Source organism: Halichoerus grypus, chromosome 9, assembly GCF_964656455.1.
Source record: "Halichoerus grypus chromosome 9, mHalGry1.hap1.1, whole genome shotgun sequence".
Lineage (NCBI taxonomy): Eukaryota > Metazoa > Chordata > Mammalia > Carnivora > Phocidae > Halichoerus > Halichoerus grypus.
The window spans coordinates 133,421,838-133,493,656 of NC_135720.1; the positions used below are offsets into that span (position 1 = coordinate 133,421,838).

The 71,819-nt window shown below is 43.1% G+C and overlaps 1 protein-coding gene and 1 long non-coding RNA gene across 4 annotated transcripts; one reads left to right on the plus strand and one right to left on the minus strand.

Moving 5' to 3' along the window:
* Positions 1–13,538: 13,538 nt before the first annotated feature.
* Positions 13,539–14,775, minus strand: LOC118549545 (uncharacterized). Its single transcript, XR_004924137.2, has 2 exons — positions 14,141–14,775; positions 13,539–14,035 (listed from the first exon to the last, which is right to left on the minus strand). It is a non-coding gene; the product is annotated as an uncharacterized LOC118549545 (long non-coding RNA).
* Positions 14,776–14,984: 209 nt separating this feature from the next.
* MYLIP (myosin regulatory light chain interacting protein) lies at positions 14,985–35,400 on the plus strand. 3 transcript variants are annotated; one of them, XM_036113971.2, is made up of 7 exons: positions 14,985–15,241; positions 16,360–16,550; positions 28,431–28,616; positions 29,866–30,114; positions 30,807–30,971; positions 31,884–32,304; positions 33,853–35,400. In XM_036113971.2, exons 1-7 carry the CDS (start codon positions 15,155–15,157, stop codon positions 33,940–33,942), a joined length of 1,389 nt encoding a protein of 462 aa, XP_035969864.1. In that variant the 5' UTR covers positions 14,985–15,154; the 3' UTR covers positions 33,943–35,400. The 3 variants fall into 3 exon arrangements, with proteins under 3 accessions (XP_035969864.1, XP_035969867.1, XP_035969868.1); XM_036113974.2 differs by having other exon boundaries at positions 14,987–15,241; positions 29,917–30,114; XM_036113975.2 differs by lacking the exon at positions 14,985–15,241 and adding an exon at positions 17,186–17,487 and having other exon boundaries at positions 16,413–16,550.
* The last annotated feature ends 36,419 nt before the right edge of the window (positions 35,401–71,819 follow it).

A 71,819-nucleotide genomic window follows, 5' to 3' on the forward strand; every position in this document is an offset into this window, starting at 1 on the left:
TGCCAAAATATTTCTAGATGTTACTCTCCACTAAAATGAACAAGAGCCCCTTGAAGAAATGGCTGATTCCACGGTTGGAAAATAAAATAAAAGATGAACCTGAGGGGGTGCCTGGGTGGCTCAGTCTGTTGAGCATCCAACTCTTGATTTCAGCTCAGGTTGTGATCTCAGGGTGGTGACATCGAGCCCCGCATAGGGCTCTGTGCTGGGTGTGGAGTCTGCTTGAGATTCTCTCTCTCTGCCCCTCTCCTCATGCTGTCTAAATAAATAAATAAATAAATATCTAAAAAAAAAAAAAAAAGATGAGCCTGAAATATCTTGTATCAGAAAGAAGTGTTTATTCAAAGAAGGATGAGGCATGTCAAAAGACACACAAAACAGCTTGAGGGATTGCCACTGGCCAAATCTGGCATCATTTTAGAATCAAAATAAATAATATTAATAATAAATTATGACCCACGAATAAAATAAGAATCTATGAGTCTCCACTGTTACAAGAAATGAATGAATAGGTAAATGAATGAATGAGAAGGAAAAGCTCTTCACTGTAGTAGAATATGAACAAGTAAATGTAGACAAAATGATGGAATGAAAAGAATCACCATTTGACAAACAGCAAAGCAATGAGTGATTGATGGAAAAAGGAATCATCCTTCTTGGATGCTAAAAGTTATTGGGTGAGAGTGTTTGGTGAGGAATAGGATACCTACATAATCTCGTAATATCCTCCCACAAGATACTTATTGACTAGAAAGCAGGAAATAGTAGCTTTACCAAGGGAAACTGGGTAGACGCCACCACCTTAACCAAGTGACCCATGTTAACTTCACCCATCATGGAACAAACTGACATCCTGCTCTCTGATACAATGCACTGAGAACATGACATCATTTTGATGACATTCCAAAAATGCACAACCTCAGCCTAATCTGAAGAAACATTAGACACGCCCAACTGAGAGACGTTCTGTAGAAGAACTGGCCTGAACTTGTCAACAATATCAAGGTCATAGAACACACAGAGTGAGGAACTACTCCAGATTAAAGGACAACCTGAAGTGATTTGGCAATATGTGATCCCAGAGTGTGCTTGACCAGATTCTTTTCTTCTATTTTTATCTTAGTTTTGCTATAATGGACATGATGGGGATATTTGGCAAAGTTTGAATAAGGTGCGTTGATTAGATAATAGTATTTATTAACTTCATTTCCTGATTTGAATGAGTTCTACTGTGGTTATTTAAGAGAATGCCCTTGTTCTTAGGAAATACATACTGAAGTGTTGGAGGGTAAGGCGGACTCATGTCTGCAATCTATTCTCAAATAGTAAAGAAAAATATAACACACACAGAGACTAATGAAGCAAATACAGTAAAATGCTGACAGTTGGGCAATTTGGCTGAAGGGCAAACAGAACAGTTTCTGTAGAAGGAGCTCTTTGTACTATTCTTGCAACTTTCTTCGTTTCTGAAATTATTTCAAACTAAAATATTAAAACCAGGGGCAACTTTTGAACATCCTACTTGATAGCCTACAAAATTGAGGATATTGATCATCGGGGAAAATGAAATGCTTGAGACAAAATGTTTAAAAGTTTGAGGATGTGTGTTCATTAAGATGACAAATCTAAATGAGCTTAGTCAGAAAATTAAATTAGTATGCTGGGCCAAATTTTCAGTATTCCACTGTTATACAAAGATGCCATTTCAGATTGCATGCCATAGAGGATATGGTGCCATGCCAAAAATATTTGAAAATATTGTCATTGGGAAAGTGGAAGATAATTATACATATCTACCAAATTATTACAACTGAAGTGACTTGCTATAGTTTTGGGATTATTAATATGTTTCTTCAATGTTATTGTAGAGACAATTTAATATTTTTGTTTGTATGAACTTTTTTACTTTAATGTGGAAAAAGAAATGCAGAAATAATCCTAATTTACATTCCCATGCAATTGCTGCACAGATTTTTAAGATAAGTAATAAATTTAATAATTCATTTAAAGGAGAGAAGGAAATATCAGGCATTATCTGAATGTTTTATGCAATTATTGTAACTAACACTTAATACTTTGTATGTGTCAAGTTCATGCTTACAAATATGTAACTTTGGTATCCCTGGAGTCTGCATTGATAGTTTTATTTTTTCCATTAAAAATAATTACATTAACCTGGTATACATTGCCATAATCAAGGTATTAAGCTTAGCAGTAAGTCATGTTGATGTCTTTTTTTTTATTATTATGTTACGTTAGTCACCATAAATACATCATGAGTTTTTGATGTAGTGATCCACGATTCATTGTTTTCATATGGGGGGATGGGTTAGTCCGGTGATGGGTATTAAGGAGGGCACGTACTGCATGGAGCACTGGGTGTTATATGAAAACATGCTGATGTTTTGTATCTCCTGATAAGATGTGATGAGAATGGTACTTTACCTCTGTGCATCTGACAAACTCACACTGAAGGACATTCGACAAAGTACCCAACCAGTACTCTTCAAAACTGTCAAGGTCATGAAAAGTAAAGGGAGTCAGAAAAACCATCACAGATCAGGGGAGACTCGGGATACATGACAACTAAATGTAATGTGGCATCGTGAAGGGGATCCTGGCAGAGAAAAAGAACACTAGTGGAAAAAACTGGTGAAACTTAACAACAACAAAAAAATGTCTATTGCTTCATTAATAGAAATGTATCAATGTCAGTTTCTCAGTTTTGACAAATGTACTAATTTCCCCTATGGGGAAATGAGTAAAGGGTATATGGAAACTCTCTGTACTATCTTTGCAAATTATCCTAAAATAATTTGAACATCTATTAACTCAAAAAGTACTTAATGCACCCCTACTATTTGTCGAATAGTTCTGAAAGGACTAATTGAGCCTGCTGAATACATTACGAAACAATGAGAACTCAGATTATATTAGCCCAGATGACATCCCATTCTCTACATTCTAGACCAGAGGAGAAAAATTTTCGCAAGCTTTGGTTGGAGGTGAAGGAAACCAGATAATGAAACTACAGATGTAAAATAACAATCAGTAATGATTCTATTCACTAAGGGTTTTAAAGAATATCAACTATTCAGAGTTGGATTGATGGCCCAGGAAATAACCTCTGATTGAGGGGAAAAAGGCCATGCTATTAGATTCTTTTTCACAAGGAGAGGGGAAAGTCGGTTTTTTTAAACCACACATAAAGATCACAAAGATAAAATGCTTTGCTTCCTCACATTTGTATAACTTTAGATTGTATGTCAGCTCACCCTTTAGAAAGCCTAGATAATGTACAATTTAAGTCACAATCAGGAAGGTGGAGAGGAAAAAAGAATGATATCCTTTTACTGAAATAAAAGGATAAAATAGAAGAAGAAAATTCTGGGACTGGCATAATTTTAAAGAATTATAGCATTTGAGAACTCTGCATTTAGTCTGAAGATCAGTATTGCTAGTTCAAAGAAACCATTTAGCCTAGTTCCATTTTGCTATAGGTCCTTTTCTGTTTGTTTTAAAGTTAAAAGTCTAGCTAAGCACCCCCCCCCCCCCCGCCATGAAACTGCCAGCATAACAGTTTAGGGATTTTTTTTTACTAATTAAATAGTAAAAACAAAATGCCACGTAGAAATAGTGCTGATAGAGAACAATAGTCCATGTTTGATCGTCTAGACTTATCTAGATTGAGTTATAGTCTCTACACATGGTCTAGAAGTGTTTTTTTGCTCTTCAGCTCTCATGCTGCCTACTTGGCTTACATGAGTAGCCATAACTTTGCTGAGTAAACTGTGGTCTTCATGGAGGAAAGCTTGGACAGAACTCCTTTCCAAGAGCCCAGGGCAGAAGTGCATTTAGGACAGATGCACCCTGTTCAATAAAATGATAAATCGAAGTCAGTAACAACAAATGTAGTCCAAATTCAAAGTTTTCTCACATATTAATAAAAAACAAAAAGAAAAACATAAATGTGAAACCAGCAGGGTTTAAGGGAAGGGAAGAGAGAGTGAGATCAGAGATTGTGGTTTACCTATCCACCGCTAGGAAGATGGGCACGAAGATCCCTGATGTCTAGAGAGATTTGCTCTGCCCTGGAGTAACCCCATTCTTGAAAAGAATCTGGTGTTGGGTGCTCACCCCACTCTGTCAGCAGGCCAGAAGCTGGCTGTGATGAAATGTAAGGAGACTTGGGACTTTGGCCTTGGTTAGGAAAGCAATTAGGGCTCCATTGGTGAATTCTACCAGTTAGGGAAGAATTAATACCATTTCTATATAAACTCTTCCAGAGAACACAAGAGAAGAGAACACTACCCAACTCATTCTATGAGGCCAGCATTATCCTGATACCAAAACCAGACAAAGATATTACAAAGAAAAGAGAACTATAGACCAATATTCCTGATGAGCATAGGTACAAAAATCTTTTGCATAACCTTGTAAAATCAAATCCAGCAATATGGAAAAGGAAATTAGGTCTGCTTGTATTTCCTTTAACATTTAAAAAAAAAAATTTTTTTTTTTTTTGGTAATTTGTTTCAAACATCAAAACAAGTCTTCTTCATGCCTTGTACAATGTTATATAATTCTTTCTTCTGAAAGGAAAAAGTTTCACTTTTCCTTTGTGCGAGCCAGCCAAGGAGACAGCAGAGCTTCCTTCAAAGGCCATTGATACTTTTTTTTTTAAGATTTTATTTATTGATTTGTCAGAGAGAGCACAAGCAGGGGGAGCGGCAGGCAGAGGGAGAAGCGGTCTCCCCGCTGAGCAAGGAGCCCGATGTGCAAGGACCCTGGGATCGTGACCTGGGCCGAAGGCAGCTGCTTCACCGACTGAGCCACCCGGGTGTACCCGGGCGTCCCGGGCATTGATACTTCCATGGTGATCAGACTTAGCAGAAGGAACCCTCCATTCTCTATGATTCTTAAAGAGAATGTGCACATGGCCTCTGATATCATTGCAGAGCACGTTTTTTGTAATTTTACATTATTTTATTTCATTATGTTATGTCCTGTAATCCTCCAAACTTTAAGAAACAGAAAATTAAGTGTATCTCCTACAGTACGTCAAGGAAAAGATGTCTGCTTTATATTTTTTTTTTTAATTTTTTTTTTTTTTTTTTAAGATTTTATTTATTTGCGAGAGAGAGAATGAGAGACAGAGAGCATGAGAGGGAGGGGGGTCAGAGGGAGAAGCAGACTCCCTGCCGAGCAGGGAGCCCGATGTGGGACTCGATCCCGGGACTCCAGGATCATGACCTGAGCCGAAGGCAGTCGCTTAACCAACTGAGCCACCCAGGCGCCCCTGTCTGCTTTATATTTTGATAGTGCTTTCATGTAATTTATCTCATTTAAATCTTTTAACAACCCAGGGTCAACAGGGACAGATAGTACTCTGTTTCACCGTCTGAAAACCGAGCCTCGGGGTGTGACATCTTGCATGGTCAGCACTAAAATCCACCCGAGTGCACCTTGCTAGCCCATCAAGCTGAAGGTTGGCAATCTTCACTGACCATGCTTTCTTTTTGAAAGGGGGCGGGTGTTGCATGAAAGACTCTAAGTGAGACCTTCTAGCAGAATGACCTTACTGTCGAGGAATAAAAACTATTGCATGCTAGATTACCAGCAACCTACTGTTTCACTTTGCTCGTAAGCCCTTAGAGAAAGCATCTTTTTTTTCTCTTCAAAAATATTGAAGATGTTGCCAATGCAAGACACACTTGGTGTGTATATATATAATGACACATCCTTTTCCACGAAAATCTCTTTGGCATGAGACAGGCTTCCTGCCTTTGTATCTGAAACTACATGTCGGGTGTTAGAGGAATAACCCCGAAAAGGTCCTGCCTTAATATTTGTCCTGGGGCACTGAGATGATATTATTATAATTAACAAGGTTCAAAGGATTTTCAGGTAATTAGAATGTACGGTATTTTAAAAAATAAGAAACCTGAGTTCGGTAGAGCTTAAAGACTAGAAGAACTCCCTGCCACTTTTCCAGAAACCTACTTGTCCAAGTACAAGTACCGGTCAGGCATTATTTGGGGAAATAACCTGAATACTTAATTAGTACCTTGAATTGACAGATCAGGTAGAATGATATTAATATTTATCCTCTGAAGTACAAGTAGTGGAGTTTCAGTCTGTTCTTGGTGGAAGCCCATATCAAAGTTTTATTTCTTTGGTTAGTTTAAAATACTTCATTAATATTTTAAGTAATGCTGAGGAACTACGACACTTGACTGTTTTTAAGTATGATTTTTAGATAACAAAAGCAATGGCCACTCATTCAAATAAAGTTCTAAAATAAAGAAAAATAGGTAGCTCTTTGCTGTCCTAATTGCTTTTATAGATTCCTGCCCATCAAAACAATCACAGCCAACATTTTGGGATATTTCCTTCCAGGTTATGTTCCTGCATAGATTTGGTGTGTGTTTTACATTCAAGCAATATTATTGCACTATTGGTCCTTCACCTTGGATGGGCAATGAAGGAAGGAGGGAGAGGTGGAGCTATACGCTGTCCTCCTAAAGATTCTGCCAGCTCCATTGGCAACTTGGGCACATTCCGCCTGCTCTCTCTTCTCTTCTTATGTTACTTTGATGAATACGGAGGATGCTGAGCCCACAGGCGCTGTTCACTCTCAGAGGCTAGTAGGAGGTCTTTGTCTTTGTGCATTACAGAGACAAAGGCTGAAAGCACCTTGAAGGTAAGCACCTGAGAGTCAGCCCCAGTTGAGGTTTTTTAAAACCGTCTACACAGGAACTTGCCTCCTCTGGGCCACTGATGCTGGTAGACTTTGCCTGCTTCTTAGGCAGACGTGACACTTCGCTTCCCATGACCACAATGAGGGGAAGGAGAGCTGAAAACTGGAACACAGGCAGATTGCTGAGAGGCAGCAAAGCATTACTATCAGCTGGGCCCTAGTCTCTTCAGAGGAAGGGTAAAAGGTTCCTGAGATGAGTATGCAGGCCACGGGATCCGGAGAGTCCCAGGGATGAGGGAAGCAACGGTGAGCAATGAACTCTTTCTCTAGTTGGATTTCTTTTATTTTTTATTTTTTTAACTTTTTAAAGATTTTATTTATTTATTTCTTAACATGTTTAAGATGGTCTTGTTAATATTACATAAATATTGCAAGGCACCACTGTAAATACTTAGAATAGTTTTGTGTTTTTTTTTTTAATTTTTTTATTGTTATGTTAATCCCCATACATTACATCATTAGTTTTAGATATAGTGTTCCATGATTCATTGTTTGTGCATAACACCCAGTGCTCCATGCAGAACGTGCCCTCCTCAATACCCATCACCAGGCTAACCCATCCTCCCACCCCCCTCCCCTCTAGAACCCTCAGTTCATTTTTCAGAGTCCATCGTCTCTCATGGTTCGTCAAAACACAGTAATTTTTAACAATGGAGGTAATTCAGACTCCGTGCAATGTCACTAGTCTGCCTAATGCCCCAGTTTTCCCTTCCCTCTTTTTTTCCTTCCCTCTTTTTTTTCCAACTTTTTCATTCCCTCTGCCCCCTGCTGTGGCAAAGACTTTTGCACTGGCGACTTCCTTTTCCAGGAAGGCTTTCCCCACAAACATTCATCCACAGGACTCCACCTCACCATCCTTTGCACTTTTTTAAAAGTAATCTTTGCACTCAGCGTGGGGCTCCAACTCACGACCCCAAGATCAAGAGTCACACCCTCTATGGACTGAGCCAGCCAGGCGCCCCTTGCATTCTTTGAGTCTTGCTTCTGTAACTTCCTCCATGAGCCTTCCATGGCCAGTCTATCCCAAACTGCAAATCATACCCCACCCTTAGCCCCGCTGCTTCCTGTCCTTGCTTTGGTTTTTTGTTTAGCATTTACGATTTACTTGCTTATCCTGTTTATGGTCTGTTTCCTTTCCTGGAATGTAAGTTTCACGAGGCAGCTTTGTTCTTTGCTCTATCACCAATGCCTGGCATATCATTCATTTGTCAAATAAATAAGTGAATGCTAAAGACCAAATAAAGGTTCATAGCAATGAGTAATAATAATAATAATAATAATAATAATAATAATAATAGCAATGAGCAAATTTATGAACTGTGCACTGCCAAAGCTATCAGTTATAAGTATTTTGTTTGCTGATTTATTTATCTTTACTCTTTTACTGCTTTTAGTTCGGACAAATACAAGACAATGTTCAATTTCACAGTAGTGAATTCCATAGAAGACCTGCGGCTCAATTTATATCCTCTAAACATGTGCTAAAAAGAATTGTACTTTAGCTAACAAGTTACTATATTGCTCAGTGAAAATAAGAACCAAACCTCCATTGATGAGCTCTTTGCCCAGGTCAATGTTAATAGACATGTATTTGAATTTACTCATTATATGAAAATGGATCAAGATGTGAAATGTGTGTGGGCAATAGATAGAACACTGCCCTTCTGAATGCTATGGACTAAATAGTGTCCCCCCAAATTTCCTATGTTGAAGCCCTAGCCCTCCGTGTGATGGTATTTGGAGGTGGGGCCTTGGGAAGTGATTAGATTTACAGGAGGTCAGGAGGGTGGGGCCCTCATGATGGGATTAGTGCTGTTATGAGAGGCGACATCAGAGAGCTTGCTTCTCTCTCCACCACAGGAAGAGAGCAAACCAGGAACCATGCCGGCACCTTGATCTTGGACTTCCTAGCCTCCCGAACTGCGAGGGAATACGTTTCTGTTGCTTAAACCACCCAGTCTATGGTGTGTTGCTATGGCAGCCTGAGCAGACTAAGACACTGAACAAAATTACAAACCATACCCTCCAAGATGAGAAATAAGAAGTAAACATCCCACATAGTGTGGGGAGCTGGACTTCTTGCCTTTCTCTAGAATTCTCTCTTGTGATTACTAGTATTGCTTCCACACTGGCCCCAGGGGTGTTCTACTTTAGAACTCAGACCCAAGGGAGGTCCTGAGGCCATTTTCACCATAATCTATGCAAAGCTAACACTGGGCTGGGCTGTTTGGGCAAGTTTTACAAATGAGTAAGAGATAACCGAGGGTGACTCCACAAAATCTAGGTAGATCAGCTCAAGACCTGGTTTGCTCTCTGGGCTCCGTAGTACCCATGTAGACCTAGCTCTTGGTGGACACCAAGCGTCACACCAACCACCGAGGAGCACCTGCTCAGACGCCTCTTCCCCCAGAAGTCTGGACCAGAGGGAGGGCAGGATCTCCTGCTGTGCCAATCTGGGAAATGCTCACAACACCCACCTAATTACTGCTGTGTTCCTGGGCTCCAGCACTGAAATGTGCGTTGTGGAGGGAAATGTAGGGCTAGGATCCGAGGTCTAGATCCCTCATGGGTGAGCCAAGACTTCCTCCCTTCCCCCTGGGACGCCATGGCTTCCTGTTCAGTTCTCCCAGGAATTCTGAACACAGGAAAGAGGAGAAAGCGATTGCTGGAGTGTGCTGGTTACTTATAGCCCCTGAGAGACTGCCAGGGTGGAATTAGACTTGTTTTCAAGTCATTTTTACACAATCACAATCTCTGAGGACACTGCCAGAACAAAATATTGAATAACTGAAAAGGGAGTAAGATTTGCATATCAAGTGATATAAACAACACAAATGTCAGCAACAATAAATGAGCTGGGAGGAGATGGGGTAATTGAAGTTTAGCGAGAAGTTGCCTCTTTCCAAAGCACTCATAGTTTTCATTATGTTGTTTTCAATATTGTTTAGTAGAAATGTCTGTTTCCTCCAACAGATGTAGCTGATTTTCATGCACTTTGGGGATTTCTATAGCATTTTTTTAACGTTCTATTTATTTATTTGACAGAGAAAGAGAAAGAGCACGAGCTGGGGGAGGGGCAGAGGGAGAGGGAGAAAGAGAGAATCCCAAGCACACTCCCGACTGAGCGCAGAGCCGGAGTCGGGCTTGATCTCACGACCTTGAGATCATGACCTGAGCCAAAATCAAAGAGTCAGATGCTTAACCAACTGAACCACTCAGGCGCCCCTTCTATAGCACTTCTAACAGATGTCACTTTTTCTCTGGAAATTTGGTATGCCCTAATGTGCCACTGATCTTGGGAATGGCCACCCCCACAAAATTCTGAGTCACATCCACGCACACAATACATCTTTTGCAGCAAGGCATGCTCAGACAAGGGAGGGACAGAGGAGAGGTGTCATTACGGATCCGCTGGTTAGAACACCACCAGTTAGGATAGCTTTGTGAGTTTGAGCCTCAGGCCACTTGGGCCTGTTCTGTGTTTCATGGCTCCCAACTTCATGCCCAGCATCCACCCAGCCTCCTTCAAGGTCAAAATGATGGTGAACCCTGTTGTGGGTGGATCAGCACCTGCATATGGCCAGACTTGAGAAGCAAGTATAAGAGTACATGCCTAATTCTTGACCATCCCATCAATGAAAGCGAGGCATCAAAATATTAAACGAAACCTTTCTGTTGTTACACAAAATGTACCAAGTCAGAAGTGATTTCCCAGCTCTGAGCATCTCTCAACTAAATGATCCATGCCCAAGACGTATAAGCATTACCACAAAATGTGACATTGCAGGGCATGCTAGCTGTGAGAAGGAAAGCAAATACAGGAAGGAGTAGTATTCCAGAAAACAAGACAGCTAAGAAACATTAATAATTGGAACTTTTTCACAAAGGCTTTTCTTTCTGTTTATGATTTTCCTAATGTTCGTAACATTAGCTGTAGATTGGGAACTCCCCACCCCAAGCGTCTCGTGCTCTCTGGATATGTCTCCAGAAGTTCATGGGCAGTATTTGATGATATCACAAGATTTATAGCACATTGCATGCACTGTATGAAAGTAAAACATCACCACTAACAGGAAAATGCCTGACAAAGTTACAGGTACTTCGTGGCTTTTCTGTCTTTTCTGAGTAGTCCACCATGAGCACGAAGTACTCTCACCACAAAATAAAATCATGTAAACTGCCCATTAACGAAGATGAAACCATTTTAGATGTTCCAGGGTTTGTGAGACAGGGCGTTGCCTCTTCTCCATCTCTTCCTCTGCTCCTCAAACCAGCAGTTTGGGAAACGAGACCCTGACACTGCTTTGATGGGAGGCCAGGATCAAATTAAACCACTCCTGGTTTTACAAGTCTAATATGTCCAATGAGAGCTCTCAGCTCACTCAACACATTCTAACCCACTTGTGCTCAGTGAAGCATTGCTTATGAGAATCATCAGCTTGAATAATGTGTGGAAGCAAAAGGATGGTTTTTTAGGCAGCCACAGAATTTTCTTCCCTCCCTGCTCCACAAATGAAGAGGTAAAGAGAAGGGCTTTTCCTTTGACCCAGGGCAGGGTGTCTGCAAGGGCGTGGGCAGGGTTGAGAGAGATTTGAGCAAGGACAGGTATCCAGCTGGCCAGATCAGACCTCGCACCCAACCAGAAGAAAAATTTTGCAGCCAGTCAACCATCACATCACATCCTTCCAATATTACCTAGTGTTCAGTCTTGAGGCCTAGTCGAGGAAACAGAAAAACTGTAGCGCTTTGCGTGTGTTCGAATGGCCAGGGCTCTGCTGGCTTAGCCCACTCTACCCCTTAGTTATGGTTTCTATTTTAAAATTCCACCTTTGGGGCGCCTGCATGGCTCAGTCAGTTAAGCGTCTGCCTTCGGCTCAGGTCACGATCCCAGGGTCCTGGGTTCGAGTCCTGCATCGGGCTCCCTGCTCAGCGGGAATCTGCTTCTCTCTCTCCCTCTGCCTGATGCTCTGCCTGCTTGTGTGCTCTCTGTCAAATAAATAAATAAAATCTTTAAAAATAAATAAGTAAAATTCTACCTTTGTGCAGCTGATCCTTCTACTTTGCTGGTTTATGTTAATATTTAAAGGGGGATAGCTAGTTGTCAGCAAAAGAAGGCAGACACACATAAAATGCAGCACCTCTCTGGTTAATTCAGAACTGCATCAGTCACAGCTCTGTATCCTATACAGTTACCACCCCCAGGCCGGGGTGTTCAGAGTCTCTGATTTTGCAGTTAGACCCAGCTGGGGCTTGAAACTGGCTCCAGACGTTTAGTAGCATTACCAGATGGTGGAATCCTCTTAGGAAGTAATTCTGTGGGCTTTCTATTCCCTAACCAGGTCTTTGAACATAATGTGTTTCTCACCCCCAGCAAACTCAGCTTTCTCATTCCCTAACTAACCAGTCTCTATCTCTACTTTAGGAAGAAATTAGGAGAGAAAGAAAGGGACCAGAGAGAGAGAAGACAGAAGGAGGGAGGGAGGGAGAGAGAGAGAGAGAGAGAAATTATGGTCTCATATTTTCCATATATGCTAGTAGAAGCCAATATTATTTTTCTTCTCAGTCAACAGGATTTCTCCCACCTCCTCAAGTGCCATTTTCATGTTTTTAGCTTTGTTTTGTTTTGTTTTAAGAAACCCATCTCCTCAGGGCACCTGGGTGGCTCAATCGTTAAGCATCTGCCTTTGGCTCGGGTCATGATCCCAGGGTCCTGGGATCCGGCCCCACGTCAGGCTCCCTACTCAGTGGGGAGTCTGTTCTCCCACTGCCCTCCACCCCCCCATTCTCTCTCTCTCTCTCTCTCTCTCTCTCATAAATCTTTTTAAAAAAATCCATCTCCTCCTCAGGCTTATCCGGTGATTCTTTTTTATTTATTTTTTTATTGAAGTATAATTAGCATACAGTGTTATATTAGTTTCAGGAGTACAATACAATGATTCAACAATTCTATACATAACTCAGTGCTCATCACGATAAATGTGCTCTTAATCCCCTTTATCTATGTCACCCATCCCTCCACCCACCTTCCTGGTGATTCTTTTTTTTTTTTTTTTAAAGATTTTATTTATTTATTTGACAGAGAGAAACACAGCGAGAGAGGGACCACAAGCAGGGGGAGTGGGAGGGGAAGAAGCAGGCTTCCCGTGGAGCAGGGAGCCTGATGCGGGGCACGATCCTAGAACCCTGGGATCATGACCTGAGCCGAAGGCAGACGCTTAACGACTGAGCCACCCAGGCGCCCCCTTCCTGGTGATTCTTAATTTCAAAAACAATTGAAATCTTTCCCAACCATCCCATAGCAGGAGCATAATCTGGGTTTGGCTTAGACATACCCCTGCCAAAACCAAAAATATAAGTTATTTTTAAAGTGGTTTCTCAACAAAACAAGCGTTTGGTTTTGGTCGTGACTTGTTTTGTCTTTTTCATTTTTTTTTTTTCGGTCACCCAGTATTTCTCCCTTTCTATTCATTTCCATGCCTTGTCCCCATTGATTTTACGAGCTTCCAAAAGTTGTGCACTCGATTCCCTTTTGCTTAAGTTAGCCAACTTTTGGTTTGCTGGCTTTGGGTTAGCCAGCTTAGTTGTTCATAAACAAAAATATTAACCAATACACCTGGGCCGCATCTTGGCCCTCACCTCTTCTTCCTGTCCTAAAGTTGCTAGTGCTTAAGCATAGATTAGATAACAGTGGTCCAAATATCGTCTCCCAGATAAATGTCTCAATCAGTAAACTGGATTTAAGGGAATGGGGAACAGGAGTTGATATGAGAGGAGAATATTTCAGCAGTACAATATCATGAAGTGTATTTATTTGTAAGACACAAAGAAAGCTGTGAGTGCACAAGTCCGCCTGCGACACTGGAGGTAAGGACTTTGAGTACTTAGAATTTTGCCCATAGTTGGCTTTAGCGAGAAAGACTGTGATAGTATCCTTCCTTGTAGCCTTCTGCTCCGATGCCCTTCCTATTTCTTCAGCAATAAAAGCCACCGGGACGGAGATCATTGAGATTCAGGAAAAGGGGTAAGAACAAGACGCCACTGGCAGACAGTAGCCGAGCTGACATTATAGATCTCCTTGCAAATACCGGGTCACTCAAATGCTTTCATGAGCATATCTCTGCTGCTCTTCCCAGCAATACTGGGGGGGGGAGGGAGCGGATGAGGAGCAGAGCAGATACTGTGGTTTTCATTTTACTGTTGAAAACACTTAACTTCAGAGAGAAGAAGTAGGTTTTCCAAGGGTCCCAGGCTGAAACCCACATCTTCTCGTTTCTCCTATAAAGAAACCAAAGAGGTAGGTTAATTAATGTATTGGCAAAAAGGAACAAGTAGTAAATGAGTGAAGAGTAGTAGGCCTTGAATTATTAATAGCTACTACACCTCTTAGGTTCCGAGATTAAGTCCCTAACCTTCAAGATGAGGAATAACATCTGGTTGCCTGAGAGAAGGGACTGGAAGCACAGCACGGGCTCAATTAACGTTTAATGAATGAATAACCCACGAGACAGGATGCACTACCCAAGAGAGGGCCTTAGAGCCCCGTAAGGTGTTCTGATTCCGCACGGCCAGTAAACAGAAGCCTCTGGAGAGGATTTAGACAGAAGCACTAGCTCAAGCTCCCCGGCTCAGGGGTCACCTGCAAAAACTTTTATACTCAGATTTTGTTTTTCAGCTGACGAGGTCTAAAAGGAGGAACAGCCGTTCCGCCTTCCGACAACCCACTGCGGCAAACCCCGGGGAAAAGAGTTTGCTTTGGGCTTGGGGGGGCTCTCTTCCCTTTTTGTGTGCACCTCTCCCGAAAAGCGTTCTCGGAGCGATCCAAGGCTTCTGGAGAACGGCAGGCTGCTCGGGGGCGTTGACTCCCTGTCAATTCCAGCCCGACAGAGAGGCGCCCCCGCCTCGGAGCCCCCGGCGGTCGCCCGCTCGGAGCAGCGTCGCCCAGCGGGCAGAGGCGGCCGGCGCGGCCCGGAGCCTCCCTCCTCCCGCAGCCCTCGGCGTCCGCAGGCTGCCACCTCCTGGGGCGGCCGGGCCGCGGCCGAGCGGGCGCCGCTATTGGCTGGCCGGGCGGCGGCGGAGGGGCGGGGCCGCCGTGATTGGCGGGGGCCCCAGCAGAAGGGGGCGGGGCGCCTATATCAGAGGAGTCCCCCGTCGCGCCGCAGGCAGCCGGGCTGCTGGAGTGCGGCGCCGCCGCGGAGACCCGGGAGGCCGGCGGGCGGGCTGGCGAGGGGGTGGCGGGGAGGAGGACGCGGGGGGCCGCGGGGCGGCGGGCAGCGGCGCTGCAGCCTCCCGAGGGCCAACTTCGCCGAGCCCGGGGCTGGGTCTGAGCGGTGGCGAGGCGGCAGCCCCGCGCACACCAAAGAGGAGGCGGCTGTGGCGGCAGCGGCGGCCCCAGCCATGCTGTGCTATGTGACGAGGCCGGACGCGGTGCTGATGGAGGTGGAGGTGGAGGCGAAAGCCAACGGCGAGGACTGCCTCAACCAGGTGACGACGAGGGGCCAGGCTGGGGAGGGGGGGCCGGCCGGTCCCCCGAGGCCGAGGGGCCTCGCGGCGGCGCCAGGCTCCGGGGCGCGCCTTTTGCCGGGGGACGGGCGGCGCTGCGGCTGCGGCCAGCGGGGGAGCGCGCCCCGGGCGCCCGGCCCGCGCCCCTTCCTCCTCGCGGCCGTGGGGCACGCGGTCCCCGCAGGCTGGGAGCGCGTGGGGGGGGGGGGCGAGGACGCGCGCGGCGGGCCTGCCACCCTGCCCCCCCCCCAACCCCGCACTTTCCCGGAAGAAGGCGGCCCAGCACACCTGCCGCAGGTGTGTGCATGATGCCGCCTGTCGGGTCCCCGAGGGGTCTGGCAGTGCCAGCTGAGTCCCGAGATGAGGTGGCTGCTGGCGTTCGCAGGTCCCTGGGGTTGCTTGGCAGACGAGCGGGGCCCTTGTCTCTTGCTGCTTCTCAGATGGACCATTCACCTGCACCTCCCGGTTGCAGGGCTCAGGAGAACCATGGGTTTTGGTCATCCACTCCGTTGTCTTTAAAGCACGCATTTATTTCCTCAGGAGTAAAAAAGAATGGTTCGAAACAGTGCATGTTGGTATGACAGCAAATTTGATCTCAGATGGAAAGCTGTGCCCTCAAACCCCCTAGACCTGAGATGTTGGGAAAACCTCTCGTAACAAGCTTAGCTGACACTTGTGGCGTGTTTCCTCAGTGTGTTTGTTTTTTTTTGGAGTCCAGATGGTTAAAATTGTCCAGATAATCTGCCAGATCAGCTGTGCACATTGTGCTGGTGGAGGAAATTCCAGTGATTGGAATAAGAGGGAAAATACCCTGTAGATTCCCTTCCTCAGCCTTTCTGGAAGGCTGCTTTTGAGGACTCCTTTTTCTCTACTGCAATTGGCGGCGGTGTCCTAGGTGTTAGAGGAAGCACGAGTCTCTCCGTTGGTTTAGCAACACTAGGATCTAAGAACTTTGTTCTTAACCTGAAGGCGGGCATTGTGACACCTTTGTTGAACTTTGTGAAAAGTACGCAGGAATCTTAGACCTAGACGGTGTCCTTGGATATGCTTCAACTACAGGGACCATTTGCTCATCCATGTTGAACTCATTTTTGTTCTAGGTGTGCCGGCGGTTGGGAATTATAGAAGTTGATTATTTTGGACTGCAGTTTACGGGTAGCAAAGGTGAAAGTTTATGGCTAAATCTGAGAAATCGGATCTCCCAGCAGATGGATGGGCTAGCCCCTTACCGGCTTAAACTGAGAGTCAAGTTCTTCGTGGAGCCTCATCTCATCTTACAGGAGCAGACTAGGTAAAATGATGCTGAAATAAACCAATGTCAAATAGACTTCTGATTCCATTTAGAAGGGCCGTTGCCCCTCCCCAGAGATGTTCACAGGCAAATGTGTTTGATACAGAGCGAGTTGGTTCATAACTGAGAAGTTTTCCATGGCACAGCCCTTTTGTTGAGGTGAACAGGGAGCTGCCTAGTTGGCCTGGGGTCCATTTTCTAGCTCTTGTGGTTTTTCTTGTCTTTATAAACAATGAGGGAGCAGGGTTGAATTCTTACAAACACTCGGGATCCATGCCACGACGCAGGGGGAAAAAAAAAATGGTTAAAACCCCAACTGACTTCCTGATAGCTGCGTATAATGCCCGATAGTAACCTCTGCCTCAGCAGTGTTACTCCAGGTCATTGTAGACTCTTCTAACAGAAAGCAGGAAACAGTTCCTCTTGGGTTAGTTACTTAAAGTTAGTCAACTTCAGCCTAGTGTCAGATTACAGTATGTAGCAAAGAGCTCTGTCCGACTCCCTGCAGAATTTTAGAAGTTTTTAAGTTTCTTGAACACTTAGAGAACTTTGTAAGGCCAGTGTAACTGAACTCCAGCCTACAGATATGTAACACATGATTGTTTAGGTTGTTGAATTTATCTCTCTACTTCTAGAAAACCACCAGCAGTGGTAGACAGCTGGAGCATGTGGTTTCCTTTTTCAAAGAGAGAATGTTTTCTCCACTGGACTGACTGTAATACTTCTTAAGGATGAGCCAAATTAGGAAACTGGCGTTCAGTATTTATTGCTGAAATGTAAGAGACCTCAATCGTATAGCGACATGTTAAAAAAAAAAAAAAAGAAAGAAAGAAAGAAAGAAAAAGAAAACGACTTATAAAAACAACAAACTTTGGATCTAAGTTCTGATATTTTTCATAATCCTTTGGTTTGGAAATTTGCCATGCACTTGAAAAATGTGAGTGTGACAATCTCGAGTAATGGTAAGTGGGCAAAATCCTTTAAGAGTTGTTAGCATGTCATTTTTTTGTCCTCTGCTGAAGGACTGATAGAAACATATTTTGAAATACTGTTCATTTGAATTTGAAATGTCTCTTTTACCTTGTTATGGAGCTTTAAAGAGTGAGGGAAATGTTCAATTTTGTTTCTGGGCAAGCTAGTATATTACATTCTTAGTGTTCCTGAAAATGTCTTGCACAATATTCGCATGATTGCACGTTTAAGGATGTTTTAGCTGTTTATATTAATCAGAATAGGGTTGTATTTCTTTGTTTTAACTTAAAGCTGATTTGTGAAAGTTTCCACTCTGCACTTTAATGTGATAACTTGGAGTAGAGTAAGAGAAAAGGATACACACACACACACACACACAAACACACACACATATATATATATTACAACATATTGGAATTTTCATTGTGTAGTTTTATGATTTTGCAATCCTTTCTGGGTCTCCGGATGCAAATCTGTTTTGATGGTACAACTTTATTTTTTAAATTTGCAGAAGCTTCAAGGACCAAATACATCTCATTTAAACAATGGCTGCAGTCATAATAGCGTAATCCAATTGTGTTATGAATGATTACAGACTTTGAAGTTTGCTACTAGATGGTCTTTACCTGTGCTTTTCTGCAATTGAGTTAATAACCATTATTAAGTCCATTTTATTCATGCAAGAAATAGAGATATTCTGTGAATTAGATATTTCCTACTTTGTTGAGTCAGTTGACTAACTCTTGAGATTCATGCCTACTAGCACTCAGAGAATACACATACCTAGTTACCTAGGTAATTTTAATTGATTTTAGTTCCTTTTGAAATCTTATCAAAAAATTAGCATGATCTAAACATTTGACTTGCTTTTAAAATATTGGTGAATTTTACTTGTTTTTTATGGGGTTGTCCAAAATACAGAATTTGAAGAAAATGCCACTTTTAAAGCATAGAGCATTCTGCTCTAATAACTAAAGTGATTTGTAATTAGCATTTGTACCTTTTCATTAGGATCAGAAGTTGTGCTGGGTCCAATATAGTTACAGTTAGCGTTGTTTTTATGTGCATGACACTACAGGGCAAAAATACTGATTTTTCTCTAATGCCATGTTAGCCAGATAAAGCTGATTGGTAAGCTCTTTGATGTTTAATAATTCGTTATAAAATATTTATATAAACTGCCATGAAAATAAAATAGATCTGTTTACATAGTCCATAAACACAGCTCTGCCAGTCCAGTTATGAGCCATGATTTTTTACCATCTCAAAGTCAAGTCAGGAGGGTACATTTAGTATACTCACAGTGTCTGGATAGTTTATTAAATGGTTCTGAAATATCCTGGCCACATTGGCCTCTGTGGAGAATTAAAGTAGCCTACTCACAGTAGAGCTGGTCTAAGTGGGGGCAGTGAATATATTAGTTTGCATCAGATTAGGGAGGCGGCTGCTGAATGGCAGACAGGAAGGCCTGTTGGTAACAGGAGAGTAGTTGGGGAGGGGTGGGGGTGGGGCAGAAGCCTTGCATTCTGGGGGCAGCTCTGCACCCAACTATCAGAGTGGACAGACTTCCAAGATAGCCAACCCTGAGCTTCATCTCAGTTGAAAGCCCAGGAAGAGTTTGTCTCTAAAAATCCTTTCTGGCAGTAAATTTTTTTTTTCTTTGCTTCTGCTTCCTATCTTATTTTCCTTACTGTTTTCCTAAATATATTTTTCTGAAGACAAAAAAAAAAAAGAAAGAAAAGAAAAAGAAAAAAAAAAGACCATACCAAGTGTCTGCTTAGATTGATACAGTTAATCTGGTCTCTGATTTGGTTCTTTACCCAGATTAGTATGTTTGCCTTTGAATGGGGGGTCTGGAAAGTAACCAGAGAGTCTTGTTCAGACTCCGCTGACACATTTCAGAGACAGAGGCCAACAGGTATATTCAGCAGATGTTTGCCATGCTGTGCATTAAAACTAAAAGTGAAACTAATGAATTCTGGAAGTAGATCTGAAATAATAGTGATCTTTGAAATTCTTGCCTTTCAGAGGCTCTCAGTTATCCACAGCAATTCAGACCAGATTGTGTCACATTTTCAAAGCCAGAGATTTGAGAATTATATGCTTCATCTACAGAGATGGTGATTATACCATCCACTGCCCATAAAATGTATCTGTTTCTCCTGACTTTGCTACATTTTAGCAGAGTTCTGTGATCTTTGCTAGGGGCTCTCCTGCTTCCTTAAGACTCACGAACACCTGAATTCTCTTTCCCAGAAATCAGCCTTAGTACAAGGGTTCCATGAGTCCTGCACTAAATGTTCAGGGAAATGCTGTAATCCTGAGCGTTGAATCCCATCAAGATTTTAGTGATACGAGCAAGTGGTGTTGAGTTTGACTCATCCCTCGTTAAATCCTGCTGTCCTCCAGGCTCCACTCAGTTGTTGCTCCTTGGGAAAGCCTTTGCTGGGCCTGCTCAGGAGACTGAACTGTCCTAAGACATCATGTAGCTTTCCTTTATGGCATCTAATGAGCGTATAACACTACCATTTAGTTCTGTGACAATTTGTTTATTGTCAGCTACTCTAATAATTTAAATTCCATGAAGCAGGGGGTTGATCAACATCGTATTCCCAGAGTCTGCCAAAGTGCCTGGTGCATAAACATATGTTGAATCAATGAATTGAGAAATTAGAAGTAAATAAAAATGGGGTTAACTGATAACTGATAATACAAATTTTCTTACAGATAATGAAATGTTTACCAGTTTGCTTCTATAAACTGAAAAGTTTGAGACTATCTAAAAGAAATCTCACCATTAAAAAATGTTTTGTAGTGATTATTCTCTGTTAAGAATTTGCTCAGAGCTTGGCATTCTTTTGCTTCCTTCTTTCCCTCTCTCCATCGCACCCCAAGCCTTTTGTTTATTTTGGCTGTTAGTTCTCATCTAAAATGAACTACCACTCACCTGGACCTTTTATGAAGTTCAGATAGTTTCAAGCTACAGGCTCTCTTAGTCTAATTTTCAGCCAATTTGTAGGTTCTAAGTACTTATTGAACCCAGGTTTTCTCTTCTCCCAACAAAAATCACTTAGATGTCAAAATCCAGGGAAGATGGCATCATTGAAATCCACAAAGCAAATGCCACACGCAACCATGGGCAGAGTTGAGGTGATAATCTTGAACGTATTCAAACCAAATCATATAGATCCTAGCCAGGGCCTATAATCATTTTCAGTATCTTTCAACATATTGTCAGTGTTGGTAAAGGTTTCTTAGCATAATTTTCCTTTGTGGAATTCAGAATGGGTATGTTCTGTAGGACACTGTTGCAGCAATATTTATCTGATATAAAGGTGTTGCTGTGTTTTTCTTATCAACTCTATGCCAAAGAGTAGAATGACACATTCCTTGTTTTTTTGTTTTTTTGTTTTTTTGGTATGACCAAAGACAAAATAGGCCCCAGGAAAGAAAAGCAGGCTTCTATATTGTTTTCAGAAAGTATTAATTAGCTTTCTGAATTCTGATTTATCTATTATATTTTTCTTTTTGCTCAAAGTATAGGATGTTTGCATGATCATATGTTTATTTTAGCCACAGATCTCCCATCTGGGCACAATCAGTATCTTTATGAATTTCTCATACATGTATATTTGTATGAAGTTTCCAAAGAACATTAAGAAATCGATTTTTTTATGTAACCAAAATGAACTTTTAATTTTAAATCTGTCATTTGAACTAAAACTGGACAATGTAGATGGCACATAGGATCAGACTCAGGGTGCCCAGTGACGCACTACTCCATGCAAATGAGGTACATTTACTCTCGGAGTCATGCCCCACTGTAGCCTGCTTCCAGACCTCTCCTGGATTTAACAGCACTCACAATCAATCACAACACAATCCAGACCGTTGGGAGAGATCGTGTAGGGAACACGTTTAAACTGCAGGATTGCCTGGATTGTTGTTTGCCTAGGTCAGGTATGTGTTGTGAGTAAGTAATCCTATTTCTTCCAAGTGCAGATCTCATGCTTCTTGTAATCCTTTTGAGGTTGGGGGGTTTCCCTTCCCTTTCAGCCCCTCCCTACCCCCCATATCTTTTAACTGCTTTGGAACCTGAGGAAGAGCAAATTTGTTCATGGGTCCCATTTTCCATTTTGGGCTTTGAGAAGGATTTCCTTAAGCTGAATAGAGACCTGACTTGGTCATTATTTGCCCCTGACAGTTTTTCAATTGCAAGCCTTCCATGGAGTGTAGTAGATCTGATAGTTCATTTTAGGTATAGGTAGCTGTTCATTTGAATTCTGAACCATGACCATAAGGATTTTCACTAGTGTTATTTACTGAACCTCTTATTAGGAAAATTTTCAAACATGTAGATAAGTTGAAGATTTTTACAGTGAACAGCTGGTACCCTGATCTAAATTCTACTATTAATAGTTTAATCAGTTTAAAATACTTGCTTTATCACATGTTTGTTTTTAATGTTTTTCAGACTAAGTTATGGGTAAGTACACTTCCCCCTAAAGACTTCAGTATGCATATCCTTAAGTAGAACTCTGTATTTATCTACAGTTCTTTTTTTCCTTTTGATAAAATATTTACATACAATGAAATGCATAAATCCTAATTACACCATTTGATGAGTTTTGACAAATGGATATGTCTGTTTAAACAAAATCCTTATTGAGATTTAGAATATTACCGCCACTCCAGAAAGTTCCCTCATGCCCTTCTGAGGTCAGTCCCTGCCCTCCTTCCCCACCTCCACCCCCCAGCATAGGTTAGTTACGCATGTAGTGCGTGCTCTTTTGTGTCTGGCTTCTTTTTGTTCATTATAATTTTTTAGAGATTCATCATATTATTTTATATATATATATATTTCAACGACTGTTCGTGCTAGGTAGTATTCCATCGTATGAATATACTACTGTTTATCGATCCGTACTCCTGGTGATGAACACCTGTTTTCTACCTATTCTGAGTAAAGCTGCTGTGGTCAAGTACAATCTTTTTTGAAGACATATATTTTCCTTTCTCTTGAGGAAATACCTAAGAATGGACTAGCTGGGTCACAGAGGAGGTGATCATTTCGTTTTTTAAGTAGCTGCCAGGCCTTTCCCCAAGGTGTACCACTCCGTCCTCCCATCGAGAGTTTCTGAGTCCCCCACACCCCTGCCAACCTTCCAGTGGGGGTGTTGTAGGTTTCATTGATCCATCTCTTGATTAATAATGTTAACCACTTTTTTCATGTGCTTATTGGCCTTTCCTCCATATTCTTTTGTGAAGTATCTATTCTAGTCATTTACCCATTTTTACTGAGTTGTTGCCTTTGTTTTTGAGCTATGCAGATTCTTTATCTATACCAGGTCTTTGTCAGAGATGTGTTTTGTAAATATTTTTTCTTTTGTGGCTTGCCCATTTTCTATTTTTTTTTAAGACTTTTTATTTATATATTTGAGAGAGAGCGAGCACGGGGGGTGGTGGAGAGGCAGAGGGAGAGGGAGAAGCAGAGAAGGAGACTCCTTGCTAAGCAGGGAGCATGACATGGGGCTCAATCCCAGGACCCTGGGATCATGACCTGAGCCGAAAGCGGACGTTTAACCGACTGAGCCACCCAGGCGCCCCTTGCCTGTTTTAATGCTTTTTGATGAGTAGAAATTTTTAATTTTGGTAAAGTCTGATTTATCCATTTTTCTCTTTTATGATTTTTGCTGTGTCCTGAGAAACTTTTGCCTAGCCCCCAAGTGATGGAGATACTCTCTTACGTGTCAGTCTAAAAGTTGTTACGGTTTTAGCTTATACATTTAGGCCTAGGAGCCATCATGAACTGATCTTTGTTTCAGTGGAACTTAAGATACAAAACAAAACAAAAATGTATAGTAGTTTTGTTTTTTTTTTAATTTGATAGTTTTTAAATACAGCTTGGCTGTTGGAGTTAGGTTTAAAATAAACCGATGTGGTGAACTGACTCATTGGACTGAGGCAGGCACGCGGGTGATCTCAGAAGGGCCTCTAACTGGGTGAGGGACACACCACCGTCACTGGCCAGGCTCAGTCAGGTCTGGGGGAGAAACACTGTTCAATTGTTGGCCCTGGAGAGTTTTTAAAAATCGCTTCTTAGCCATTTTAAAGATATTTTAGGTTTGTTACTTCAATGTGGAGTCTAATAGCAAATGTGGATATAGTTGATTTGCATTTGTGTCACAGAAAGTTCTTCAAAATGATGTCACCGGGAGGATACCACAGGGCAGTGAGTGAGCGCAACCGCCTCTGATGGTCAGGTCAGCAACCCCTGTCGGTTTGCAGAAAGTTCTGCTTTGGTTATTAGATGATTTCTTTATGAGACAAGCCAGTGTTCAGAGGACAGTTCTCTGCTTACAGTTCTTAAAAGATAAATGACCTAACTTTATTCCTTAAAGCTATGGAAAGGAATTAATTTTTAAAGTAGGAGAAATTTGAAGTACTCCAAAACAAAAATGTATTAAGGATATGTGACCTTTTTTTAATGAGAATATGGCATATCCTTAATATTTACTCCATTTTTTAAACATTTTATTTTATTGTTATGTTAATCACCATACATTACATCATTAGTTTTTGATGTAGTGTTCCATGATTCATTGTTTGTGTGTAGCAACCAGTGCTCCATGCAGTACGTGCCCTCTTTAATACCCATCACCAGGCTAACCCATCCCCCCACCCCCCTCCCCTCTAAGAACCCTCAGTTTGTTTCCCAGAGTCCATAGTCTCTCCTGGTTCGTCTCCCCCTCCGATTTCGCCCCCCTCATTTTTCCCTTCCTACTATCTTCTTTTTTTTTAACGTATTATTTACTCCATTTTTTTTAAATCTTCCATAATGCTACAGCAAGTGTGAATTCATTTGTACCCATGATGCAAAGACCTTACTTTGTGAACCAGAATGTTTCACTCTGGGCCTCCAGACTGATCCACATATTGACAGAATCCGTTTTCTTAGTAACTGAGTAAAACTTGAAGAACCACACAGCTGGAAGAATGTTTAGAAAATGCAGTTTGAGCTTTTGTCTGCAGGACATATTCACAGATATTTGCTTAAGACGAAGTTTTTTTTCCCAAAGGCTTTCTTTCTTTTTAAATTATTTATTTATTTATTTTTAAAAGTTTTATTTATTTATTTGACAGAGAAAGACAGTGAGAGAGGGAATACAAGCAGAGGGAGTGGGAGAGGGAGAAGCAGGCTTCCCGCTGAGCAGGGAACCCGATGCGGGGCACGATCCCAGGACCCTGGGATCATGACCTGAGCGGAAGGCAGATGCTTAAAGACTGAGCCACCCAGGTGCCCCCAAAGGCTTTCTTTCTGTTTGCGATTCTAGCATGTAGCCTAAAGCCAATTAGAGAAGTCAACCACTTTTGATCTTTAGTTAAAAAAAAAATTTCACTGGGGCAAATAAAGTGTTTAAAAAAAAATTTAATTGCAGGTATGACTTCTTTGACCACATCTGCTTATTTTGATATGATCGGTAACCTTTCACCCATTTTACAAAAAGGGATTGGGGGAGGGCGGTCCATGAACTAGACAGTTACAGAGCAGATGGTTCAAGAGAAAAATAATAGGAACAAAATACTTGCTTCAAAATCACCCCTCGAACACTTGAGCCATCACTGGATTCCTTGTTGGAATGTGTCTCCAAGCTCTGCCGTCGTCCCTGTTGGGAAGAGGGCATGAGATAGTATGCCCATGGCTCACCACAGCTGGTGACCCTTGCGGTCACTGCTTCATTGTCTTGTTCTCCTGAAGAGCATCCACGTGTCACCCAAAACTCAGTTTGAGGCTGGAGTTACCACGATAGGATATGTTCCTTCACGCTAAAGGCCGGTCAGTTCCAGCTAAAAAGGATCCGATCAGGTCACCCTGTGACTCCAGGGTGGGGCTTGGCACAGAGGCAACGAATGACAAATATTTGTGGACTTGAAATGAAAAAGTTACTTGGTAGCCATGAAACTGCAAAATACAGGAAGGGCCCTCTCTGAAAGTTCATGTAAGGGGGAAAGAGGAGGATTCTTCTACTTACGGGGTATGCATTGCCATCCAGCCTAGAATGGGTCGGGGGAGGGGGGCGGTATGTAGAAAAGGCCAGTTGTCCTCCTGCCCTCTTTGTGAAATTCTGACCCACAGGCTGAGAAGAGGTCAGCATTAGGTCTCAGACTGCTGACCACCTGTTACATTCTCTTACTGCTCCTTTGCCTTTGATTTTGGCAGCTCCCTCTCTAGGAGCAGGCGCGGATGGTTTGGAAAGAGAAATTGGATCGATGGTGAGACTCTTGCAGGCTAAACGTAACTCTTTCATGAAACAGAACTAGGCTGTAGGTTGATACTAGGGAAAGAAGTTAAAAGATACTCCCACCTGAGCAGTGATTAAGTTGAGAAGACTTAGTTTGTGGTGATACCCTTAAACTCATTCAGCACGTAGTTTCTTCTCTAACATCAGCATGTATTCAGAGTTTTGTTTCCCCTTTCATGAATACAGAGACAGCGATACGTTCACCAAGATGAAATTTACTGAATGGCCATCGAAAAAGCCTTGTGACAGCTGAATTAGTGTTGTAACACCAAGATTGTATGGGAATGCTAGTCCTCACTGCTCAGATAGCTATTTTAAAACAAGCTATTTCTGTGGTTATTTCTGCCCCAGTAGGGACCCCCTTCTCAGTTTAGCGGTGTGTCAAAAATACTTTAAAGACTAGCAGATGTTTGGGTTAATAAAAACCATGCTTATCTTCTTTCCATGCTCTTATGGCATTCTTACTGTGATTTCTTCATTGGGGCTTTGAATAAAGAAAAAGCTGCAGTATTTGGCAGAGTCTGATAATTTTAAGTATTTCTTTATCATTCTAGAACACACAAAACGTTGAATTTAAACATCTCTTAAAGGAAGATTAATGGCTCTTGTCTGCCTGACATTTTGAGACTGTCCATAGAGCCCCTCCCCCTTGTATTTCTAGCCCTGCTTCCTTCTGCTTTTCTTATATTGCTCATGGATCCCCTCTACCTGGGACATCAGACATAGGACTAGTATATAAATAAAAGCACTGTTAAGGACTGGAATAAGGGTATTCAGCTCAAGTGGGAAGCTGAGCTTATGAGCTCTATTCAGAGCTGTGTCAGAACTTTACTGCTGGTCGTAATTCATTTGTTAGTGGAAGGAATATTGTGACATTTAAGCAAGTTTGAGAGGCTATAACAAGTCATCAAAGGAAGCTTATACCCGTACGTTTGCCAGAGACCAATTTTATAACCTAGGCCAGTCTGTCTGTGGCAGTTTTAGATACTCTTGAGAATCTTGGGCACTCTGGATTAGCGGGCCACGGTATGTGGCATTTCCTGGGAGTGTCTAAGTCTGACATACCTTATGTAAACGTAGAATGTAGTATTGTATGCAATTAAGACAGGCACAAATGGAATGGGATTTGGGGTCCACAGACGACGTGTGGTTTTACATCCATTCACAGAGCTCGCTGGTGCTAGAGACACTTGAGAAGTAGGCTAACGTGCAGCTAACTGTAAAAGTTAGACTATGTCGAATACTATAATAGAGAAATAAACAGTTTGCATAGGGTATGGATGAAAGGGTATCTAAGTGAGGGGGCAGAAAGAATGCCTCTCAGGACAGAGGGAGCAGCCAAGACAGAGACACAGGGACATGAATATGTTTGGTCTTCCCAGGAAGAGGAATTGTCCCTTCCCCGGCGGCATAGTGGCTGGAGGGAATGATGGGATATGTGGCTGGACGTTGGGGGGCCAGACCCACAGAACCCTGGGTTCATGCCAACAGCATGCTTCCTTGGCAAACAGTCAGGGGCCCTTGAAGGATTTTGAGTGGAGAAATGGCAAGCTTATCCCAGAAGCAAGTAGCTTGGAAGGTGGATTAGCAGAGTCTAGAGAGATTGGCTTGGGGGAGATTATAAATTCTCAGACAGTTGAGAGCTGCAAGTAGGACATAGGAGGTAATAATAGGAAGACTGTAACTGACTTTAAAGAGTTTGCAGAGATAGAAAGTAGGTGGAAATAAAACAAAAAGTCAAAAGTGGGTCTATGGATAAGATAACAAACAAGTCTCAGGTTCCCACTGGAAGAAAAAGTGGGTTTGGGAAGGAAAGCAGTGAGTTTGGTTTTGAACAAAGTGAGATTAGGATACTGAACATCAAAGTGGAGGTGTCTATAGGCACTTGGACATTTGAATGTGATGCTTTTAGAGAAGCTGGGGCAAAAACTAGAGATTTGGGGGTCATTTGAATAAAGGTGAGGATCTAAGATATGAAGTCCACATCAAGATCAAGTTTTTCTCAAGATAATTTCTTTTAAAAAATTTTTAAAAATTTAATGCAGAAACTTGTGTGGAGTTATTTTATATTTGATAACTTGAATGTTACTGAACTTGTCTTAATTAGATTAGTTTTCTCTGGGTTATACTTTTTATTCCAGAGATACTTAAGTCCTTAGACTTATTTTGCCTTATTTTGCCTTAATACTCAGGATTTTTTAAAAAAAAAAAAAAAAAAGGAAGTGTCTTTAGTGGCGAGCATTTTGGGGGTGACTTTTTATTTTATTTTATTTATTTATTTATTTATTTATTTTTTAAAGATTTTATTTATCTGTTTGACAGAGAGAGAGACAGCGAGAGCAGGAACACAAGCAGGGGGAGTGGGAGAGGGAGAAGCAGGCTTCCTGTGGAGCAGGGAGCCCGATGTGGGGCTCGATCCCAGGATACTGGGATCATGACCTGAGCCAAAGGCAGACGCTTAACGACTGAGCCACGCAGGTGCCCCGGGGGTGGCTTTTTAAATTATTGTATTTTCCTTACCTAAAAGGGATTGTGAAATTGCTAAGCAGGTTGAGCTTGATATCAAGCTAGTCCCCCAGGATAACCTTCTCGCAATGCTTTGCAGGCATATCTTCTTCTTGCATATCAAAGAGACCCTCCTGGCAGGCCACCTCCAGTGCTCCCCAGAGCAGGCAGTGGAACTCAGTGCCCTCCTGGCCCAGACCAAGTTTGGAGACTACAATCAGAACACGGCCAAGTACAACTACGAGGAGCTGTGTGCAAAGGAGCTCTCCAGCGCCACCTTGAACAGGTGAGGCTGCATGGAGGCAACTGTTCGTATTCATCGAGCTAGCGAATTTATAGGTATTTCCCTAGGAAAATGAATCTCTGGTATATATACAGGTAATTGGTGAGGCTAAGACTAGACCATTGCCCAATTTAGCCAGTTGTTCTCGAAAGATTCTTAGCCTTTTCTTCGAGAAATTTACAGACACAAAACAATCTACCTAAATGAATGCCCTTATATAAAATGCTGTGGAACAGGAATTTTTTTAAATCTCTGACCTCTGAAGGATGCAGATCTCTTCAAAAGTCTATCATATATGTTGGTATTTTCTTCATCCCAGCAAGGATTAAACCAAGAGACCTAACATAGGTATCTTAGTTACCTATTCCTGGAGAATGAGTTACCGCCAAACTTAGTGGCTTACAGCAACAAACAGCATCTCTCCCTGCTGGGGGTCGGGAATCTGGCTGTTGCTTGGCTGGGTTCTCCAAGATCTTTCATGAGGCAAGCTGTTGGTGGAGTTCAGTGTCATCTGAAGGCTCAGTCGAAGGAGGGATCCCCTTCCAGGTTGACTCACGTGGCATGTTGGCAGGGCCTTGTTCTCTCACCACACAGGCCTCTCCAGGGGGCTGTTTCATAATATGGTAGCTAGCTGCCCCCAGGACAAGCCGTCAGTTAGAGCAAGAGGGAACACCCAAGACAGAAGTCACGTCCTTTTAGAACGTAATCTCAGAAGTGAGTGACGTCCCATCACTTCTGCTTTATTCTGTGCATTAGAAGCGAGTTATGAATCCCGCCAGTCATTAACACAGCAGGGACTCAAGGCTCAGGTGAAGGGAATTGTACAAGGGTGTGACTATCAGGAGGTGGGGATCTTGAAGGACTGTATTAGAGGCTGTCTGCAACAACAGTAAAATAAATCCTGCATTTTTCAGTTGCAGGTGATCTAATCAATCCCTTATAATGCTATATCATAATGAAACTTAGAAAGTAAGTATAGATACCTGCGTGAGAAGTCCCTACATACAAAATTTCTTATGTATATTTTAGAGATTTTCCGTAATTCTTCCAATTCACCCCTATCCAGCATCCCCACTTGCTTTTTCTACTGAATATTTAATACTTGAGATCGAAATGGTGTCTTAGAAGTATTTTACAGTCAATTTGCTAAATAAATGAAATACAATGCTATATTGCTTTAAGTTTTTGAGATACATAAATGGCAGCATCTGCATGATTCACTAGTGAAAATGATACCGATTTCTCTCTAAAGACCACATCAGTTAATCTCTCCATGCCTCTCTGCCCTTCTGGTGGCCAACAGCATTGTTGCAAAGCATAAAGAGTTGGAGGGGACCAGCCAGGCCTCGGCCGAATACCAGGTGTTGCAGACTGTGTCGGCGATGGAAAACTACGGCATAGAGTGGCATTCCGTGAGGGACAGCGAGGGGCAGAAACTCCTCATTGGGGTTGGACCTGAAGGAATCTCAATTTGCAAAGACGACTTCTGCCCGATTAATAGGTAACCTACATCTTAAATTTTTATTTAGCCCAAAGCGTGTGTATCCCTTTATAGCTCTGCATATGAAAATAGATAAAACCAGAAAGGGATTTCCTAGACACTTACCTTTTAGGAATCAGATGTTTCATTTTGGGCATGGATATTAATTTTATTCAGGCCTTGATAACCATTTAATTTAATTTTTTATTTTATTCATTTATTTTTTTAAGATTTTATTTATTTGAGAGAGAGAGCGCGCACGCATGCCCATGAGCTCGGAGAGGGGCAGAGGCAGAGGGAGAAGCAGACTCCCCACTGAGCAGGGAGCCCAACTCGGGGCTCGATCCCAGGACCCTGGGATCATGACCTGAGCTGAAGGCAGATGCTTAACCGACTGAGCCACCCAGGCGCCCCTTAATTATTTTTAAGCTACGAACTCAAGTGTACTGATGTGGCAGAGTTAATATTTTTCAGATAAGTTCACTGCTGTAAAAGTCTCCTTTCCACCTCCACACACACACACACACAGCTCACTCCAGCACTTCTCTCCACAACTACTTTCTGACCAGGGAGCCGGGTGCTTACGTGCAGTCCCAGACCAAGCATCTGGTCGTACTGCTGGGTCCCGAGCACAGGGCAATCCTGCAGAGGTGCACACACAGTGACAGATCACTCCTCCAGGGCAGGCTCACTTTTCTCTTCCCGGGTTTCAGGATCGCTTACCCTGTGGTGCAGATGGCCACCCAGTCGGGAAAGAACGTGTACTTGACCGTCACCAAGGAGTCTGGGAACAGCGTCGTGCTCTTGTTCAAGATGATCAGCACCAGGGCAGCCAGCGGGCTCTACCGAGCAATAACGGAGACCCACGCTTTCTACAGGTACGTAGCGCTCCGTACGCCACAACCTTAGCGTCTGTCCGCAGCTCTGGGTTTTCAGGTGACAACAAGGTCCCTGTGGTTTCTGGTATCGTTGTGTCCGTGAATCTTGTGCAGAATTTAAGAAATCTGCTGCTTTCGAACATTTTATTTGTCCTGCTCTACTGTAGCGTTGGGAGTCCTTATTGACGTGGACTCGTTCTTCCCACAGCACACGCCTGGGGACGAGCCGCACAGACACCCCCTCCCCCCACCCAGCTTCTCTTACCTTATTCCCTCACAATGCCTCCTCTCCCCGGGAACTCTGACTCGTTGGGCCCGTCCCATGACAGCTTTGCTGTTCGACCTAAGTCATCTCTGTCGGAGAGCAGCTACCCCGACTGCTCAGTGCACAGTTAGGGTTTTCTAACGACAGTAGCGATACCCTCATTTCAGAAGGTGCTTTAAAGCAGGCTTGTGGTTTGACCCAAATATGTGAGAAATTAAAGCTGAGAAATTTAATTGCGATCTTAACCTTTTCTCTGCTAAGATAGACACACAAATTTTGGAGCAGAATGGAAAATTTGTGGGAATTTTTAGCATAAAGCCAGGAAAGAAGAACGTGTCCCTTTTTCCTGCCACGAGCTGTTTTTGGCCGGAGCTCCTATCCCCGGAGGTGGAAGCAGGTGTTCACGGTCCTCTCTGTTGATGGCTGCTTTATCCCAGGTCCTCCGGGGACACTTGAGAAACACAGAGGTAGAATCTTGAAATGTTCCACACACATAACACTGGAAGGATTTACTTCGGGGCATGCAAGCAAGAATACAAATGTCTGCTGACACGAACATTCTTAGGCACAGTAGCGTTTGAAGGTCTGAGTCTCGGGAATGCGCGGGCTTGTCGGTACTGAAGCGGACGTTCCATCTGTCCCTGCAGGTGTGACACGGTGACCAGTGCCGTCATGATGCAGTACAGCCGAGACCTGAAGGGCCACTTGGCCTCTCTGTTTCTGAATGAAAATATTAACCTTGGCAAGAAGTACGTCTTCGATATTAAAAGAACGTCCAAGGAGGTCTACGACCACGCCAGGAGGGCTCTGTACAATGCTGGTGTTGTGGACCTCGTCACGAGAAGCGAGCACAGCCCTCCAAACTCCCCGCTGAAGTCCTCGGAGAGCAGCATGAACTGCGCCAGCTGTGAGGGCCTCAGCTGCCAGCAGACCAGGGCGCTCCAGGAGAAGCTGCGCAAGCTGAAGGAGGCCATGCTGTGCATGGTGTGCTGTGAGGAGGAGATCAACTCGGCCTTCTGCCCTTGCGGCCACACCGTGTGCTGTGAGAGCTGTGCCACCCAGCTGCAGGTGAGGGGTGCTCGGCGGCGGCTCACTCATCCCACCGTTCACGGTCGATGAGCACCTGCTGTGCGCCCAGCTACACCTGGACACCTGGGAAGGGGCTTCCTGTTTGGGGACTTCACAGCTACTGCTCTTGGGAAACATTCTGGATTAGCATGCTATTTTCAACAACGTAATTGCTCTAAGTCGTAGACTTTTTTCAGGTTCTGGAAAGGAGGCTCAGATTCCCAAGGTAACACATCTAGTAAGCAGGTGAGCGGGAGGCTAGAACCATCGCTTCCTGCTTCCTGACACTTAGGAGGATGGTCTTTATTATTTACTTAAAATATTTGAAAAGAATACTAAGAAGCGGTAGTTAGAGCTCACTTTCAGTTCTGCGGGGGGATCGTTGACTGTGATGATTTGCGATTAATTTCCTTTTATTGCTGCCTATGCCTCAAGGGGCATCTTGGATTGGCTCTTAGTTAGCAAGTCAAACTCATTTTAATATTAATACAAAAAAAAAAGCAACGCATGTGTGTTTTCCTTTCTTGCACCTTACATTTTCCCTTACAATAATTTTTTCAATTTGTTGTCATTTCTAAGAACTGTTTGCTAAATGTCACTGTGGTTTTATTTCAGAATTAGCCCTAAATAATACCTAGTCTTTCAAAAGCTGCTAATTTCAGAACTAGTTTTAGGGTTATATACTGAGCCGGCAGGATGCCTTTGTCCTTCCTAAGAGTAGATAATGAGTTAATAACAAGGAGTTATTTCTCCAGGAGCGGTAGGTCAGGGATTTGCCTTTTTCATGGTCGGACCCCCATGCCAAAAGCTTCCCTGTGGCTGAGGGAGGGGCCCGAGCTTGCTGAGAAGCCAGCCAGGGATGTGGAGCTATGACCTGGGATTCGGAGCAGAGCCGAGTTCACTGGCCACGTGGCAACAACCCAGCGGCACTGGCCTGGGTCAGCCCACCGAGCCAGGGACACCCAGACTCTGGAAGGGTCTCAGGTCTCCTGCATCACTGCCAGAGGGATCGCACTCTACCCACGCAAGGACCAAGCCTCGCTACACAGCAGGAATTCTTTGCTAATCACTTTACTCATTGTGCCTGGGTTAGAGTGGGACTAAAAACCTAAGTAATTGCATGCAGTTTATACTTTTTCATAATATTTTGAATCCCTTGTAAGGTATAGACTGTCAGACCCATTAGAAAGCAAAGATACCGGGGCGCCTGGGTGGCTCAGTGGGTTGAGCGTCTGTCTTCAGCTTAGGTCATGGTCCCAGGGTCCTGGGATCAAGCCCCATATCGGGCTCCCTGCTTAGTGGGGAGCCTGTTTCTCCCTCTGCCCCTCCCCCTGCTCGTGCATGCTCTCGCTCTCACTCTCTCTCTGTCAAATAAATAAAATCTTGACAAAAAAAAAAGAGGGAGCAACGATCTCTACCACTTGAGAGCTAGAAATAGTCGTGGCCACAACTTAGGTAGCGAACGGAATAGAGTAGGTGCTGCACACGAGTACTGAAGACACAGCCCCGCGGGTGTCCTAACCAGTACCGTGGGCTTCTCTTTTCCAGTCGTGTCCGGTCTGCAGGTCGAGGGTGGAGCACGTGCAGCACGTCTATCTGCCGACCCACACCAGTCTGCTCAACCTGACCGTGATCTGACGTGCGGTGCACCTAACGGGACGTGCCACGTTTCCACGGACTGCGCTACTACTAGACTGTACAAATGATAGATCGTGGAGAACATAAATACTCCGACACCCATCTGCCATGCAACATTTAAAAAAAAGAAAAGGAAGAATAAAAAGAATACTCCTCCCCACCAAAACATACCACACGTAGAGTCCGCACCTGCAGTGGTGGGGGCTGGGAAGAGTTCTGGGCCACGGACACGGTCGTTGGATTTACTCTTCTTATGATCAAGTTAAAGGAATATGTGAAATCTGTGGTGTCAGTTAAGTGGCTGCAGAGCCAAAACGTGGGTACCTTTTAGGAAAGGATCTCCTGATGTATCCCGAGGTGTAAGTTTCCTACTTGGCAGCAAATTTTGTAAGAATTCATTTTAAGAATTTACTTGGTTCTTTTTGTACGGTCATGGAGCTCTGAACATTTTAATAGGAAATTTTTCTTAAAGAAATGGTCATTTTAATGTTATTTCTGTTTTTATTACTTGCTCAAGAATGATTGGAAGGCGAACAGATGTAGAGATCAATTCTGTGACTTTTAAAAAGTTGACAACCAGGCTGTCAGATGTAAACCAGCCTGGCTTGTGAAACAGAGAACTCAGTACGCACGGCTTCCTTTCCCCCCTCCCCGCCCCCTTCCCTCCCCCAAGTCTTTCGATTATAAAATGCTACCAGTCTGGTTATAAGATTTCTGTGGAATAGTCCGCACTCCTTGGGCTCTTTGAGTTGGTGGGATATTTTATTTAAGTTGAAAAGGGACTGCACGTTCCTGGGGAAGCAGAGCGTTGCTCGCGGAGATGAAGCTTCACGGTGTACAAACCGGAGGGCTCTCCGCTTTTCCCAAAAATTCCACTCCAGCTTCAGCCACTGGGGTTGCTTTTGCTCGAGCCATCAAGCCTTTTTATAGCCTTATTGTAGGTATCTTAGATTACTGTATGCTTTTTTTTTTTTTGTAGTAAATGCTTAAGTATTAACTCTCGGTTGTCTCCTCCCTAGGTCTTTGAGGGGTTTCGAGTTTCTTTTGTTTCTATATTCTTAATCATGTTTTCCACTCCCACTTGGGCATTTTGGACGCTGGTCAGCTTGTGGGTTTTCTAGGACGTCGGGACACCTAGATGACCTTATTGGGTGCAATACTAGCTAAGTGAAAGCTAGAAACCTACACTGTCACTTTACTGAGATTTCCGAGTATACTTTTCATATTGCCTTAATGTAGCAGTAATGTGTTTATGCATTTGTTTCTTTGCACAGACATTTTGTCAAATATTAAAACTCTACTTTTTTATGGCACATATTAGCATATAAGCCTTTATTCCAAGAGGTATTTATTTTTTCACTTGTAAAAAAAAAAATAATGTTTCCACATAAAGAACTCTGTTCTATCCTAAAGGACTTCTGTCTTTTGTATTCAGGATAATAAAGACTTTAAAGCAAATGTGGTGTTTGTGTCTTCACAGTTCTTGTCATTTAAACCAGTTTTATTCACTAAAAAGAGGAGCATTGATAACATCCTGCTTGGTATCTACTTTGGTCCTATATGGAAAATTTGAAAACTTTGAGAGTATTGGCTCTAATTGAGAACATTCATCCCGTTATTCACTCCTCTGTTTTCTGGGCTGGGATTGAAATGTAGGTGAAAGTGGAGTAATAGCTATAAGCAGATGAAAAGTTAAAAATTGGGGACAGGACTAGAAGGTACTGGAGAAGGAAAAGAATGACAGAGTTGGAAGTTAACCATTTAAACTCAGATGATGCCACTAGTTAGTTGCCTGGTCGGGACAGGTGAGCGCCTGTCCAGGTCCGAGCAGTAATGGTCTCGGGCGGCAGACTCCAGGACCACATTCTGTGCAACGCCGAGCTGCGGCTGCTAGGATCCGCGCGCATTTGCCCACTGGTGCTGCTCAGGAAGTGCTTGGTACAGTTGAGAACCCTGCACGTCATGTATGGAACTGATAATTCTCCGTAGCAGTTGCAGGACGTGATTTCAGCTGCGGCAGAAGTTCAGCCCAGTACCAGTACAATTATTTCCAGAAAATAATCTTCTAAAAATTGAGAGAGAGGGATTTGTTTTCTATGATTCCTATACCTAATTCAATCTTCCGTCAAGTTCTAGCAATCCTTTGTTCACTCAACACATTTGTTGAGTACCTAAGTTATTTACGCACGCTGGAAATATAACAGTGATCAAGACATGAATGATCTGTCACTGCTTTGTAGAGAGAGGTTAAATCATACTCAAAGTCGTAGAACATCAGCATTGGAAGAGCCATGGCAGGGTCAAGGGGTTGGAGTCACAAGGAGGGGTCATAAGACGTGGCAATAAATAGGTCCAGCGTTCTGGGAAGAAGTGGGTGCGCTTTGAGAAGTGAGGAGATGCTATGAGGTACCAGACAGCAGTGAGCTGTGGACGCAGACGTGCATTTGGTAGTGAGTAGCGTAAATCAGGATGGTGCTCTAGGAGGAGGCCAGGCCAGAGAAGCATTGTGGTTTAGTATTTTCAGTGGGAGGGTGTGGGTAGGCCTAGAGGAGACAGCCATGGGCAGGGTGCTTAAAAGACACAGCGTGGAGGGATAAATGGGGAGACAGAAGCCTCAGGAGGCTCATCTGTCAAAAGACACAAGTTATAAGACTTGAACGAAAGCACTCTTTCACCTTTTTATTAATGGTTACAAAAATTAGAAATGGTTTTCCCCATCCGACCCCATTCCCGTACGTCTGTATTTATCCCGTCACAGATGGGGACTCAGATGCAATGCTGATAGACTCTGGGGTTGTCCCCTTACCTCTACCACTGAGGACCAGAAGGCCCACGGGTGACTGCTCTTGGGTAAAGCATGATCTCTTCCAAGAAAAACTTGAGAAATGCCCTGTAGGACAAAAGTTGGGGCAAATTTCCAAGCACAGACATGGGGAAAAGTGCATGTACCAGTCACGGCAAGTGTGCCTGAAAAAGGAGAGTAGGAGGGATGCCTGGGTGTTGAGAGAGCTCAGAATCAGCCAGGAAGGCCAAAGCTTTTTTCTTTTTAAAAGATTTTATTTATTTATTAGAAAGCAAACACAAGCCGGGTGGGGGGGGGAGGGGCAGAGGGAGAAGCAGACTCCCCACTGAGCAGGTAGCCCAACACGGGGCTCGATCCCAGGACCCTGAGATCATGACCTGAGCCGAAGGCAGACGCTTAACCGACTGAGCCACCCAGGCATTCCCCCGTATATATATATTCTTATAATTTTCCCTCATCCATCCTCTTCATAAATCTTTAGATCACTGTAGACTGGGTGAATTGGGGAAGGCTTTTTGAAGTAGGTAAGTTCTTCTTTGTGTTGAAGTAAGTAGAGAATTTAGAGTGGTGGGAGGGAAAACCAAGTGTGAGAATAAGGACGAGACCACGGGTGAGAAGCAATGGGGACAAGGGAATAATAAGGAAGAAGTAGAGCCAGTTCGTGAAGAGACTTGACTGCCCGAATGAAGGTTCTGAGTTTGATTTCGCAAGTGTGTAGAAGCTGTAGTAAGGTCTTTCTTCATCTGTTGACTCACTCAGCTTTGTATTCATTAACCTGGACCTTGATTGATCAACTCAGCAAATATTTCTCAAGCTCCTAGTATGTATCAGGTTCTCTGTCAGGCCCGGAGCCGTGATTCTCAACCAGGGGCACTTTTCTCCCCCAGGAGGCAACGGGCGATGTCTGGAGATGACTTTCATTGTCACACTGGGGATGGGGTGCCTCTGGCATTGACTGGGGAGGGGGAAGGGATGATTCCTACAACAAGGAAATTTCTGGTCCCAAATGTCAATATTGCTCCTGTTGAGAAACCCTGGGCTAGAGGGTACAGTATCTGAGATAAAGTCCTTGCCCTCTGGGTTACCCCAGGGGAGGGGACACTATAAACGAGTAATCCCAGTGTACCAAGCCCCACAGCGAAAAAGGGACTGGATATTACGGAAGAGCAGAAAGAGATGCCCTTAACTCTGCTTGGGGTTGGAAAGATTTCTGGAGATTGGAGGCGAGAGGAAGGTTACCCAGATGGGAATGGTGGGTGGGAGGAGGTTGTTCAAAAAGGTGGCCCAGGGGCACGTGGGTGACTCAGTGGGTTAAGTGTCTGACTCTTGGTTTCTGCTCAGGTCAGGATCTCAGGGTGGTGAGATCGAGCCCTAAGTCGGGCTCCATGCAGAGCACTGAGCGTGGAGTCTGCTTAAGATTCTCTCTCTCCCTCTCTCACTGCCATCCCCCCATGCATGCACTCACACTCTCTCTCTTAAAAAATAAAATTAAATAAATAAATAAAAACCCAAAAAGGTGGCCTGTTTGGGACTGCTGGGCAGTTTGGTGTCATTGAATATAGGGTATGCGGTGGGATGGGTTGGGGTGGAATGGTGAGAGATGGCACGGGGCGGCGGCAGAATATATCCAGGAAGGTGGTAGGGGCTCAGCCAGTCTCTCCCCTGGCCCTACTTGGTAAGAAGGTCAATGTCCACAAAAGTCACAAAAGGGAATCTGGCACCCCGTTCACAGCGCTCTCGTCTGTAGCTTTTATTTCTCAGCGGGGCTCTGATAAGTGTGTGTCCTCTGAGTTTTGAATAAAGGTAATAGCAAAATATAACTCTTGCTAATAATTTGCCCTGGAGATGGAAGCTGTCAGATAATCATTCAGAATTTAAAACCTCCTCTCAATATTCCTTCAGATGAAGAAAATGGTAAGATAAAAATATAGCAGAACTTATTAGCAACATCTTCCCCATTTTTTCCCTAAATGGTTAGAACATGCTGCCTTTCCCTGCTCTTCACATCAGCGTTTCTCTTATTAAAGCTGTCTATTTTTCAGTCCTAAATCCTAGGAGGATTTCCCCCCATGAATTTAACATGACTGAGGAAACTGGCTCCAAGGTAAAATTTAGCTGCAAATGATCTAACTGAGACGAGGCATCGTAATAAAGAGACTGAAAAATGAACCACGGCCTTTTCGTAGCTTCAAATGTGCGGTCACCTTTCTCTTTCACCCCCAATTTTATGATTATTCATAATGGAAGTAGGCCAGCTTTATACAGTGATTACATGCAACAAATGTCCTTCGTGTTCAAAACCAGCATTGTCCTGCTGCCTCTGGCCAGGAGAGTACGCGGGAGCCTTGTTGGTGGAGCAGGGAGAGAGGGAGACAAAGCTACCGTTTGCAAGCTTCTCCAAGGGCCAGTCCTACACATGCAGAGCGGTGGTCATGAGTGGAGGGCACGTACAGTCGGGCAGCACCTTCTGGAAGGGTACTTGGGTTATGCGTTCAAGCCCCGCTCCCGACGATGTTTGACCATGGCTCTCCTGGGGTTGAGGTATTATATAAGCTCTACCAAAGTAAGCGTAACCTCCACAAACGAACCGGGTACCCTGAGAAGGAGACTCGAAGCAGGATTATTAAATCTTTCTCAGTGCACCCCCTTCCGCTTTCCCCTCTTTGTAGGAGAAAGTGTAAGGTACACCTCTCCTCTCTGGTCTGGGGGAGCCATGAGCTCCCCTCACCTGGGTTTGGTTCCAGACCACCCCACGATGAAGCGGATAGCGCAGTTAAGCGAGTCAGATGAATGTCTTGGTTTTCCAGTGCATATAAGAGTTATAGTGACGTTCTACTGTGATCTATGAAGTATGCAATAGGATATATCTTAAAAAAATGGACATGCCTTAATTATGAAATGCAAACCATCATCTGAGCTTTGAGCGAGCTGCAATCTTTTTGCTGGTGGAGGGTCGTGATGTTGCTGGCTGTTGACAGATCGGGGTGCTGGTTGATGAAGGTGGGGGTGCTTGTGGCCATTTCTTAAAATAATTCAGCCATGAAGTTTGCCACATCAATTAACTCTTTTTCTCACTAGTGAGCTCCCCATAGCTTGTGATGCTGTTTGATAGCCTTTTACCCACAGTCGAACTTCTTTCAGAATTGGAGTCCGTCCTCTCAGACCCTGCTGCTGCTTGATCGACTGAGTTTATGTCATATTCTAAATCCTTCGTTGTCATTCCAACAGACTTTGCCGGGAGTAGTTTCCATCTCAAGAAACCACTTCCTTTGCTCATCCATTAGAAGCTCTTCCTCATCTGTTCACATTTTACCGTGAGGTTGCAGCAATTCAAATATAATAATAATGAAAAAGTTTGAAATACTGTGAGAATTGCCCAAATGTGTCTGAGACACAAAGTGAGCAAATACTGTTGGAAAAGTGATGTCAGTAGACTTGCCTGTCACAGGGTTGCCACAAACCTTCCATTTATAAAGAAAATGCAGTATCCGTGAAGCACAAGAAAGCAAAGCACCAAAAAACGGGGTATGCCTGTAATTGATTCTAGGAAGTGTTTCTCTGTCCATATCACCCTGTGGTTGAAAGCTCGTTTTCCCTTTGAGAAGAAGCCACGCCTCCTCTCTGCTTTCTGGTATTCACCCTAAATTTACATACAGAACTTGAAAATCTTTGGTGGGGTCCCTCAGCATGAGTGGAATAAGGACCCAACACGGGATGCTAGGCAGTTCTTCTAGTTTTCCAGGAATCGGCACATTTCTCCTCCACCACCTGCCTGGGAAGCAGGTGCTCTTGGGGACCTTATTTATAAATCTTATGCACAGAGCTAGAAGAAGGGAGAGCCAGGAGTCTAACTGCGATGTTGTGACTTATTAATAAGAAATACATATTTGGTCTTCATCCTGTTTCTGGCACAGAGCTCCTAAAACCCTTGAAATTTCCCGAGAGATGAGAGAGATCAAGGTGTCTTTTGTTATGTGACTTTTGGAAAGCACCTAAGGATGGGGGCTGGTTGCCAGGGGACCCAAGTTTGTGATGAGAGAGTTGGAACTTTCAGTCCCACATCCTGACCTCTGGGATAAAGAGAAGGACTGGAAGTTGAATCAGTGAATAATAGCCAATGAGTTAATCCTTCGTGTCTGTAGAATGAAGTCTCCATAAAAACCCAGAAAGACAGGGTTCCCAGAGCTCCCGGGCTGGTGAATACAGGGAGATGTGGGGAGTGTGGTGCATGCAGGAGGGCATGGAAGCTCCGCGCCCTTCCCCTACACCTTGCCCTAAGTATCTCTTCCATTGGGCTGTTCCAGAGTTATAGCCTTTTATAATAAACCACTAATCTAGTAAGTAAAATGCTTCTCTGAGTTCTGTGAGCTGCTGTAGCAAATTAATTGAACCTGAAGACGGAGTTATGGGAACCTCTGGTTCATAGCCAGTCAGCCAGAAGCACAGGGGACAATCTGGGCTGGCAACGGGCCTCCTGACCTGGAGGAGGCCGTTGCAACCTCCAATCGGTAGCTGGCCATCAGAAGCGCAGGGGACAGCCTGGCCTCGTGAGTGGTGTTTGAAGTGGAGGTGCTGAGGGTCGTCTTGTAGGACCAAACCCTCAACCTGTGGGATCTGAAGCTATCTCCAGGTGGGTAAGTGTTAGAATTGAGTTAAATTCTTGGTGTTGCATGGGAAGCACCCTCCCACCCAACACCCACATTGGAATTGCCACCAGCACCAATTTGCATGCGCAGGCCATCGGAGGGCTTAGACCTCACACAGAACATCTGAAGGGACAGGAAGGCAATAAACAGGTTTGTTTGTTTTTGTTTGCTTTGGTTTTTTTTAGGGAGTGTCACTAACAGCCCCAATTCTCTCCACCCCCTGGAGTTGGAAGGTATAGCTCTTATGTGCAGTAGACCTCCTTCTATCTCGTTCTCACACTTGCCCTTTCAAGCAGCCCAATTCCTTCCCAGGAAGCAATTTCACAACACTACTTTTTGGTAACTACCATGTGTTTTCTTAGGGGGGGAGGGGGAATACCATAAACAGTGAGAAGGCATACAGGTAGAGCCAGATGGGATTAGGATTCTGGGATTTCCAGCACTGTGTTTTTGAAATGATCGTCAAAACAACTGAAGGATTTAAGTCTTGGCAAGCCTTTGCGCTTTTCAAAGTATCAGTGTTAATACCCATTTCTTTACCAGCCCTCCTCAACTAGCTTCGAATTTCCACCACTAATCCCTGGGGAGAGAACGAGAGCGTGGGCCGGTTAGGCCTTCCAGTCTGAGGGGAGAACGTGCGTGCATCATGAACTCTTTGTGAACAGCCCCCCACAAGGGCACCCCCTGTTCCAGGCCCAAACCCACCGGGAAAAAGGCCAAAATAGTAGATCCAACTCCACCAAACGTTCCTGAGAGATGGATGCTTCACTCAAGACTCAAAGGAAAGATGGGGAAAGATTCACATCCTACACACAGTGTGGCAAAAATGTCTAAAATCACCCATGCAAACATCTCTGTTCTTCCTTTCCAGACATTATAAATACCAACAAAGAGAGGAGAAAAGACAATGAGCCTAATACATACAGGGAAGGAACATGCAGAAGAAGAGAAAGAACCAGGGAGTAGAAAATGTTTTTCTTTAAACTCAGGTGAACCAAATATCTTTTTTTTTTTTTTTTTTAAAGATTTTATTTATTTTTCAACAGAGAGAGAGAGACAGTGAGAGAGGGAACACAAGCAGGGGGAGTGGAGAGGGAGAAGCAGGCTTCCCGCTGAGCAGGGAGCCCGATGTGGGACTCGATCCCAGGACCCTGGGATCATGACCTGAGCTGAAGGCAGCCGCTTAACGACTGAGCCACCCAGGCGCCCGAACCAAATATCTTTGTTGGCTGAGTTAGCGGGAGGATACTAATGAAATAATCTTGTGAAATGCAAGTCTTGGTTTCCTCTCTTCTCTTTGGGGGCTCTGTATTACTCATAAACCATGAGGGTAAATTGCAATGTCAGGGGAGTGAAGATGGTGGAATTCGTTCCTTTCCAGATTTCTCTGACCAACTATAGGCAGTTTGTCAAGAGAAGACACAGGTCACACCTCTTAATTCAAGCCTCCACGGAGGCTTGGTGCAAGAAATCACTACGAGTTACCAGTAGATCTCAAGCTTTTCTGCTCCTGGGTTGCTCAACCACAGCTGTAAGGGAAGAAGCTATGAATTTGTCCGTTCCAGCCTCAGTTTACTCCCCTTGAACTTGAATATCAGTGGCTTGGGAAGGAAAGAAAGATCACATTTGAATGTAAATGTCTAGCTTGTTATCCTGGATCATCTGAGTCATAAGACAATGCCACCTTGTATTTAAGGGAAACCAAAGACTCTTCGCATCTCAAGGCCACTAGGGCTCAACCCCCAGGGCCAACAACATCCAGGTGTCTCCCTGTACCTGGACGAGGCATCCGGCGGACACACTGCCCTCTGTAAACACATCTGCTCAGGACACTCCCCACAGAAAACACTCAGTCTAATCCCCCACTGCGTGCAGAGCTCAATCCATATCCTTCGCAGTCAAAGTCCTCCATCACTTGGCCTCTCTCTACCTCGCTGGACTCTTCTGTTCTACTGTCACTCCACCCACTGTTAAGACTGGAGTAAGCTATTTGGCCCTCTGTGTTTTACATCCCCTTTCCTCACTCTTGAGCCTTTGCTGCAATGTCTCATAAAGCCTGGGAAGCTTTTCGGTCCTTGCCCCCCTGCATGATGGCTGTCTTCATTCACCCGGCCGAACCTTTCTTCAGAGCCGGCTTCAATCTCACCACTTGCTCCAAGTCTTCCATGAATCTCCCCTCCTCTGTCAAAAAGAATTTCTTCGTCCACTGCAAACCCAGAGCACTTTGCACCAACACAGAGCACCAGGAGGGGTGCGTTTCTGAATACACATGCCTAGATCACAACAGTCGCTTTGTTGCCCTTTTCCTGATGGAGCATGCTATATGTTTGCTTACTTACGTTTTTATCATCTGTCTCCCCCACCAGAAAGTCCAGACATTTTGCCTCATTTGTTTGCTGCCGTATCCCCCATGCCTAGGACAGTGCCTGGCAGGTAGTAAGTACTCGATAAATAGGTGTTAACTGAGTGCATGAAGGATTCATGGGAGCCTAGTGCTCCCAGACTGTCCTGCCCACCTTTCCATTGCCCCAGAGTGGCCGGCAAAGTGCTTTGCACCTGCTTCTTGAATCCGACAGGCTTGAAGAGCCAGCGCCTAGGACCTGCCACCGAACCTCTTCTCTGCTTTGAAGAGGAGATGTGGGCTTCCCAGCAAGTAGGCGCCTATATGGTGCAGGGAGGCAGGAAGGTGCGATGGGGAGCAGGACTTCCGTAGAAAAACTTGAGGTTCCTGGGGAATCCTAATTGCTCAATCTAATTAGGAAGAGGAAGCCAGTCACATTAAGAATCCTTCATGTGAGAGAACCAAGGAAGAAACTGCCGGGTAAATATTTTCATTCCTCATTCACTTCAATCAGCTTCCCTCAGACCCGGGGGCAAGGAAGGCGGACTTAGCCCCGATGTGCTGTCGGGCCAGACGCCGTGCTCCCACACCGACAGAAACCAAAAAGAAAGGAAAACCTGGTCTCCGGCCATGGAGGTTCCCCTCTGGCCTGTGCTTGGAAGGAAGCCGTCACGTCGCTTCTCCTAAGATCGTAAGGATTATCGCTGAGAAAGCTCAGCCTCTCCGGGCTTGAATCGCGGCCAACATGCTCCCAATTTGGAAGGCTAATCCTCCTAATTGAGCAAAAGGACACCGGTCCCCCACTGAAACAGGCGCCACGGAAGCACTGTGCAATTCACCCTGACCACTGCCCGGCTACCTGTAGCTTTCAGCCCTCCGATCCAAAAAAGAGACACATTTCCCTTTCAGTTTTGCAATTTTTAATGTGTTTACATCATCGTCTCCTGCAACGGCTTAGGGATCACAGGGCCCCTCATTTCTTTCTGAGAAATGCAGCAAAACTATATGAAAATAAAGAGATACAATAGGAATGTCTGGAGGAATCATCGACACCAATTCCACCAGAATTGTTACCTGTAAATATGTATTTATACGTACACACGCATATATATTCAGAGCTTTTAGTATCAGCTCCATCAAGATGTTAGCTAAGCTCTGTTAGTGCCTGACCCTGTGAAGGAGGGGCAAACAATAGAAGCTCTCTAAACTTTGATTTCCTTGTCTGTGAAATAGGGATGAAATTAATACCTGTTCACTGTTATTTTGTGAAGATTAAATGAGCTAATGTTCTTCTAGCACTTAGCACGGCACCTAGAACAGAAGAACCACTCTGTAAATGCCCAACGAATAAATTAATAAACTGCCGGGAATCCTCCAAGCCATTGGTCCAGACCTGGGTACATTTCTGAAGCAATGGGTCTTACTCCTATCCTCCAAACAACCGGGTTCTGAGCAACGACACACAGCTCTGCTGTTTACAACCTAAGAGGCACCATTCAGAGTTCATGCTCCAAGGATTTGTATAAGGACTAGGACAATTTTACTGCTTATTGCAATGATTTTCCTAAGTGATCTAAATAAAGTAAAGGAAGGGGAGATTTTTGCTACTTTTCCCCAAGGCACTCTATGGGCAAGTGCCGGCCCCAGGCAGCAGAGACTGGGGCCCAGCTCCCTGGAAAAAAGCAACCGGGATAGAAGACTGGTCGTAGCCAGCGCTGGGCTCATTCCTGGGACTCTTAACACTGTCAGTATTGTTGACCAGGACTGAAAAGCTGCTCTCGCCAGACAGTCTCTTGGTTTGTAAATGTTAGCTACTCTGTTTGCCCTTCTTGCTATAATCATTTTATTTTACAATGTTATTTACTGTGTTCAAACTCATCTCAGAGGCCATGCCTCTCTCCTAAAATAGTTCGTCAGCATCATCTACTTGCCACGATAAAGATCAAAAGGCAAACCCGAGTTAGCACCATCCTGAAGTCAGCTAGTCCTCTCTGGAATAAGGCCCCTTGCAGACTCCGCTCTCTCTTTGGACTGGAAGCAGGTCCTGAATCCCAACAGATGACTTGAACAACCCCAGCTGGCTATCTGAGGGGCAACAAGAAGGACAGACAAAATAAAGTAAGGGTTGTGAGTCCTGCGGAGGGAAGCGAGCCATCAGCTCAACCACAGGGCAGCCGTCAGAAATGGCTTTTTGGGTGACATACATAGTCCCAAGGATGAGATCAGCTAGAGCTCCAGAGTGGGGGTCTCTCCCTTCTGCAAGCCCCCATAACCAGCTGCTTAAACCTACCTCTTTCCATTGCCCGGAAGTGTGTTCATACAGGGCGAAGGCTGTGAGGACCATGACTCTCTCATGCTTGTCTGTACCACAATAGTAAGTCCATGCCCCTTGATCATAAACCTACCACCCACTCTCACAATACACTTTTCTAGATCTTGATGGTAGCGATGGTGGTTACACACCTCTATGCATTTGTCAAACCCCATAGAACTGTAGACCACAAAGAGGGACTGCTATGGCGTGTAAATAAAGAGAGAGGGGGTATGGCACACACCATTGCTGCCCACACAACAGCCTTCCTCCCACACCCACTCGGCTTCCTGACTAACACCATCCTGATTTTATTCAAGCATCTATCTGGCTGGACCCTCCCTGCTGCTTAAAGATACTTCTTGATTAATCTATACCAGTTGATAATCCGATTCCTCTAGTCGCTGATTGGCTAAGAATGGCATTTGATAGAATTCGTGCCAATCCGAGATGGGAGGGTCTGGAAGCTTCTGCTCAGGTTCTATTTCCTCTTCCAACAGGGGCTCAAGGATAGTCATGTGCCTTTTGGTACTTACTGTTCTTTTCCGGCTTTTGGTACGGTGTGAAGACGTGATGCCCGGAGCTGCTACAGCAATTTTGTGAAGATCGGGGGAGCAGCACACGTGGAAAGATTGGCAGACGACACCGATGGAAAGAATCTAGGTCAGCCCGACAGCACCGAGCCGCAGAGCTCACTGACCTGGAGACCCCGCTTCACCTACCACCTCCTGACTCAACTGTTACAGGTGGTAATCCATTTTCCTCTTTATTGTTGAAGCTGCTTTATTTGGTTTTCCCATCCCCTACGTCCAAGGCATCATGATTAACACACAGGTCCCACGCTGTTAGAAATGGCTCCAGCGTCTTCCAGTAGGGTTGTCTCCAACAACCAACTGCAAGGAACACGGGGAAGGAATCTGGCATATCATCGCCGAGATACGTTGTGTCTGTCTTGTTGTGGAAATTGTCTCTGGCTTACGAGTTGGCTTTTACTACCTGTGGAACCACTGGTACCTGATTCAGCCAATAATAAATGCTAGAAACTGAAACCAACAATACCTTTCAAGGGGCAAAAATTTGTGTTGGCTTCTATTTAGACAACTTGTTTGGATTTTATGACAAATCTTCTTTTTCTCTTTTTTTTTTTTAGGTTCTTTCCTGTTGGATGCTGAACACCCCATTTTAATTCCTCATATGTGCAGTCTCTTGCTGAGTCCGCTCTCGGTGGGGACTTTGGGTGACTTTTTGTTGTGTTCACCTGCGTAGAGCGCCATCTTTCTTTGGCATTTATTTCCACCTGAAAGCTCTCTATTCTTCCTTTCCTGCTTTTCTTGACCTTACATAAAATGAAGGTCAGGCGCTGAAAGCTGTGTTTATTCGAATAAATGTTAAGAAAACAATCTTAAAATCTTTTGTAACTTTTGAGCAGCCAATGCATTCATTGCCTGGTTGTTTCATTTTTATTTTTCCTGTTTTTCTCTTGATTGAAAATGTGTCTTAGCTGGGTCATTAGAAGTCCCTTTATTCCCATTGAACTTATTTTAGATTTGACATCTTCGTCCTCAGATTTGATTATCTCCCTATTAATCCAACAGAGAGGGCTCCTCCTCTATCCTTCCTGCCTCATAATTGTAAGATAAAAAATTCTCTGCCATGGACATCCTGCAGGCAATCTGCCAAGCAGTCCATACATCAAACGGCCACCATTTATCAGAACTCAACCTCTTTCATATATCTCTCCCTAAAACGCCTACAGTAATAATTTGTGCAGTAGACACTCAATAACTGAAATTGTTTCGAATTCAATCAAATTGAATTTTTAGAGTCACTACAAGATGACAGGCAACATGCATGAGTTTGGGCTGTTTGGGAACACATGGAGAAGGACATCAATACTAGCTGCATCTTTTTTTTTTTTTTTAAGATTTTATTTATTTATTTGACAGAGAGAGAGAGAGGAAGAGAAGGAACACAAGCAGGGGGAGTGGGAGAGGGAGAAGCAGGCTTCCCGCAGAGCAGGGAGCCCGATGCAGGGCTCGATCCCAGGACCCTGGGATCATGACTCGAGCCAAAGGCAGACACTTAACGACTGAGCCACCCAGGCGCCCCAATACTCCAGCATCTTGAGATCCTACGACCTATACTTGGGACCTTGGGACAGTCAAGAGCCGAACATTTATTATGTGGATCACCTCGCTCTAGTTCTTTGCTTCCCCTTCTTCTTGCTGACACTGTTGGCACTTTTTGTTCTAATAGCTGAAATATCATTATAAAATATCTGGCCAGCATAAATTAAATAGTTAAGTGCCATCTGACCCTAATGAGTAAAGGCTTGGGTATATTGAGAAGATTGCAACATCCAGGGTCTTCTTAGCCTTCATGGGGCAGGAGGGAGGATGGAATTTGTAGGAAAATTCTCAAAATGGCCACTCAGTTTATTATTATTATTTTTTAATTATTATTATTTAAAGATTTTATTTATTTGAGAGAGAATGAGAACACAAGTAGGAGAGGGAGAGGGATAAAGAGACTCTACATTGAGCACAGAGCCTGATATGGGGCTCAATCTCATGACCCTGAGATCATCACCTGAGCCAAAATCAAGAGTCGGCCGCTCAACTGACAGAGCCACCCAGGCACCCCAGTTTAATATTATTTTTAATTGCAGTATGATAACATTCAGCCTTTTCATATCTTACTTTTGTTCCTGCTGTCATTGGTCCTTGGTTCTGGTGGCAACCAGATTTCATTTTGCTCATTATTCTTTCAAGTATTGAGCATCACCTGGGAGCCAAGCACTGCCCTGGGGGCTCGGATATATCAGTGAACAAAACAGACAGGACTTCTGCCCACCTGGAGCTGACATTCTAATGCAGAAGACACCAGAATGTAATAAATCCATAAACTCAGGAAGAGCTCTTTTTAGATAAATAAGGTTGAGTAAGGACGTGCTGAAGGATGTCCTCTCTGTAGAGGTGCCATTTTTTTAAGATTTTATTTACTTATTAGAGAGAGAGAGAGAGAGCATGCACGAGCTGGGGCGGGGGCAGAGGGACAGGGAGGGGGAGAAGCAGACTCCCCGCTGAGCAAGGAGCCTGACGCAGGGCTCCATCCCAGGACCTTGGGATCATGACCTGAGGCAAAGGCAGATACTTAACCGACTAAGTCACCCAGGCGCCCCTGTAGAGGTGCCATTTGAACGGAGGCCTTCTTTTAAAAGAAGACTTCTTATTTGGGGACATTCTTTAGATATTTCCTTCTTTTGTTCTCTAATAGAATTATCTTGCAGAAGGGAATAGACTGAAGTCTAGTGATGTGATATTGGGAAAGTCCCTTAACTCCTCTGGTCCTTGTTTTCCACAATGGCAAAATAGGGCAGCTGGATCACCAATGCAAGTCTCTGCAGCCCTGAAATTATAACACTCTGTGGAAGTTATTAGCACTTTATAATATTAATATATTATCATTAATTATAATAATATGCTATTAGAACTTTATAATGTCTAATCACATTAGAAAATATTGCTACAAAAACATGTACTGCAGAACATGTCAGAAATCCCTCTAGCCATGATCTGACTTTTCCACCAACTCACATTATTTTTTTAATATCAGAAATCCAAGTGGTCAATAATCCTTGTTAGTGAGTTTGTCTATCGGATCGCTTTGTTTTGTAGATTCTTTAAAGAGAAGTTGGTACAATCCTAGCGTTTCTCTGAATCAGGGAACATGATTGAGACATGTTGACAAGGTATAAAATAACAGCAGATATAACCTGTCTCGGGTTTGGATCGTCAACAGTTTAAACCAGAGAGGCGTCGAAAGGGATGCTGATCTACTCACTCTTTCTTTCTCCTTTTGTTTTAAGGAGTGAAAAGTTAGGAGAGAAATAAGTCAAGAAATAAATATTGCAATGTCTTGAGGCAGCTGGATCTGACCAGGAAAAACAACCATTAAAATGTGCTGTCAGTGTAAGGGGAAAAGGGGACAGAGATAACAGTGTTGATATTTATAGACCTCTGGTGCTCATGTCACCCGGGGAAACTCTATGCACAGAAGGCGCCAATCCTCACAACAGTGAGGACTGGCTGGTTAAGAGTCAAGTGTCATTACCTGCTGGTTAACAATTCCCATTTCCAAATGGAAGACCCAGACTCCAGTGTAATCCTGTCTTCAGGCTTGAAGAGAAGTGAAGTGCTATTTTAATCTAATACATAAGCCAGAGGAGAAAAATCCTCTGCGCAGAGAAGATGTTCATGGCTCTACGTGTGAAAGAAACTTCCAGGGGAATGCCCTTTTTATATGTTAAACCACGGCACTTTGGAAACCGAGATAAAGAGCTTTGGACCCCGAGCTAGTTCTCAGTTCCTTTTCCCTGAGCTAAGCCTCCTGTATAATCGTCTCTTTGGTGAGCTTGGTTCTGCAGAGACGCTTCATGTAGCTGTTGTCCTGTCACTGTCATCAAAGCCCCTTGACTCAGATGGGGCCTTTGGAAATCAACCCGGGATAACGACTGCCTGTAATCATATAAATGTTTAAATAACAACCGGTTTTTAATGTAATCTGATGGAAGTCAAACTTCGCGCATCGATTACTCCCTGCGAGAAGCCACCTGTCCTCCAGGTCACCTCAGAACCTGGCAGCACCATCGAGAACATAGTAGGTGCTCTAAAAATATTTAAGAGACAAATGAATGAAGATCGAATGCTTAACAATGTGCTCGGTCTGATCCTAAAACTACTTTTTTTTTCCCTGCTTAGAAATTCACCCTTTCAGTCCGCTTCTTTTTGAAGTGTTTATTTCAAAAGCATATTGATAGTGAATAAATAATTAATAACAACAACAACAACAACAAAAACAGCAATAAGCCTTCTCTAACACTGCTCTTCTTTTCAAATCAGTTCATGGTGTATGGCTCCCCAGGGATGGATGGGACAAAACCAGCTGAGATGAGAGTAGCAATGGCTTTTTTCTCTCCCCCTTAAACTGCCTGGGATTCAGAGCCAGGCCCCAGTTTCAATGTCCACATTGAAAGTCAGAGTCCACACGCCAGTGTCCATGCAGAATCTCTCCTCCTGAATCTAGATTTGTTGGACGAAAGCCTGAAGTCCCCGCTCAGGTTTCAAACCTTCGTGATAAATCCTTTCATCCCCACCCCTCAACATTTGATGTCCCCAAATAAGAAGTCTTCTTTTAAAAGAAGGCCTCCGTTCAAATGGCACCTCTACAGGGGCGCCTGGGTGACTTAGTCGGTTAAGTATCTGCCTTTGCCTCAGGTCATGATCCCAAGGTCCGGGGATGGAGCCCTGCGTCAGGCTCCTTGCTCAGTGGGGAGTCTGCTTCTCCCCCTCCCTGTCCCTCTGCCCCCGCCCCAGCTCGTGCATGCTCTCTCTCTCTCTCTAATAAGTAAATAAAATCTTAAAAAAATGAAATCCCTCAACAGTCCCCGGGTTTAACTCAAATTCTGTGTGTCAAAATGAAAATTGCCCTTGGTCTTGCCACTTGAAGCAAAATGTTGTAACTATATGCTTTGCATTTCCTCCAGAAATACACTCTTTGGCACAGTTTACCAGATCTTACTTTGAAGAGATCTCTGGAGTTAGCCAAACAAATGGGAAAAGTCTAACTAAGGGGCCCCTTCACCCCCCGATACCGTCTCTTCCATCTGCTTCTCACTGATACAAGATCACACTCTGTTCTAACCTCTGGTCTTCATCTGGACCCGCCTTTTTCCCATATGGAGTATTTGGAGTTCCAAAACAACAAAGATGCTAGATTTCAAATATAATATAATTACTCATTTGCTTTATCCCAGAAAACACACCCAACAGGTTCAGAATAATAATACCAACACTATCCCCAAAAATATGACTCTTGACAACAGTGTAAGCCGATTTTGTTTGTTTGTGGGTTTTGGAAGATCTTATTTTCTTATTAGAGTGTATTTCATTATGTAGGTACTACCAAACCTTCATGTGTAAAATCACTAAGAATAATTTTCACTGCTTAATCTTGCCACCACGAATGGATATACGTTCGTGTTCATGGTTTTCCTTTTATTTTCAATTCTTACAAATTGTTACTTTCAATGTAAAAGTTTTCAAGTACTTGCAGATTTTGCAATTGCATCAAATGCTTACAGGGTTCCAAAGTCAAATAAACAAGACCATGTTTATGAGAAATCTAGCTTCTACCATTCTACCCTTCCCTAATAAAATTGCCATTTTTAAATGTTTAACCCTCCATTTCTTGTTTGTTTTTAAATATAAGCAGATTATGTGTATGTGTACCCGTAAGCACATGTACCCGTAAGCACCAGATTATGTGTATGTGTCCCAAACATATCAGACCCTACCTACTTAGTCCACCTGGGTTATCTCACCTAAGAATATATCCTGGAGAGCACTCCATATTGGCATAGAGAGATGTGTCTCAGTACTTTGTACAGCTGCATAGTACTCCAACATGTGGGCATGCTCTTGTTTATGCAAGCACTTTCCTAATGATCAATCTTTGGTTTCTTTCCAGTCTTTAGCTATTGAAAGTATTCCAGTCATCACAAGCCTTGTCCTTCTGTCCTTTTATGTTTGCCCTGTGATCTTTGGTGGGACTCTGTGCAATTGCTGGGTCAAAGAGTAAATGTGCATGTCATTTTGACAGACACGACCAAATTCCCCTCTATATAGGTTCTATATTTTTTGTATCTGCACCAGCAATAGATGAGGATGCCTCCTTCCCCACGGCTTTACCAATATCATATGCCATCAAGCTTTTAGATTTTTGCTAATCTTTTAGGGCAAAATAGATTCCAGTGGAGTTGTGATGTGCATTTCTCTTTGGGGCAAGTTTGGGCAACATTTCAAAGCCATTTTCATTTCCTTTTCAGTATACTCTCTATTTCTCTAGTGCTTTTGTTTAGCAGGGCTGTCCAACATAATTACAACTATGGAAACATTCTATGCCCACATTATCTAAATCAGTAGCCACTGATCTCGTGTGCTGCCAAATATTTGAAATGCGGCTGGTGCAACCGAGGAACCAAATTTTTAAATTTTATTTCATTTTAATTAATTTTAATTCAAATCACCACACGTGACAATTGGCAGGTGCATTAAATAACACAGGTGTAATCAGGGGTTTGGGCTCGTCTCTCTTCTTAGAAGCTCTTTATATATTAGGGATATTAGTTCTCTGAGAAAGAGAAGCAGCCCCGGCATCTGAGAAGTAGCCTGCACGCTGCCCGAAGGTTGCCCAGTACTGATGGCTAGCCTGGGCTAGTCTCCTGTGGGGCATAAACAGCCTCATAAAGCACCAACATCGGAGAAGTCCACTTTGCAGCCGTAATGAAGTGAGACCCCCGCCAAACACAACACCATTTGAGAATTTTGTCTAAGCTCAGACGAAAAGAAGCTTACGCACCAACCACAAAAATGCCACACGTCTTCCTATCCTGGCTAACACGAGGGACAGCTACTTCTCTAACAATGGTAGCTTTCACCTTGATTCATTTTCCCATCTTAGAGATAAGGTTTGTCAATATATACCCAGTAAGAGATTTGCTCCTTTTTTTCCTGAAAGCATCCAATCCAGAGCAAAACCCCACTTCCTCAAACCCCTTCCAAGTTGCCTAACCAAAGCTCAACTCAACCCACTTCGCACCTCTCACCATGGTGCTCCTTCTTCTTGCTGCAAGGTGATAAGCCTACCTTATCCATCCACAGATGTTTGTTTGGTGGTCTTTGGCTAGAAGGCACTAACAGTGCTTTGTGATTTAAGTTGCTGGTATTTTCCCCAGCTGTCATTTTCTGCTTTACTTTATGGAAGGTGTCTTTTACTATGCACATTTGTATGTTGAAGAAATTTTTGAAATTTTTAAATTGCTCTGGATTCTGAATCACAACAAAGGAAATTTTTCCCACCCCCAGGCTATAAAAAAATTCATTCCTATTTAGTATGTATGTGGTTTCATTTTTGACATTTGGATCTTTGATTCATTTGGAATATATACAGGTATATGGTGTGAAAAAGACATAACTTTATCATCAGTTCTTTGGATGCATATGTGTAAAAGCATGTTGCCTGCAGAGTTTGGTCCCTTCCTTTCCAATTTGTATCCTTCTAATCACTTTTTCTTGCCCAGTTCTATTGGCTAGTACCTCTAACCCAGTATTAAATAGTAGTGAGGATAATGGGCATCCTTGTGTTGTTCCTTACTATACTGGAAAATTCCTAGTGTTACCACATTAACTAAAATGTTGGGTTTTGAGCTAAAGCATGCACACACACACACACACACAAGACCATGCAAAGGAAATTTTAATTTAATTTCATTGCTATTTTATTGAATGCTTTTAACCTGAGTAAAAGTTAACTATATCAAATGCCTTATTTACTACCTCTGTGGAGATGATTAGATGCTCTTTCTCTTCAGCTCTCTTAATATAAAGAATTACATTATTGAATTTTCCAATGGTGACTCACCCTGGCTTTCTTAGAATAAATCCTGCTTATTTGTGATTTGTTATTTTTTTCATGAGCTGCTATACTGTGTGTTTTAATGTTTTATTTAAGACTTTTGCAATGATATTTATAAATGATATTGGTGGAGAGTTCTCTTTCTGGTGCAATCTAGTGTACTTTTTAGTATAGTTTTTCCAAATCTTAGTTCTGCTGGAAGGTATGAAAACAGCGACCGTATTACAGATAAGCCTAATTCCTGTAGCAATTACAATTAAAAATAGAAAGGGCACAAATTATTTCAGAAAAAAAACAGATCCCCAATTTCACAGGGAAAGAGAATTTATACGCCATTCATGTTTGTGACTAAAATAATCCATTGCTACAGTTCAGTTTCTTAATGCTGCACAACAACTATAATTAGAAGTGAGCTCTATACACACCTTTCCTTTTAGCAGCTATTGCCAAGCACATCTGCAGTTTCTAAAAATGCCTTTATTCTTTTGCCCAGTAAACAGCAAAAGGTGCTTGGAGGCAAATAATAATAACCACGCAGGGCACAGGAACAGCATGTGCCCAGTGTGAGTTTCTTGCAGCCTAAAGCCATGTATTTGGCTTTGAAGAGAGCTAAAGGAATGACCATCTGATGTTCAGAAGTTAAGATGAAACATTTGAAGAGCTCCCTCCTCAAAATCCATAACCCTAGTCTAATCAGTTGAACCGTAACTGAGGAACATTCTGCAAACTTCCTGACCAGTACCCCTCAAAACTGCCAAGGTCATGGAAAACATGGAAAATCCGAGAAACTCTCACAGCCAAGGGCTGCCTAAGGAGAGATGAAGACTAAATGTAATGTGGTTTCCTGGACGAGTTCCTGGAACAGAAAAAGGATATGCGATAAAAACTGAGAAAATATCAATAAATTATGGGCTCTAGTTAATAATAATAACATTGGTTCATTAATTGTGACAAATATGCCACATAAATGTAAGATGTTAATAATAGAGGGAAAAGGGTGTGGGGCATATGGGGATTCTCTGTACTGTCTTTATAATTTTTCTGTAAATCTAAAACTATTCTAAAATTGAGCGTGTTTTTAAAAAGTTAAGGAAGCTTAAAATATCATATGGGCACACCCTTCTTCTAGATGCCAAAAAAGTAGAATTAGGCCAAGAGGTGCATATGAAAAGGTGCCCAGCATCATTCATCATCAGGGCAAAGCAGATCAGAATCACAATGAGATATCCCTGCACACCTGTTACAATGGCTATTATCAAAAACACAAGAGACAAGTGTTGACAAGGATGGGGGTGGGGGGAAGAACAGTTGTGCCCTGTTGGTGGGGATGTAGGTTGGTGCAGCCACTGTGGAAAACAGTATGGAGGTTCCTCCGAAAACTAAAAATAGAACTAACATATGATCCAGCAATCCCACTTCTGGGCATATAGTCAAAGGAAATTAAAACAAGATTTCAAAGAAATATCTGCCCTCCCATCTTCACTGCAGTATTATTCACAATAGCCAAGACATGGAAACAACCTCAGTGTCTGTCAGTGGATGAATGGGTAAAGAAGATGTGGTGTGTGGGTATACATATGCAATGGAGAATTAACCAGCCTTGAGAAAGAAAGAAATTCCGCCATTTGCAAAAACATGGATGGGCCTTGAGGGCAATATGCTGACAGAGAAAGACAAAATACTGTGTGGTATCATTTATATGTGGAATCTTAGAAAACTGAACTCATAGAAACAGAGCATAGATTGGTGGTTGCCAGAGGCAGGGAATGGGCAGTGGGGGAAATGGGTGAAGGAGGTCAAAAGGTACGAACTTCCGGTTATAAGACAAATAAGTCCTGAGGATGTAATGGGCAGCATGGTGACTATGGTTAGTAACACTGTGTTGTAGGGGCGGCTGGATGGCTCAGTCAGTTAAGTGTCCGACTCTTGGTTTTGGCTCAGGTCATGATCTCAGGGTCGTGAGATCGAGCCTTGTATTCTCTGTGCTGAGTGCAGGGTCTGCTTTAAGATTTTCTCTCTCTCTCATCCTCTCCTCCTGCCCCTACCCTCACTCACTCTCTAAATAAACAAACAAATAAATCTTTAAAAATAAAAAATAATAATACTGTGTTGTATATTTGAACTTTCTAAGACACTAGATCTTTAAATTTCTCATCACCCCCAAAATTGGCAAGTATGTGAGGTGATGGGTGTTAACTCCACTTATTATAGCATTCATTTCCCAATGTATACATATATCAAATCATTGTGTTGTACACCTTAAACTAATGCAAAGTTATAGGTCCATTATATCTCAATAAAACTGGAAAAATATAAAATTATATTCTGGAATTCCCTATCCGTTTTTTCATATGACCTACCACTGTCAGCTCAAGGAGCAGTGTGGTTAGCATGCAGAAGTCTATTTAGGCTTGTTTTGGCAGAGAAGAGGGGTGGGGGGGTGAAATGGAGGAGTAGTTTGGAAGAATCAGAGTCCCAGGAGGGACAGACACACTACCTTCCTTTCATGAGCATTTGGTGGTCAAGAGACCTCTTCTCTTCCCTTCCCTTCCTCCTTCCCTTCCCTTTTCCCTTCCTTTCCCTTCCCTTCCCTTCCCTTCCTTTCCCTTCCCTTCCCTTCCCTTCTCTTTTCTTCTCTTCTCTTCTTCTCTCTGTTTCCTTTCTGTCTCTCCTTTATTAGTTTGGGGACTCGGTGGGTCAAGCCTGCAAAGTAAGACAGAAACAAAACCACTCGGAGGCCTCTTTGGGTGCAAATGGTGAGGCTGTCGGAGGCTGCCTTCCGCTCCATGACCGCTCCTCAGGCTCCCATTTATCACTGGCCCCTGTTTTCCACAGTCTGTTCCAGAGAACAACTCGGTTCCAGCCTCCACCCTGGTTTCTGAGCCGGTATTTCCCAAGAGCCTGAGCTTATATTGCCCTGTTATTCAGCTCGCCTGACATGGAGAGAAAATCCTCTTGTTCGTTTGTGAGCCGCCTGGAGTCGCCACCCAGGAGATGTAACGGAAACTCCCCCAAGGTGTCTATAAAGAGAAATCAGGCCCCAATCCTCACACTATCTCCAAGGCAGGAAGGGCACACTTACTCTGTTCTAGGGGGCCATCTGAGAATGGGTGCTCAGAAAGCCGGCCACAAAATCCATCGCCAAAGAATGAATTAATTCAACAAGGAGGCAAAACGATCGTGAGTTTTGTGACATCTCATGGTACCCAAGTCAGAAGACAAACATCAGCAGGGCCTAGATGTCATAAACAGCTGCTCTGGGCAAGACGTCTGTGGGGCCTGGGGCAGGGCTGGTGCTGGCTGAGTGTTTCGGGCCCCTGGACATGACCTTGGCCGTGCCATGTCTGCAGGACACTTTTGTTCCCTTGCATGTGCATTCCCACTCTGCTCAGTGGTCTCCCATCATATTCTCTGTGAGTTGAGTGGAAAAAGGGTCGTCTGTGGTTTGATGCTGTGCAAGACAGTGAGTTTGTCTGAATAACACGAAAATGATTTTAAAAGGAGGAAATTCAGGGGCGCCTGGGTAGCTCAGTGGGTTAAGCATCTGCCTTTGGCTCGGGTCATGGTCCCAGGGTCCTGAGATCGAGTCCCGAGTCAGGCTCCCTGCTCAGAGGGGAACCTGCTTCTCCCTCTCCCACTCCCCCCATTTGTTTTCTGTCTCTTTCTCTCAAATAAATAAATAAAATCTTTAAAAATAAATAAATAAAAGGAGGAAATCTTTCAGTCTTTTGGGGATTCTGACCCAGCACTGCCAGCTTCTACAGAGGGTGGCCCTGGTGTTCGAAAGGCCACCGCGTGATCTGATGGGTTTTTCCCTTTCACAGTTTAGTATGGAATAATTCAAATTTGTCTCTACAAAAGTAGAAAGAATAGCATAGTGGCCCTCCAGCCTCGACAGTTATCCCCTGGAGGCCAGTCTCCCTGGACGCGGACTTCCGACCACTCCTTAAACACTCCCGCCCCCCTTATTCTGAAGCAAATCCAAGACTCTACCCTCATCTGGAAATATTTCTTTTTTCTTTTCTTTTTTTTTTTAAGATTTTATTTATTTATTTATTTGTCAGAAAGAGAGAGAGCACAAGCAGGGAGAGCGGCAGGCAAAGGGACAAGCAGACTTCCTGTGGAGCAAGGAGCCCAATGTGGGGTTCAACCCCAGGACCTTGAGATCATGACCTGAGCCAAAGGCAGACGCTTAACCGACTGAGCCACTCTGGCATCCTGGGAAATATTTCATATGCATCTCTAAAAGATTAGGGTTCTTTTTAAAAAATACAACCACTGTTCTGTTATCACATCTAACCAATAGGTAGGAATTCCTTAATCGGTTCAAATATTCAGTCAGTGTTCACGGCATCTGAGTAGTGCAGTCAGTTAGGTGTCCGACTCTTGATTTTGGCTCAGGTCATGATATCAGGGACGTGAGATCGAGCTCCCTGCATGGCTTCCCACTCAGTGGGGAGTCTGCTTGAGATTCTCTCTCTCCCTCTCCCTCTGCCCCTCCCACCACATGCATGCTCTCTTTCTCTCAAATAAATAAATAAATCTTGGGGTGCGTGGGTGGCTCAGTCATTAAGCATCTGCCTTCTGCTCAGGTCATGATCCCAGGGTCCTGGGATTGAGCCCCACATCGGGCTCCCTGCTCAGCAGAGAGCCTGCTTCTCCCTCTCCCTCTGCTGCTCCCCCTGCTTGTGCTCTCTCTCTCTCTCTCTGTCAAATAAATAAATAAATTCTTTAAAAAATATAAATAAATAAATAAATAAATCTTTTAAAAACAAAAAACAAATATCCAGTCAGTGTTCGAATTCTATTGCCTTATAAATATTTTTCTTTGCATTATTTACTCATTTATTTTTACATTTTGGCTTTAATCCAGATCAAAATAAGATCCATACATTTTAACTGGTTGGTATGTCTCTTAAGTCTCTTTTAACTTATAAAGTTCTGTCTTTCTATCTTTCTGGCATGGGTGCAACTTTTTTTTTTTTTTTAAGGAAACATTTCTCTACTGTCTGGACAGACAGGAATTTTTCCACAGCTGAGATTTTGCTGTCTCTATCCCCTTGATATTGTATTCAAAATTGTATTCCACTGCTTTAACAGGCAGCCTCCCCTCCCCCCCTCCCTTCCCCCCTTTTAAACATGGATGAGGTGAAGGAAAGATCTTGAACTGGTACTTGAGGACAGCAGACTATATGGGATTTGTTCTCCCTTTGAAAAGGTAACTGTCTCTGGTGTTGGGAGGTGTTTCACTTTTTTTCCCACAGACTCTGCCAGCATAGCAGGTCACTCCCTCACTAGGCTGGAGGGTTGGAAGGATAGTAGTAAATTCCAGAACATAAGCAAAACTGCCGATTCATTTTCCAGAGCGTTAAATATAAGCACTCAGACCTTGAGTTTTAAACAATCAACATTTGTCTACACAAAGCGGACTTTTCTTTGCAAAACCATTTGTTTATTTTAAATACCCTATTCTGACTCACTCACCCGCCCCTGCCCCCGCTTGCCATCAAACCAGCCACGGGGTGGGGGCAAGAGAAGAAAAGTTGAAATATTTAGTACATTGCCACATGAGTGCATTTAGGTTACTTGATAGAATCTCAACGCAAACAACCTGCAATGTTGATCCTAAAATGGCAAACAGGCTCCTTCAAACTCCACACCTCTCTTTTTTCTCTACCTTCCCATAGGACCCCTCAATTTCCAAATGGTTTCATTAAAAAGCAATGGACCAGCATTGTTGAGAAGGAAATGCTGGGCTGTTTCCCAGTTTGGGATGCAGTTCAGATCGACGGTTCACACCATTTAACCATGACCGACAGAACGCCGACCTTGAAAAAGTAAGACTGTAGTCTATACACCCTAGATTTCCTATCCCATTATGGACCTATTATCAATTCAGTTCTATGAAACTCGAGGGAGTTATTTTTTTTCTCTCTCTCTCTTTAAGCAAGATCTGGCCATTGAGAGCTTCAAGTGGCAACTGGAAGAGGAGCTTTCCCAGAGTACTTCTTAGAGCCTCTTGTTCTACCCGCATCAAAGCAGGATTAACTAAGTTCTCTCCAAGGAGCCCATTCTGGGGGTTTCTGTGCTGCCCCACAGGAGACTGCTCTTTCTCATCACCTTCCTCAATACACAGGCTCTCTCTTCTCTTCTCACTGGGTTGCACTTGAGTTACAGAGTTACAGGAAAACAATAGCAGGTCAAGGAACATGCCTCCATTGTGTTACTTCTAAAACAAAAGGCATCTCCCGAATTAGAAGGCAAGAGAAATGGAAAGAAGTGGATTTCTACCAGGATCTGGCTAGCTCACGGGAAGCTGTCTCTGTGAGGTGTGGGACCTCTGCCCCAGCCTGCCACTGTGCTGGGGATTCATGACCTCTGTGCTCAAGGCCTCCACTCCAGGCAAAATGCACTAACTCAGTTAGGACAGTGGTGAATGGTGTTCGTGCTCTGGGATTTTAAAAACCCGGGATCAAGTTCTACCTCTGCCATTTATGACCTTTCCTACTTTGGGCAATGTTGCCTCTCAAAGCATCTGTGTTCTCACCTATAAATAAGGAAATTGAGATCTGTACTTTGTACAGTTGTTTCTGGGATAAAAATGAGATGGCAAATCCAGCCTACATCAATAATATTAGATCTGAACTTGCCTCCCTTCCCCAGGCCCAAGGGGTTATAAAGAAAACTATTTGTGAGCCAATAAGATGAATTTGTCTGCCATAGCTTTCCCAAGTGTAGCAGAGTTGAAATGAAACAAATAATAGGTTTGTTGAGGGGAGAGGCTGGGGCGCAGAACTATAGGATCGGCACTCCCTGGGTTTATAGGGATTATTACAATAGGCAATGGCAAGAAGGGACTAGAAGCATAAGAACAGGCAGAAAGACATAGAAAGTGAGGCGGGTAAACTTCAAAGGTAAACGTCCTCTGTGTTTGCCGTTTAGCCCATGCTAGCTCTGATTTCACCCCTATGTCTACCTTTCTGGAGACGTTCACAACTACACATGAATGAAAAACAAAAAGACCCTGGTTGATGTATTGCTGGTGTCTTCATGACAATTTAAGAGAGAGGTTTAAGAGCCTTCAGCTAGTTTTCCTAGGCAAATGAATCTTTTCTATAACAAGTGGCAACCTCAGAATCTTACAGGGTGAATTGGAGTATCTCTACCTGGTTTTGTCTGGGGACAACAAGCTAGCTCTTCCACACGATCCAGCCAAGTATCTTTGAGAATGAGTCATCCCACGCTGAGAATACGTGAAGTTGCACCCCTCAGGCACTACAAGAGAGGGGAATTAACCTAAATTTCTTGCCGTGGAAGTAGAAATATGTTGGAAGCCAGTTTTACTGAAATGGTTGAAATACACCATTTAGTTTGTGGAATCTCATTAGAGCTGATGATTGGTTTTATAAAACATACCCAGTGAGCCTATAACATATTCTCTACTTTTCCTCATCAGCAAAAAGAAGAACAAAATTGTATGTCTCCTAAGCACTTGATGATTCATACAACAGTATGAAATTGGACTGTTGTAAGGATCCCACTTTTTATTTTTTATTTTATTTTATTTAAATAATTAAAAATTATAGTTAATAATATATAATATAATTAATAATAAATAATATAATTAATAATAAATAATTACTAATATTACATGCAGTGTAATATTCGTTTCAGGCGTACAGTATAGTGATTGCACACTTCCCTACATCCCCCTGTGCTCATCACAAGTGCCCTCCTTAATCCCCATCACCTGTTTCACCCATCCCCCCGCCCACCTCCCCTCTGGTAACCACCAGTTTGTTCTCTAGAGTTAGGGGTCTGTTTCTTGGTTTGCCTCTCTCTTTCTCTCTCTTTTTTTCCCTTTGCTCATTTGTTTTGTTTCTTAAATTCCACATAGGAGTGAAATCATACGGTATTTGTCTTTCTCTGATTTACTTATTTCACTTAGCATAATACTCTCTAGCTCCATCCATGCCATTGTAAATAGCAAGATTTTGTTCCTTTTTATGGTTGAGTAATATTTCAGTGTGGGTGTGGGTGTGTGTGTGTGCCACTTTTTCTTTTTCCATTTTTTCCATTCGTCACTTGATGGACACTTGGGCTGTTTCCATAATTTGGCTATTGTAGATAATGCTGTTATAAACATAGGGGTGCATGTACCCCTTTGAATTAGGACTTTTGTATCCTTTGAGTAAATACCTAGTAGTGTGATTGCTGGATCATAAGGTAGTTCTATTTTTAACTTTTTGAGGCACCTCCATACTGTTCTCCAGAGTGGCTGCACCAGTTTGCATTCCCACCAACAGTGCAAGAGGTTTCCCCTTTCTCCGCATCCTCGCCAACACTTGTTGTTTGTGTTGTTGATTTTAGCCATTCTGACAGGTGTGCAGTGATAGCTCATTATGGTTTTGATTTGCATTTCCCTGATGATGAGTGATGTTGAGCATCTTTTCATGTGTCTGTTGGCCTTTGGATGTGTTATTGGAAAAATGTCTATTCATGTGTTCTGCCCATTTTTTAATTGGATTATTCATTTTGGGGGTGTTGAGTTTGATAAGTTCTTTATATATTTTGGATACTAACTCTTTATCAGATATGTCATTTGCACTTTTTAACTGAGGACTCTCATGTCCATAAATAACTTGTCTGAGGTCAATAGGTTAGCAGATAGCTTAACCAGGAGCCCAGCTATAGCCTGCCAATTCCAAAGTCCATGCTCTTTTTATTGCAACATGCTGCCTGGCTGTGACAACACATGAACAGCATATGAAAAAGTGCTTCATAGGTACTCCCATTCCTTCTTCACAACTTGTAATGCAGCTTGTCATTTTAGTGACTGGTCCCCACCATAATTTAAGGGCCGGAGGCTCTAAGAGCATCCCTGCAAGGGTACAGAGTTAGAGAGGGGCACAGCAGTTTCTGAGAGTAACACACACACACATGCACACACCCACACACCCACACACACTCACACACTTAAATACGCAAACATTAAATAGAACACACAGGATTCAGGATTAAAGTTATATGGGAAAGTAAACTATATCTGAAAGTTCTATATTGAATGGGGAGACAAGTATTATAGGAGTAAGCTACATCAAATCGGTCTAGACTAAAGGGGAGACAGGTACTACAGGTCCTCCCTCCCCAAATAGTAAGTGGAGATAGAGAACTAAAATTACAGAGGCAGAAGATTGTTTGAGAGGAAGAAATAAAATCTGGAAGACTTGTTGTATCTATAAGCAGAAAACATCAGCCTGGCTGGAAAATTCCAGCAGAGTGCTTTGCACATAGTAGGTACTCAACAAATCTTATTCAACTTGGCCATTCGATTAGCAGTCTTAGTTTACCATGCTTACAATTAACTTGGCTGCAGCTGTTGTTCTTTTTTTTTAGAATAAAGTTGGCTGACACAAATGTGTATTGCTGTGGTCTAGTTAAGGCAACAAGTAAGAATAGCAGGTGAAGCCTGCTCGTCAGTGTAGGATACTCCGTGTCCTAATTCCCAAGGTGAACTGGAGTGTTTATCAGGAGCCCTGAGCCAGGTCCATCCCAACAGATAGCTTAGGACACACTGAGAAGTGTTCCTTCAGAGTCTGGTACTCATACTACCTAAGTAGGAAATGAATGTGAAAAGTAATCTGTAGATCTTCGAAGTCTATCTAGGGTTTGTGTCTGGGAATTGATATTCTGGGACAGACTGACCTCCGGAAAGACAAGATTTAGTATGTCTACTCCTTGGGATACCAGTGTTTGTGAACTACTGTCACCCTTTTTTTTTTTTTTTTTTTTTGCAAAATTTATTTCTTAAGACTAAGAGATGTTTTTCAAGCATGTTTTTCTCTTAAATTAAAAAAATGTATATAAGGAATCTAATCTAATGTTTGTTTCTTTATCATCAAACTGATGCCTGGTTAATGGCAGTTGATAATCACCTAACTTTCCATTAAAGACAAGAAATTATATTTTTCTTACCGTAAACAAATTAGAACTTGAAGACATTTGAATTTGGTTTGAAATGAGTTTACCTAAAGTTTTGAGTTAGGTGTAAACTAAAATAAACCGTCTCTAAGCCTTCTTTCAATTTCATACTTGGTTTTCAGAGCTCTTTGACATGCACAACGCACCTTTTACTGAGAATCAGGAAAGAAAATGTGATACTGAAACCACAAGGAAACAGTCAACTTTGCTTGAGTTCTGTCAATTAACTCCTTAAGACCCTACAAGGCAATTTGAGGACTAGACGTTCATTCCTGTCATAAAAACTGGTTGGAACTTTTACCACCACCCAGAGGTCATTGTACTGAACTACAAAAACATGGGGGAAAATGTTTATTAAAGTGGTTGTAAACTCCTGGGTGTGTAATTTTTTTTTCCATCTCAGTATCCAATTGACATAATATTACATCCTTGGGGGAAATAAATGATCCACAGAAAGTAGGTAGTTTCCAACCCCCCAAATGTAAAGTTAGTCAAGGAATGGAGAAGACCAGTTGGAAAAAGAAGTTGTTCTGAGCATATTCCTGATTTGAGTTAAAGTTGTCACTTTCTGTACCAGCAACGACATTTTAAAGATGCGTGTTCAACACCAGCTCCAAAGAGCTAGCCCTCAATACCATCATCTCGCCTCCTGATGAAGGATAGCTTAGGAGACAAACAGAAATGAGTATGTTGGGATTCAAACTTCTTATGGTTGTTGACTCCTACCATAGCATTCTTTATGTCCTAGAACCTAGACTCCAGGGTCATTCTTGATGTATTTAAGCAAGACCAGAAGGTGAGGCGCAAGATGCTAATTTAATATGTTTCCCATGATTTTATTTCCTTGAAAAAAAATAACCATTTTTTTAATGTTTAGGGAAGAGATCAAAAACCTCCCATCTGATGCCTGGGTAGCTCAGTCATAAGCGTCTGCCTTCGGCTCAGGTCATGACCCCAGGGTCCTGGGATTGAGCCCCGTATTGGGCTCCCTTCTCGGCGGGAAGCCTGCTTCTCCCTCTCCCACTCCCCCTGCTTGTATTCCCTCTTTTGCTGTGTCTCTGTCAAATAAATAAATAAAATCTTAAAAAAAAAACAAAAAACCACCTCCCATCTGAGACATTTGAGAGAAGGAAAAGGGAAAAAAAGGAATAAGCTTTCTTCTGTGAGCTATTTTAAGAGAATTATGTCATCTCTGATTTAGCCTTTGCCTTTGACTCAGGGTTTCAGTCCATTTTGTATCTGCACAGCCACCAGTCTTAACTGAGATTGCTGGTGACTCTGAAGCTGCCTCAGGTTTACTCTGGGTTCCAGTGGCCTTTCTCTCTGTGGAATATTGGCAAAAATTTGATTCTGAGACATTGGATACCAAGGCTCTTTCCACAGTCAGATAGATCTTCTTTTTTTAAAAGTTTATTGATTGATTGATTGATTGATTGGCTTTTAGTAATCTCTACACCCAATGTGGGGCTTGAACTCATGACCCTGAGATCAAGAGTTGCACATTCTTCAAACTGAGCCAGCCAGGTGCCCCAAAGGTAAATCCTCTAATGGAGGTTCTGGATTTGACTTCTTTCTGCATTTGGGTTTTAGAACCTGCAGCTCATGGAGCAGACCATTTTTTAGGCTGTAGGAAATTTCACCAGTCCATAAGTACTTAATAAATGACCATCAGGATCCTCTCAGGTGACCAGGGAAGACTCCCCTGTCCTCTCTCTCTCTCTCTGTAGTCTACTCCAATTTGTCTGTATCTCCCTGAAAGGAGCTTCCATACATGTCTGCTGCCCCAGCTTTTGCAGCTGCTGCCCAAGTGATGGACCCCTGATTGTCTGGCTCTGATGGCCAATGGGGCTTGCATTCATGAGTCCCTCAGGACTGTAGCAAATAGACAAGCAGTTATTAATGGGGACAAGAAGAACTCCCCTCCCCCATGGCTATAAACCTAGGCCAAGTGCAGAGAGAAGAGGGAAAAATGCCCATCTCCCAGTTTCTCCCTGGAAGGGTCCTGACTACATACTTCCCTAGCTGCTGTCTATGGGCTTGGATTCCAATAATTCTGCATATAGAGGCTGACTACCATGCTGCCCCTTTAGGACACTGATGGGTCTTGGCACACCGTCAACATTTGGGAAGTATCTAGAACAAAGAAGGCAGTTTGAACAATCACAATCACACAGGTTCTGAGAGACAACCAAGAACTCAAACCAAGCTGATTGCCAGGGTTCATCTCCTACACAAAACCAATCTGTCAGGACCAGAAGAGGTGACTATTGCACAGAAACCAATGGAGAGTTAAAGTAACAGAGGAATATGTTCCAAACAAAAGAATGCGACAGAACTCCAGAACAGACCTTAATGAACCAGAGATGAGTGATAGCAATTCAAAGTAATTTGAACAATCATAAAGATGTTCACCAAGATTCAGAGAACAATGCATGGATAATGTGAGATTTGAACAAAGAGATAGAAAATATTAAAATGTACCAAATGTTAAGCAAAATAAGTCAGTCAGAGAAAGACAAATACCACTCACTCACATGTGGAATTTAAGAAACAAAACAAATGAGCAAAGGAAGAAACAAAGAGAGACAAACCAAGAAATGGACTCTTAAGTATAGAGAACAAACTCATGCTTATGAGGGGAGGTTGGTGGAGGGATGAGTGAAATAGGGGATGGGGATTAAGGAGTACACTTATCATGATGAAAAATAAAATAAAATGAAATGATTTTTTAAATGTACCAAACAGACATCACAGAGCTAATTTATTAAAAAATTCAATAGAGAGGTTCAACAGCAGACTAGATCAAGCAAAGAAAGGATCAGTGAACTTGAAGACAGGGCAGTGGAATTCATCTACTCAAAGGAGGGGGGCGGGAAGAGTGAAAACAGCAAAAGGGACTTATGAGATAGCATCAACTGGATGAATATATACATTAATGGGGTTCCAAAGGAGAAGAGAGAAAGAGACAAAGATTATTCAAAGTTATAATAGTTGAAAACTTCCCTAACCTGGGGAAAGAAACATATATCCAGATCCAGGAGGCCCAGAAGAGATTCATAAAATGAATCTTAAGAGACCCACACTAAGACTTAAGACTAAATTGTCAAAAGTTTGTTACCTATATGGGTACCCCCATAAAAATAGCAGATTTTTTGGCAGAAACTTTCCAAGCCAGAAGAGAGTGAGTGGCATGATATATTCAAAGTGCTGAAAGAAAAAAATCGCCAACCAAGAGTACTCTATCCAGCAAAGCTGTCCTTCAAAATTGAAGGAGAGATAGTTTTTCAGACAAACAAAATCTGAAGTTTGTCACCGTGAGAGCAGCCCGACAAGAAATGTTAAAGGGAATTCTTCAAGCTGAAACAAAAAGATGCTAATTTTAACAGGAAAATATATAAAAATATAAATCTCATTGATAAAAGTAAATATACACTGTATGTCAATTATATCTCAATAAAACTGGGAGGGAAGTAAATATATAATTAAATTCAGAATATTCTAATGTTGTAATGGTGGCAGGTAAATCACTTACAAATCTAGTGCAAGAGTTAAAAGACAAAAGTATTAAAAAATAACTGTAACTACAATAATTTGTTAATAGATAAACCACATAAAAAGATATAAACTGTGACATCAAAGCCATAAAATGGGAGAGGAAATGTATAAATGTAGAGTTTTTGTATACATTTGAATTCAAGTTATCAGTTTAAAATAGACTGTTATTAATATAAAAAGTTTTATAAAAAAATTAAATAAAACAAATGGCCATTAGAGGACCATTACAGCGCCAGCTAGTGGTCCAGCTTCTTGCCCAAAACAGCCTACTGTGAGCAGAGTGGAGTGTAGCTCTCCCCATAGACTATGCAGAGAGTGAGAAAGGAGAGGACACGCATACCTCATGATGTCTTACAGGTGCTGTGTGTGTTATAATGAAATGAATGCTCCACATTCAATGTCATTTGAGGTCAGTGAGCAAAATTAACAAGTAGACTTTGAGAACCAGTTCTTTTCCCAATTGGATGATTTCAAAATAAACTGCCTACAGATGGTTTTCATTGCATGTAACTGGAAAGTGTGGACTTCTGCCAGGTTTACCCCCTTTTGTGTCTGGGACTGTAGTGGGTTATTGAATGGTCTTCCATGGTTGGATGCTCTCTGCTTTTATAGCAATGCCAGGGGCAGAGTTGACTCTAGGGATCTTAGAGCATTTCATGTTTCCGCTCAAGAAAAGTGCCTTCTACCCCATGCACGTCTTTGAATTGCGAGGACAATACAGTTCACTGAGACATTCTGCTAATAATTAACTGCCTTGGGGCCCGAAGTACTCAGATGGGAGCTCAGCATCCTTCTTTCATTTACAGGGAAACCGTTCAGACCTCCTTAGATGAAAGCAACAAGAGTTGCCCATGGAAAGAATTAGTATTCTTTAGAAACAAGAGCTGAAAGAAACAGTAGATTTGGGGCATCTCTTTCAAATTAATCAAAATGGGAATGGCAAGGAAAATGCAGTGGGAGAGATTTGGACGTATTATATGACCACAAGAAACCCTCTTTCAGTTATATCCAGATAACAGGGTGGGGGGAAAGAGAGTATCACATGGATGTCAGAGAATGTCAAATGAATCTCAGCTGGATAAGAATTACATTGATTGACTTGGAATCATGTGAGGGTGAGGATGTCTTGAGTCACCCTTTGTGGTTCTAAGCCTAAACTAGGACAAAAGAGAAAAAGCAGAGCTGTGCAAAGAGAGATTCTCAGAGATGTCTCCTCAACCATGGAAAAGCCAAGACAAGCCATGATGAGTTGGACTGAGGGCAGGTTGTTTGACTCAAAGCAAATTTTTCAATCTGTGAGGGAAGCCTGAAAGGGGAAGGTAGGAGACAGTAGGGCCCAAAAGAATCCAATGCCCTGGTGCCAATCTCAAGATGCACAGCCTAAGTAGAAAAACCCTTCCATTTTTAAAGGGCTATCCAGACTGTGTTTTTCATTAAGAAATGGGGGGCTTCGGTCTAGTGAAGTTGTTCTGAACAGAAATGCCTGGGAAATTTGGTGGGTTTTTTTGGTAGATTTGAGGGTATGAGGAAGAAGAAATAAAAACTCTGTAAGAGTACCTTGGACTTTATCACACGAGGAGTATTTCTCTAGGGTTTCAAATGGAGTGTTTGCTGTATGTATGATGATGGTGATTGGTGGTCAGGATTATTATAACTAATTATTACCGCTGCTGGGATTGGTAGGCAAACACGAAGCATCAGACCCCTGGGCTCTGTGGGAGAGCCAGCTCTGAGGAATTTTGTGTTTTATCTTATTCTGTTATAGTACTTCAAACCGCACCAGTCCCCACACAACCCTTTAAAACATGCAGTCAGAAATGCTGTTTATTTTTGCAGAAACAAAGACATACATTGTAAAGCAAGAGATGCAGGGACATCCAGAGTGTCATCTGACTGGGGACATTGTCTCATGACTCTGGTCCTGTCACAATCACCACTGAATATAGCTCTCCCAACCCTCCCCTTTCCTGGAGTTATACATTCATGAACATTTCGCTTTCCTGTGGACTTTTAATTTTGCTTGTTTGCACCTCTGCTAACCTCACGTTAGTGAAATGGCCTGGTCTTAAATTTATAGGGGACAGTAATGTCACTGGGCTGGGGGGGGACATGCTTGGATAGACTGCCATCTGTGCCCATGTGTTCCCGTATCACCGAGAAGACCGGATTCCCTGGTCATTTTTCCCTCTTTTCCAGTATCTTCTAAAAGATCAGCCTCCCGTTTCAGGTCCCACCACAGAAACTATGAAGAGTTATAAATTCTTTAAGTTGAAAAAATGATTTAGAATGAAATATTCTCAGCTTGAAGCCTGTCCTATCTTCCGGGTACCCCAGAGTCTGGATGCTTGGCCAGTAATAGTGACCCGAAGTTGCTCTTCTGTCAGAACTTTCTAACAAGTCCTGACCCCCCTCCCCCACCCCTCCCAGGGAGTCCAAGAAATTTCTTAGTACAGTCACTCTCTCCAGCTTCCCATTCTTTTACTGGTTTATAAAAATTGAAATTGAACTGAATTGAGGTGAAATGGATTGAATTGAAATATTTAAAACGATGGCTGACTCATGCTTGGGTAACGTTTATTCATGCAACAAAATCCTGCCATCTTGAAGCTCACGGTCAAATAAATGTCTTTCAGAAAAGATGTGCAAAGGTACAGTGGGGATGGAGAAAGCACTTGGAAATCCAAGGAATATAATGCCCAAACTTGCCAAATAAGAATGACAGGGTCAACCTTATCCTAACAATAGAGAAGGAACCATAATGGAACTAACGAAAAAAAATTACATCTTAAATTCAGCAACTCGAAATTTTTTTTCATTTTATTTCCTGAGGCTTATGTGTCGGCCCAACTGAAGGCTTTCAGAAAAGAACTACATCAAAGGGATCTTGGAGAAATGCTTGACAATAAGAAGGCTTTGAAAGCAAAGCATGTATTGCAGAGTAGGCTGTTCATTTAGGTTTGGGGTTGAATCATTTCCAGACACGCAGACCATCTGAGTTCATAAAACAAAAGCTTGAGCTCCAGCAGGACGGACTCGGAGCAGATGTCACTCCTCAGTCCAGAACATCAACTCGCTAGGAAACAAACAAGGTTGGAGGCCCAACTCCCGGCTTTCCAAGGACAGGCCTTTGGTAGTTAGAGGTCTGGGGTAGGAAACTGGGCACTCTAGCCAAAAGGAGAAAGTATGCTGTGACCTCTCCCTGCAGAGGAATAAGCTACTCCTCTGACTTCAACCTGCCAGCTTGATTCGGGGCCTTTGCAATATGTACTGAATCCTGGCACCATTGCAAAGCCCAAAGAAACAAGTGCTCATTTGGTGCAGAAGACAGAAAGATCAGATGGGAGACCTGCTCTGATACTCTGCTGACTCTCCAGCAGAATTCCTGCAGCAGGTAAAACAAAAATTCTTTCCTTTTGCTTGGTGGAAGCAATGTCAGTTTCTGAGTCTGACATAGTTGCATATTCTGGAGAAGGGGAAAAGTGTCCCTGCACTAATAATCTCAGTGGAATATCTGGAAACTCAAGGACAGGGACAAATTAAGCCCGAAAGGTCTAGGGCATTTAGTTGGGTATGGGAATCACTTTGGCTCTCTGTATTAACTGGGAACTATAGTTAATGCACTGCCCTCTAGCTAATCTAAGAACATTCAGACCCTATAAATAAACTCAATAAATATTTGATGAATGAATGAATGAACGAATGAATGGTGGCCTTTATTTGGTAGAAACTGGCCAATATTATACGTGCTCAGGGGGTGTTTCAGGG

What these genes read in the sequence shown, in the direction of transcription:
- MYLIP (XM_036113971.2), top strand. Translation starts at nt 15,155, where the DNA reads ATGCTGTGCTATGTGACGAGGCCGGACGCGGTGCTGATGGAGGTGGAG. An exon ending in TCCAGCGCCACCTTGAACAG is followed by an intron (nt 28,617 to 29,865) that starts GTGAGGCTGCAT and finishes TTCTCTCTAAAG; the next exon opens with ACCACATCAGTTAATCTCTC. An exon ending in GCTGTGCCACCCAGCTGCAG is followed by an intron (nt 32,305 to 33,852) that starts GTGAGGGGTGCT and finishes TCTCTTTTCCAG; the next exon opens with TCGTGTCCGGTCTGCAGGTC.